Source organism: Leptosomus discolor, chromosome 4 (genome assembly GCF_034619465.1).
Source record: "Leptosomus discolor isolate bLepDis1 chromosome 4, bLepDis1.hap2, whole genome shotgun sequence".
NCBI lineage: Eukaryota > Metazoa > Chordata > Aves > Leptosomiformes > Leptosomidae > Leptosomus > Leptosomus discolor.
Window position 1 is genome coordinate 71,850,734 of NC_141394.1, and position 60,948 is coordinate 71,911,681.

Consider the following 60,948-nt stretch of genomic DNA (forward strand, 5'->3'; position numbering starts at 1 on the left):
AGACACTTATAATCCCTGATTCTCAGGGCCAACTACAGCTAAAAGTAGATTTCAGATCCCTGGTGGGCTTTCTGTAAAGTGAGCAATTAATCTTGGGTACTTTGTGTCTCTGCTCAGTGACTTGTCTTCCATGGCACTCTTGTTCAGAAACTATAGACCATAAACCCAACAGTTAATTGTGGCATATTTGGGTCACTTCAGAGGTCAGTTTTAGCAACTGATTTCTCTGAGGGAAATCTGGATGTAAATAATGGCCTCTTTTACATTCTTGTTAGTTCCAGCACTCTGTAACAGAGCAGAGTGACTGATCTTAAGTATTTTTTTTGTTCCTTTAACTTAGTCAATACATTATACTCTTGTCTTATTCCTTCTTTCATATGTTTTGTTATCAGACTAAGTCAAGACACTATTGCATTCCCCATTTCATTAAAATTCTTGTTGTTTTTTTATTTTTTCATCTTCCCTCCTTCGTATGTCTCAACATCTGAAATTCTCAAGTGGTTCTTTCCATGTATTTCAGTCCATGAGAACTCTGTACAGCTAAGCTGTGAATGTTACAAGTCATTTGTTCTTTCATGGTATATTGCTTGATTTCCTCTGTGCTTGAGTGGTGAATGTACCTTTGATAAGCCCCCTGGTTTAAACTGTATCAGAATTTCTCATCAGGCAGGCTCCTCTACATATGTTTTAAAGTGCTGAGTGCTCTCCCCACAGGGGCTGTTTCAGATGTCCCTCCTTATAGGCACTCCCCTATCTTTACACTTCAGAGGCTTTTTTATTTGACAGAGCTGAACCAGTGCGCTGGGAAATGCTATTAAATTCATGCTATGGTCTACAAAAGTGTTATATTCAGTTTAATTCACACTGGTTTGAAGGTGAATGAAAACAGAGGCCATGATAAAAGAAAACGGAAGGGTTCATGTGGCTTTTGGGACCACTTTAATTTTAAAGGCAGTTTCAAACATGTCTCATGCAGATATTCTGCCATCTCTGTCTCTGCAACCAGCACAACTGAAGCCTCTCAGACCTGTCTGGAGTTGTGCTCAGATGCAGCAAAGCACAAGTCTCTTCCACCACTGAAGGTCACAAAACTGTCCAGAGTCTGCTCCTCTCAGTGTCCTTCCTTATGGGCTGTGACTGTAATGACCTCACTTCCATCCCACATGGGTGGTACATGGATGACTATGTTAATTGAGATCATTCTTTAGTTGATATTTATGTCAATCTTAATTGTAAAGGTAGTGCAAAACTATTATATCTCATGGCCCTCGATTATCTGTCCTAGCAATATGAGTATGCAAAGGTTGAGAGAGGATATTATGGTCTTCTATAAGTACATTAAGGAGAGACAGGCAGCCTACACAAGCTGTAAGTGGCAGTTGTGTAAAGGAAAGGCTATTTAAGCTGAAGGCAATGTAGATATTAATGGGTAGATGTGGTCTATGATTGCATTAATGGTGAATATTAAAAGAAGGTTGTAACAGTGTGACTCTGGAGTGACTTTCCAACAGTCACCAGAAGCAGGAACGAAACTGTATTCCAAATGGAGCCCGAGGCACTTCTGAAGCTGTTTGTGTGGTCATTTTCTGCATTGGTAGGGAACTGGCTGTAATGACCAAGAAGATTTCTCCCAGGTCTGTGCTTTGTATTCCTAAATCCTTAGTGACACCAGAGGTAATGCCAACGTATTCAGGAAACAGCGGGGCAGTTAGTGCTGCCCTACACTGCTGAAAGTTTGAAGTTAGCTCCAGGAGGAGGTGAACTAGGTGTCTGGAGATCCTTTCCAGCCTTAATGTTTCTATGTTTCCACATTGTTTTCTTTACAAAATAAAAACAAATAAATAAGAAAGCTTTCTAAGGGGATCGGGAATTTTGGCTCTACTTTTTATTTTCACTGGGTCTGGGAGGAGAAGCAATGGTAGTTGTGTCCAAACTGGTAGTTGTAGTGGTATCATATGGCTGCCTAATAACCTGCACTCCCAGACATGGTCTGTACATGCTGATGACTCCCAGTAGCAAAGGCTTAACTAGGCTGACCTGGATCACTGAAGCTATTATGGAGACGTTAGGTGGAAAGGTAAGATGATTCTACTGATTTGTGTTCATTTGGTGTTTTCTAACTTGGGCAAAATCCCAAAAGATGGAATGAAATGAAGTTTGAGGAAAGTAAGGTAATGATGTTGGAAGATGTGATTCTCATACAGCAGGGACACATATTGATACCATCTGTGTCAGTCGTTTGTTCTTACCCCAAGCTGGAGCTAAAATAAGCATGTCTGAGAAGCGGTCAGATTTAAATGTGTCTTTAAATTACCAGGCAGTGAGTAAGATTTGGGTTCTTGAAGAGGCATGCTCTTGCTGAACTGCATAAAATATGATGTGGTGTCATGAGGTTACCACTGAGCTTGGATTATGTCAGCACTGAGATTTATATGGCTGTTTTCACAACCTCAGGATTGCAGCAAAATAACTGTATTGCTGGGCCAGGGTAATGTGAAGAAAATTATGATCCTATACCTTGCATAATTGTTCTTAGTGGCTCAAGGAAGTGAATGAGAGTTCTTTTGACTGCCTTTCTAATAAAGTTTCTTGAGGAATGTTTTCCTGGTGAACTTAGCAACTGGCATTTTCTGTCTCATACCTGACAATGACATTAGTGTGTTGTACTTTCAAAGTATATCCTCAGTCAAGTGTAAATCAGAGATTAACTGCTCCAGTTTATTGTCATTCTTGCAATAAGAAAATATTTTTTGAAGCAGGAATCATCCTATTTTATTTTTACTGCTGTTCATCCCTGTTACAATTGGGAAAATTTTATGTGAAATTATATTTACTTCTTGGGCAGCACTAGATTTTTCTGTAATGGCTTGGCAAGTAAACAGCATTTCATTATTTCTGCACTTTGTGTCATTACATCATGATAATCTTCTTGTGGAGGTACAAATAATCATGAATTCAACAGTGGAAAATAATGTGTGCTTGAAGACTCTTCCTTTTGAAATATTAAATCAGGTTCTTGCAACATGAAGAGAGATCTGCATATAATGCGCCTGAGTTCTCAAACAGAGACCATTTTTTCCAGGAGCTCAGTTTTCAGACCTAAAGAAAAGTAGGGTTTTAAAACTAAGAAATGTCTAAATTTTCCCTCAGATACCAGTGGATTATCAAAGAATCTGCAGTGTTGAACTTTTTAAAAATACCTGATAATTCATTTTGTTTCGTGCTCTTTCAAAAATTGTCCCTACAGTGTACATTCTTTATAGCTTAATCAATTTTGTGTCACACCTGTGAATTGCTGTTTTCATAGAGATTCATAGCTGTAAAGCTGTTCTGATACAAGGCTTAATGCCTTTGAAATTACATTATTGTGTGAACAGATGTGTCTGCATAACAGGCCTGGAAGTGGAGGACTTGGTATCTCAAGTATTCATTCTCATTGTGTCATTTTCTTTAATGAAACCCTCCAAGGACTGACAAATTCAGAGATAAACAGCAATTAATAATTCACAGTGGCCAGAGGGAAGGAACAGCCGGTTGCACTTCATTGCACAGATCTAACAACTAACACACAGCTCGGACACAGAATTGAAGGAGTTGGTAACTGCTTGATTCTTCCTCAATTCAATCTCAGTTTGGATAAAATGGGTGTGTAAACATAAATGCATGTCTTCACAAAGCAATATAAAGAATAGCTATTTCTCTAACCATTGTTTTATGAATACAATCTAGAACCTGTTCTGCAGTGCTTACTAAAATGGGATTCTTTTTAATCATCTGGTGTGTAATAGAGAAAAAAACCACTGTGAATTCCAGTCCCTTTCATGTCTTTTCTATTATCTTGAGTCTCACTGTGGTTATTACAGACATAGCAGCCTCATTATACGGTGAGCGACTATTACAGCCATTTAGTCATTGCACATGCACATGTAGTATCTAAAAACTTCTCTCGTATTCAGGCACTTTTCAGTCCCCACTAAAGTTTACTTTACCTTCAAAACCCACTTCTTCCTTTCCTTGTCTGCACCTTTGCTCTTGCCTGTTCACACCTTCTTGTTCTCCAGGGATAGACTAAAAAACCTTTTCTAGGGCATGGTCTTCAAATCTATCCAAAATGTTCTGCTTGGGTCGTATCACACCTAGAGTTGCCTTTTCTGCCTTTCACATTAAATACAGGTTTAGTGGTCACATTTTCTAGGTCCTTTCAATGCACAACAGAAAGTTATTTTAGAGCAAGACAGACCTGCAGTGATATTGCTGCAGACTGATCTCCAGTTCCAGTGGTTTGCATTGCCTTTTTTTTTCTTAAGACATTAATGCAGTTCTCTTCAATGCATTTGTAATGTCTGCCTTGAACGAAGACAAAACTTTAGCAGTCACGATTGCTTCTCTGTAACAAGGGGCTCCACAGCTTCCTTTGGTACAGCTTCAGATGATTTTCATCCTGCCATCTGCTCTTTTCATTTAGGCTTACTTCATCTTTTTACATCCATACACTGTTTGCTTTTTCCCTCCCATCTGAAATATATTTTCCTGTTGTATTTCTTCCTTAGATATGTGTCTTTGCATTTATAGATTTCTGATCCAGTTTATTAGTCCTTATGCATCAACTATTTGTGTTTTTTTTCCTTTTCACTTTCTTGAAACAAGTTCTTTCTAATTTGTTATACAGAGTACAGATAGATTCCTATAACAATCTTAACATTTTTTTTTTTGACCCAGGAAACTAAATATGAAAAATACGTCTACATCTGAAAATGCTGACTGACACCCTTGAACTATTCTTCTGTCACATTAGACTATAAACTACAGGGCCTAGGTACCAAGTACCTACTCCCTTTTGAGTACACCTGCATTAATACTGAGTAATAATAAGTGATTGAATATGCAACTAATGTTTAAAAGTCCCATCAATTATGTAGAGAGTTTTCATAGAAAACGTGTAGTCAAAGAGTTCCACAAAGGAAGAATCAGCTTGATTTAGTGTACGTTAACAATAGCTTGAAATTCTGAACAATCAGTAGGTTTTTTTAATGATAATTTATCTATTTCTGGTGTTTATCTGGAATCAATCTGGTATTTAATGGTAAGAATTTAGCACTTTTGGAGTTTGACCAGCAGTCAGAAACTTGCTGGGAGAGTGCAAAAGGATCAGCTTAGCTCAGATTCTTTGATAACAATTTTAGGCTGAATTTTGCACCAGCTAGGGGAAAGGATTAAAATTTCACTAAATAAAACATTTCTTACTGTTGCTAACATCAATTTTTTTTTGATGTGTAGTAAGGATTATCCCAATTACTGGGCTATGAATAGATTATTTGGAGGATTCTGAACCTGTACTATTCAGTATCTTATATTTGATAAACAGTTTTTTCTCCTTCTTTTCCTTTGGTTAATCTTTTCATAAGCATACTGTTTCTTGTTCCATACACTTTTCTTTTTCCCTGAAAGCATACATTATTTATTTTTATTTGTCAAAATTCATCTTATCTTGCAGTGTGCTGAATTATAAATACACTGGAAGGTTAGGTGAGCTGCCCCAAACTGCTGAGAGATCTTATCTATTCTCCTTCTGTTTCAGGAAAAAATTGTGCTCTGTTAAGGTAGTTTTGGTGAAAGTCTAAAATCAGCATTCAGAACATGAATATAACTGAAAAATATTTCTGTTGACTAGGGTGATAAGTTTCCCTAAGATGCCACGAAGAAGAAAGAATGGAAAATACATATTCTCAGTCATAGGACAGCAATTTAAATTCATTTTGTTTTTTTTCAGAGAGATGAAGACATGCCGCCTTTCCAGGAGTCAGTGAGTAGTGAACAAATGTTAAAATAAGATTAACTTTAGCTGTTTGAGAAAGCAGGAGGGTCTATCACCCCCAAATTAGCTTGCCTGTTGCATTGGCTCAGGTAGCAGCTTTTTCTCACTGTCTCTCTTTGAGACTCATGCTCCGTGAAAGCTGTGGATGAAACCTCCACACGGTGTATCAAGCCTTCAGGGGTTGGGTGTTTTTTTTTCCTCTTATATATTTCAACTCTGTTTGCTCAATATGCAGTGAAAAGTAGATTCTAAATTTGCAGATAAAGAAACATGCTAGGAATCAAATGTTTTCAATATTAAGGAAGTAAATTTGACCCTCTCTTGTTTCCTGTTAATAGAACACAAGCTACTTCAGAGCTTTTCTCAGGTGGTACAAGACCAGGGAAGTGATGGGGACACTGCTGAAATTCATTACATAAATTCTTTGGAGCTTGGCATGAATGGTGCCATGAAAGTGCTTTAGACTGTGGTTTTGATTGTGGAGGCTCCTTGACTACACATAAAAACCATAAGCATCCCTCCAGGTAAGCAGACATGGCAAGGTCATTTTGACATCTTGGGAAGCTGCTGCAAGCCAGGAATTTCCAAAGTTGCTATACTGTGGATAGTATCTTAATAAATACAAAATCTGAAGACTCATCTCTTTGTAAATGTGCAGTAACTTGTAACAACTATATGAGTTGCAATTGTACATAATTATTCTTAACTATTTTCAGGATAAAATGCTGTCACATTTCTTAAAAAAGTATAATTTTAACATTTTTTTTCTATCCTCAGGCCCTCTGCACCATTCCTGTCTTTCCACCCATAAAGGCTTCTCTGCCGTGTGGGTAACTTCTGATTCTTTTACCTGCTTCTGCACGTTGGGTACCAAGTTCCTGTCTGTTAATCTAGCAGTGTTTTCCACTGGTACTTCTTACTACCTATTAAGAGCCCCTGGGAGAGGAATCCGATTTCTCTTTCATCTGAGAACATAAGAACGTAGTAACCAAAAGGACCACAAAGATCACCACATCCTTTCCCCTGCACCTGCAGGAATCCCTACACTAGGCATGGAATTCAAAAAGATGTGCCAAACATCCAGTCTCCCTGCCTCTACTTGCCAGAGGGTGCAAAGTGTTTTCAACATCTCATAAAAACATTCAAATATGTATTCCTGACCTATCCGAACAGTAGGTTTCAGTCCAGAAATTTGTAAGCCACAGACTGCTAGGGAACAGTCATTTAACAGCTGAAGATAATGAAGTTTGCTTTGTAGGGCAGGAAATCTGATACATATAATTTTACAATCAACAGAAGCAAGAATCTGTGAGCAGACCCGTGGATAGATTACCCATTACAGTTGATGACATTGGTGATATTTAAATTTACTGTCCCACACTGAACAGTGGCAGTCTGGCCCTGCAAGTTAGCCTGCTAAGTGTTTTGCCATCAAGTGACAGGAGGCTCTGCACTGCTTGATGGTGGTAGGACGAGCAGTTCTCAGCACCACACAGGAAAGGATCAGCGTGTGCTGTGGTTTGCTGACTCTCAGTCTCACCATGTATTGTTGTTGGCTTGTGTCCTGGTTTGGCTGGGATAGAATCACAGCCCAGCCATGCTAGGCAGTCTCAAGCCAGCGAGGGCAGCTGACCTGAGTTAGCTACAGGTCTAGTCCATACCATAATTTCACAGTCATTATAAAGGGGGAAGTTTTGCCAAGGAGAGAGAGCCCTTGTGGGGTTCCTCCTGAGGTTCCTTTTCTGCTGGGGACTACTCTGCAGTACATCCTGACAACAGCATATTCATTTGGCTGAGTATTTTCTGGGTTTACTGGTGGTGTTTTCATTAAACCTGTTGTATTTTCACCCATGGCTTTTCTATCCTTTTTCCTGATTCCCCTCACTGGTTGATGAGGCTTTATGGGGTGATAGATAACTGTTACAGTTTAGCCCTTGTACAGGCTAAATGTAGACAGCTTGCCTCTCTTCTTTTGAAACTGTCCCTAGATATCAAGGAAGATTATATTTTGCCTACGATTAATATTGCTTCATCCATTATTAAATCAATATTCTTAGCGCTATTTACAGCCTTGGTTATTTTTAAATTCTTCCATTGCCAATTTTCCAGGCACATTGATTAAAAGTTGATTATAAACTATAAATCAGTTTACCACTACTGGAAACTAAGAAGAAACGAAAAAAATAACACAAGTAGTGAAGAATCAGCTGATTATAATTTTTTTTCAGGTTTAATAGATTAACATTATCCACAATGTGAATGATAGTATCTCTAAGAATACTTATTACTTTCAGCCAAACAATATATCTGTCAGTGACAATGGCTATCAGAAGAAATGTCAACTCATCTGCACAATTTGTCATGTTTTCCAGTGGTCTTTACTGGAGCTTGGGAAAACAGTGCAAAGTGTGCCACAAAGTGAGTGTCTTTGGAAATCTGCCTCAGATGTTCAGCAGTATTGATTCAGAGGCATTATTCTGCTAAGGGAAATGTATGAATCAAAACGTGAGCCTTTGTACCTGTCTGTCCCTGGCCATCACTTCGCTATTTTTTCTGTAAGAAAAGATCCTGTGGTACTGACATATTTGTATCTTTTTCCTTACTTCTCATCTTAGAATTGACTGGTTAATTCAGGAGGTTTCTAGAAAAAAAGAAAAATAGGTTAAAATTTAAAGATTTTATTTGGTAATGATGCTGTCAATGATATGCAGGTAAGATATGCCTGCGTTCATTTTTAAAATAATGTACACCCCCCTTGCCATGCTTTAGAGGTGTCAGTAGCTGACATGTTCAGCTTCCATTTAATTTATTGCATTTCTTTATTTGTTCTGCTTATTGCTTCAATTTCATCCTTCACCAACAGCAACACTCTAAAATTTGTTCTTCATGTCTTTAAATTATTTTTCACTTGTTCCCATTACGGTGTACTTCTTCAAGTCTCTATTTGAGGCATATACTGAGAAGCCAAAGTGAGTTTGACAGAAAAAGGGAATAACTGGTAGCCTTTACTAGGATTGTCCCTCTTTATTGTATTGAGGGTTAAGCCTTTATAGCTGACTTCTCAACTTATTTATAGTAGCATGAGTTGTAAATGTGCAAAACTTCCTCAAATCTACCTATTAATGTTAAAGGTCATTGGGTTCCTAGGGCAGAGGTTTTAGTCTGAGGTGTCTCATTATTTAGACACCCAAGTGTAGCTGCAGATGACATTTAATGAGTCAAATTCTGTGGTCCTAGCATCACTGTGCCTGACCTCTGAAGTCAGTGGAAGTTTTACAAGGCCAAAGAAAGTGGCGTAATGCTGTTAGTTGAAAAAAAAAAAAAAAAAAAGGTACATCCCTGGTCTGAGTAAGAGATGGAGTCCAAGATAACATGAATTAAGGAGCTGAATAGCGAAATTAATAATTCTGAAAATACTGATCAGTGGTTTTACTGTGAAATAAGAAACATATAGGTATTTCCAGTCTTTCCTTTTAAAGTTTGCATCAATTGTGCTTATATGTCCAGATAAAACAAAATGCTATGGTATTTAACAAGTGATTAATTAGAGCAAAAAGTAAAATAAAAATCATGGATTTTCCTGGAAATCTAGTCCCTAGTGAAGTTCCTAGGGAATATTCAAGTACTGGTTGAACTAGTTGCACTGAACAAGAGCAGAGTCTCATTCTGACAAAAGGCTGCAATTCCCAACAGGCAGTGAGAAGCACTTTTCTTGAATGATGTCTTCGCTAAAAGCCACTTTGGCCACTATCTTACAGTGACATTCCAGCTGACACAGAAGTCCACCTGCATGTGTCCCTGGGGTCCCAACCTGCTGTCTCAGGGACTGATACAACATTTCAACACTCCTGAGTCCAAAAAAAGTCTCAAGATGTGCAAAGAACCCTAATGCCATTTAATGAAAACTGTCTGATTATTTTTCAGTGGTTTGATTCTATGTAGGTATTCTTTTGTTTTGAAGAAGTAAATTATTATGTGAGAAAATTAAGTGCAAAAACTGGAACCAATTTATTTCAAAATGACAGGAAAAAATAGCTAGGATATAAAAGTTAGGTGCTCAGAAATTAAATGTTGTGCTGTCCTAGGTTTGAATTTGCATTTCTTTGCCTTTCCAGTTAAAAAAAAAAAAAAATAATAAAAGAATTTCCATTATAATGGCAGATTTGTTCATTTCTACTCACATCTCAAACCTGGCAGGATCATTGTGATCACCTACTCTGATTTCCTGCATGAAAAAACAAAAATAAAATACAGGCAACAGAACATTAGCAAGTAATTCCGGTATCAAGCTCACAGACAGTAGACTTTATTTTTCAAAGGAAGAGATTTAATCTTGATCCTAATATTAAAACGCAAGTGCATGAACTAGACTGAAAAAAATGAAGACTGTTTACTGTACCTTTTGTGAGGCCATATGACTAATTCATTACTTCTAAAGTTTTCAACTTTGAAATGTTCATTCACTCTGTCTATACATTATAACCTGTATATAAATGATACTTCTCATTGTGTCTGACAGCTGAAAAAAGTTTTGTCAGACAAAATCCCTCATCGTTCTCCTCCCAGTACATTTTTCCTGCTGAGTAAGTGGAAGTGCAGTGAAAGAACTTATTCCACTGTTGCTGATTTTTATTAGATTCCTTTTGACGAGGACAAACATTTCCACATAGACTACTCCATGCAGCCTAGTGGGACTGCTTGTTTTCATAAACATCATTATGCTTCACTTACCTTTGGTTATCACATTTGATGGATAAACAGAACTGTACACTAAATTAAGGGTAAAATCAGAGCATTACAGTACCTTGCTTTTAAGCACCTAGCCCATGGACAGTTTCTAAAATCCAGACTTAGGTAGGTAACATCTTTATGTATATATGTATATACATATATATATAATTTACAGATTATTTATATAGTTTACAGAAAGCCTCTGGGTGGTCTGAAAACCCCATGCAGCTGGTAAGAAGCTACTTAAAGTTAAATAGTATGAAAAATGATGATAGGAAGGTGACTGAAAACCTTTATTTCTTCAGATCCTAGCTTGACTCGGGTCTTCAGCCACCTGTAATTCATGCTGAGCACCCTACCATGCAAATAGTAACACTTGTCAGTTATTTGGAAGAACTAAGGCTGGGTTTTTTTCTTTTTATTTTCTTTTTTTTTTTTTCCTATGATGTCTTTTTTATTATTGCCTATAGCTGTCTAATGGCAGTATCTCTTACACTAGATATGTAAGTTTAGTGAACTTCTTCACTCTGGAGGAGCGTAATATCACAGCTGCAGCACCCCACAATGGCCAGAGAAAAGGTCCGTTTACAGGAAGGCATATTTCCTGTCTCTTTATGGTTGCTGTATCATAAAATAGCCTTGAGGCGAAAGGAGTGGAAAATGGCTTTGTAGCTTGTCTTCCATATGAGTACAAGACACTAAGAGTCCTTTTAGACTGAGTTTCTCTTCCAAGTTATTTCCAAGGTGTTTTTTTTTTCCTTTGTATTCAAAGACTCTTGAATGCTCATAAGTGGTGTTTTGAATTCAGGCCTGCAGAACCAGTGTATCTGTATCATGAGCAGACAGCCATGCACTTCCTCTGCTTTTCCAAGCAAGCAGTCTCACTCTCTCCATACTGTTGCTCAGTCCCAACAGAAAGCAGAGAAAAACACATTGATTCAATTCTCTCCCTCCTTGTCCTCCAGATATCTGTGTATTTTACTGTTATGGGCTGGGTTTTAAGGAGAAAGCAATGCAACTCAGTTTTAGGGGATGTTCCTGGCTGCTCTGGACATGCCCCGTGCCTCTTAGATGGGGTAGGAAACCAAGCTGCCGCAGGACTCCACCTTCTGGGTATCAGCAAGGAGGAAAAGGCAGCTTAGGTGCCATCCAGCAGCAGACAGATGTTCGCTGAAGACTTTGGGGCATATTAGTTTTGCAAACATGTACTTACTCCTACTCTTCTGGATCATGCATCTCTTGCAAGACAGGAAAACTAATTTTATTGGTTTTCTTGAAATACAAACCGCCGTGTATGATGGAAATCACAGCATAAGGCATTTCCGTAACATTTTAAAAACCTACATCAAAATATGGTAAAGCAACATTCCTATACAACTTCACTTGCCTCCTTGGAAGGAAATGGCAAATGGAATTACTCCGCTTGTAGACTTACCCAAGACACTAAAAGAACCAACACCAATTTGTTCCTCTTTCCTTGAAATTTGAGTAGTTCAGTGTGTTTAATTTCTCTCTGAATATGAATCCATATAGTATTAAATTAAGAATTAAGTGTTAAGAATGCTAATAAGTTATTTGGGATCACAAACCACATAATTTCCAGCTGCTGAGCACTAACCTTGCCTCAGTGAAGCTTGCAGAAGAAACACGCAAAACCAAACAAATTGGCTGAAAGTCCTCTTAAGTGATAAATACACCAAAGCTCTCAGTTCAGCCACTATACATCATCGAGTCATTCTGTTGGCAAGCCAAAAGGAGGGCTGGCTTCCCTCTGTGATTATACCAGACTAGAGTGGTTTTCTCAGAAGAGCTGGCACAGGGGCCACGAGCACCTCCAGGGCAGGTGGATGTCAATAATCCTGCTTTTTAATTGACTTGATAAAAACACTAGGAGCTATAAGATACAAGAAACTAGAAGAAACTACAGAAATGACTGGTTTTGGGGTTTTTTTTGGTTTGGTTTGGTTTGGTTTGGTTATGTTTTGTTTTATAAATAAGGAAGATTGATGCATTTAAGAGTGGGCATGTTTGCCAGCAGTGTTAAGCCCTTGAGCTGGAGACCATCAGTTGCTCTCCGAGGGACAGCAGACAGTGCACCTCTCCCTTCTCCCAGATGAGGCTGAAAGCACAGTCAGGACTTCGATCCTGGCCTTTATCATTTACAAAAAACATTTTTCCCTGTGGCCATCCAGGGTGTTGTCATACTCTGCAACACAGAAACACAGATTCAAAACGTTTCCTTGGCTGCTGCAACTTGAGACAGACCTCACTGTATCTCACTGTCCTAAATAAGCTTATCATGCTGTTTGTCACTTTAAAGCATGCACTCTTCAAGCAATCATATTTCTACCAACCATTCTCTGATCAAGAATCTCTCTGTCATTCTTTAAATTTTCTCTCTATAGAGAGGATGGCGACTCTACAGAATAAAAGGGGATGGTGTTTGAGATCCTTTGAACTACAAGTAGATGCTCCACATGCCATCATGACACAATACATACTGCTTTTAATTTTATTTTTATAATTCTATTGTGTTGGCTTCTTTTAGCTTTACAGTTTGTTAAAGTACACAGGAAAGCAGGAATTCAGGAACTGAAAAATATATTTGTGCCTCGAATATAAACAAATGCTGCTGAAGCTCATGCTTCTGAGTGATGCAGCCATGCCAAGCTCCTGCCAAGAAACTTGCCTATGCATGATCTCAATGTGAGTCTCTCTGTCTGGCTGTTTCTGCTGTAAATAAAGTTACTTATTGGTGAGCTTCCCAGGAAAACTTGCTGTGCACACGCACAGAGAATACAGATCCTCAAAAATAAGACAAAAAGAGGAGATTAACTGATGATGACCAGGATGAACTGGATGAACTGAGTATGAAATAATATAACTGCATTTCTTTTCACTCCAGGACAATGTCCAGTTGATTAGTGAACTGTACAACTGTATCAAAGAACCAAAACCCACAATTTTATCAGAAACTAAAAACTAACAAACAGCGTATCAATAGTTACTGGAGTCGTGCAATATTCTTTTGGGTTAACAGATTGAGTTCTATGTCTTGCTTGTAGATTTCGATGAATGCTATTATCTGGAAAAAAAAGAAGCAGTCATATTTTATTGGTTATGAAATATTTTTATAACTTCAGCTGAATCACCAGTTCTATAGACACTTCATAAGTATAACTCATTACAGTGAAGTCAAAAAAGCTACTTGGATGCCTGGGGTCATACACTGGTACCTTCAGGAGCAGGCTTTGTTTTCCTGGGCTTTACACTAGACTCTAAAAGAATAAATCCCAGCTCATGATCGCCCAGCAGTGAGTAGTGTTAGTTATTCAGGTTGGTATTTGCTATAGCTTAATTAGGAATCTAGGCTGTGCAAGTAGAGAATGGAAAGAGGTACATTCCTGCAGAGCTCGATTCAGAGCACCTTGTTTAATAGCCTAATGATTGCCTAACCTACATGGTCTGAATCTTCTCCTGGAGATGTCTGCCTGCCAGGTAGAGCTGGTCATGTCCACAGCCGGGAGTTAAGAATACCTGGTTTGCCTCTGTCATGGTTTAAGCCCACCCAGCCAGCAACAAAGCACCACGAAGCCGCTCGCTCACCCCTACCCTGTCCCCTGAGGGATGGGAGGAGAAAATATAACAAAAAGGCTGGAGAGTTGAGACAAAGGACAGGGAGGGCTTGCTCACCAATGATGGTCACGAGCAAAAGACAGACTCAACTTGGGAAAAACAACATCAATTTAAACAACCTCCCCCACCAAGGGTAATGAGAAATACAGCCAGGTCTTAAAAAAGACCTTCCCCCAACACCTCCCTTCTTCCTGGGCTCAGGTCTGCTACCTCTTCCCCCCAGCAGTGGAGAGGGCAGGGAATGGGGGTTACAGTCAGTTCATCACAAGGTGTCTCTGCTGAACCTTCCTCCTCAGGGAGAGGCGTCCTTGCAGTCCTCCCCTGCTCCAGCGTGGGTGCAGTCCTCCCAGCACAGGCTTCCTTGGAGTTACAGGTTTCTTCAGGCGCAGTCACCTGCTCTGGTGTGGGGTCCTCCATGGGCTGCAGACAAACATCTGGGCCACCATAGATCTCCATGGGCCACAGGGGTCATCCCACCATCTCACCACAGTCTGCGAGGGGTCAGTCCACCGTATCACCACCTCCCCCTCTCCTTCCTCACTGACCTGGGTGTTCACATGGCTGGTTTTCTCACATCCCCCTCTTCTCTGCTCACAAACAAAGACCCATGAACAGAACACTTGCCCAACAGGTTTTTCCCCTCTTAAAGGTGTTTATTTGCAGACACACTGATTGGTTTGACCCTGGCCAGAAGCAGGTCCAAATTTGAGCTGCGAGAGCTTCAAGAAGTTTCTTAAAGGAGCCACCCCTGTAGCCCCTTCCCTCGCTACCAGAATCCCACCAGACACAAACCCAAAACATTCTCCGTGGCCCTCTGGCTCAGCTCAGCACTGGGCCTGAGGATAGCTGAGTTTGATGAGCATTAGATGGACTCCATGTCTGTTGTATCTTTTGAAGGTCCTTTTGTTAATTTTGTTAATGTCTTGTCCGTACGGCCTCGTAGACTCCATTCCTCTGTGTTTCTGCCCCACAATATGCCACCAAACCTACAACATCCATTTTCAGACTCAGAATCCAGATTCTGCGTCCCCCAAAAGGAAGCTTAACTTAGTCTAGAGTAGTGAGCAGAAAGAGACCTTTCCTATTCTTCAGCATGTGAACAGTCTGGTTTGCAATGACTCTGATTTCACGCTGGCTTTACGAGCTGCCAATACAGCAAGGGCTTATTCAGTCTTCTCTCTGCCTACCAGTCAGCTTCCTGCTAAAAGACACTGGCTTGGCTGACGGCATCCCACATGGGTTTCACTTGGGCAGATAAGGTGGAAGCCCTTAAAAGGAGATGTTTGGAAACCAGTAAGGTTTCCCCTGTTTGGGCTTTATTTTGAAAGTCCTCAACCCTGATGGGAAGCCAGGTCATAGGAACCCTGTGAGTTTCTGAATGAGGCTCTGACCTGCAGGACAGCAGTCTCCTCTCCAGCTTCCCTGATGCAATCTCTGTATTCTGAAATTTAAATTTTGATTTGCTACATGCAGCTGTCTATTACAGCATCAACCCATTCTTCCTCAGCAAGTGGGTGGACTTTATTTCTCTTCTCTGTTAATAGCAAAACTGCATTTAGCCACCGTACATTCCTATTAGTCATCACTGTTCCTAATCAGCCAGCCACTCTTTTCTTTTTCGTGTTCCTGGTTTTAGTGAAAAAAGCTTTATAGTGGGACTTGAGCCTGACGCTGATCACTGTTGGCAAAAAAATTTAATGACCAAGAAAGGCAAAAACATTCCTTTGACTGAAAAAGCACCTGAGGTTACTGCTTGTAAGTCTGTTATTTTGGCGAATTTTGTACAATCCTGTCATTTGGAGCCTATGGATTAAAAAAAGGGACTAATCTTTAAACCAAGTGCAAGGCATAGTAACCTTTCTGGGAAGTTTATTTTCTGTCAGCCTGATTTCTCCACAGGTCTGACGAGGATGTGGAAGTTTTGATTCCAAACTCACTGAAATCAAAGTAAATGTTCCTGGTGATGCCTCAGCTCTGTTGATGGAATGTAAATCGTTAGTAGGATGAAGCTGCTAAAAAATTGTGGTTTCATTTGTCCCAATAAATCAACCTCCCTATGTAACACAAGTGAACAGGTCACTTTTCCTCCTTTGCAGGCCATCCCCAGGGTATTTTGTACACCTTCCATTTGCAAGACTCTTCCTTCAAACTTTTAGGGTTTTCCTGAAGTCAGTGTTCAACAATAAGAGCTTTCTTGAAATGAAATAAATCCACATGGTATCAAACTAAGGCCACCCTTTTCACGAGGACATCTCCCCCATGCATTTTTCTGTGGGAAAATCTCTATAAACTGCAGTTCTGGCAATTTATATTCTAAGATTCATTTATATTATGATTCCCCCTAACATCTCCAAGATGTGGATTTAAGACCTCACTGCCCTTCTTTCCTTCACTCCATATGGCCAAGCATGAGGAGCCTAACACTTGCCCCAGGTGAAGGGACATCACAGCCAAGCCAGCAGCAGGGCATGTGAGTCGGTATCTCAGTTCTTCCTACTTATAGTCCACTGATTAAAGTACATTTGTACAAATACACCTGAATCTGCAACACAGGCTCTGCAGTCAGAGTGAGCAGAAAGGCAGGTAGCTTAGGGGAAAGCAAAATCTTACATGGTCAAAGTAAAACTCTTTGTCAGTGTCTTTCACCCCAAACAAGCACTGGGATGTCATTGCGTCTGCTGTGCCATTTGAACTGCTTCTGTAAAGGTCTAATCAATGGACCCTCAAAAAAGCCAGTGTTCAGGTTATGAAGAATAAATTGGAAAGGTCCAAATACTTCTCTGCCATTCAGCTCAATATTTTGTAAAGTGTTTGCGCTAATAGGGAGCTGTGAGTTTTATTTAAAATTCATATTAGTGTGCATTTCAAGGTGACTGCACTCTATTCTGAAAACTTCTTCTGCATTACTTCATTCAGTCCTATAAACACTTATGGAAAGCACACTCTAAAAATAAATTCCTCTTGCACTTCTCATTTAAATTGCTTTCAGGAAAATGCTGATATCAGGAAAGAGGCACCCACATCCATATGTTTACATTTATAGCAATTCTTAGTCACTTTTCTAATGTTAACTAGGAAATTACGTTATTTGAAAAACCTGTAATTACTCACAGAACAGTGCTCTGTCTTCATATTTACTGCTCTTATTAATGTTTACGGTACCTATAAAAATTGCACTCAGATTCAGGGATGAGGCATACATATGAGTCAGACAATATAAATAAAGAGACATGCTTTTTCCTCCAGGTGATCACAGGTCAGACTAACTACCGCTGGGCCATGTATATTGTGGGTGAGAACAGACATTACAAGATGAAAGGTGTGTTCCCGCTGCAGAAGCACACATATCTGCCTGCAGCAGACCTCAACTCAGGAACGGTTGTCTTAACAGGGTTAGTGCCAAAGAGAAGTTCCCCTGCCCCAGACACTGCTCAGGGAACAGTTTTTTCCAGCATTCATGTCGGCAGATGGGTCTGCACGGGATAATTCAGCTCTCCTGAAGGGTTGCTGGTGGCAGGAACGAATGAGGGGCGTGGTGCCCTGTCAAGGGATTGGTGGGTGTGGGAATGAGTATGACAGGTTTTGTGATGGGGAATTGAACTCGTTCAACACTGAAACAAACCCCAAATCTTCAGCTGCTTGGAAAACACATTCTTGTCAATCAACGTTTTCTAGCAAAATGAAGGTCTCCCTTACTCTTCTCAGAAAGAAAGACCCTACCATGAAACCCAGGTATCTACATAAAAATACATCTTCCAACATCTTTGTCCTTCTCAGGCTAATTGTTCAACGACTTTTTTAATCGGAAGTATTGTATTCTAACAAATGCCTTGGTCAGTGGTGAATAATGCATCATAGGTACATAGATCCTAAGGGTCTCCTCCTTACGTAGTAGGTCCCAGCTGGCCATGTCCCACCACGAAAGGTACAGCGTCTTTGATGCTTTGTGTGAGTACCTGCTTCCTTGGCAGGTTGCTGAAGCCTCTCTTTAGGGTCCACTGTGACGTATAGAAAAAATAGTAAATACCAGTTTGTGCACTTGAGAAGTATCAAAAGGTTGTGTGCTGCAATTAAAAAGTTTGTTGAAAATCAACAGGATGTTCAAGTTTGAAATGTAATTATACTGTTGGGGAAAAAAAAAAGAGTTGTTCTGCTTGCTGCTGACTCTAGAAACAGTATTTAAAATGCATTTTGTATTGACTAGATGGTGTCTATTGTGTCTCAGTGAGAGACGGCTTTTTACAGTGCTGTGGAGTAGCTTGTTCTTGTTGTACAGCTCATGAGTACATCAGAAATACAAGGTAGTCACCTAATTACAGAGCAGGTACAGTGTTATTAGTGATGTGTAGTTCAAAATGGAGCCATAATTATGTATGAAGATCACTCCAAGAAACACTTAATTGCATTACTTATTGCTAACAACTTATAGCTACCAGCATGCTGCTGAGTGATAAAAGCAGTTCTTCCCCACACTCTCCTAGGTCATATAATACGCTAAATCTCTGCCAGGACAGAGATTGAGAAAAAGGGTGTACTTGTATCAAGGACTCAGATAGCTCTTTAGAAGAATACATTTTGTCTAAAGCAGAGTGGAACTACTCATCTGTTCTTTACTGCTCAGAAAATACCCTCTCTTAAAAGCAAAACTTCTCCCAATAATTCTTTGAATTTTTTCCTCAGTTGTCAAATGTGTAGCATAAGAAACAAGTTATAAAACATCGCACTTATAAAACTGGTTGTACACTCTTAAAAATGGTTTTGAACATTCTATTGAAAATTCATACATTTGTGTGTTCATATTCACATATTCTTATGGTTTACTGTAATTTCTTAGCGCAATGGGTTTTTTAAGAAATAAAAAGGTCACATTTTTAATTTAATGTTTCTGTAAAATGACCACAAGAGGTCCATACTTAATTTTATCACATTTGGAACAATTCCCTGAAATTTTCAGTTCATGTTTCAACATGTTTCATCTCTATGACATGTATTGCGATTTGTTTTAAGAACTCTTGAGGCAGTAACATAAACATATTTATAGAACAGCTTGGTGCTGATTTCCAAATTAATAATTTACATGGTTTTTAAATTTTGAAACTAAAATAAATAAAAATAAATGTATCTGTTGTACACATTGCTTAAACTTGCTATTAAAAATGGGATTTTTTTATGATTGAAGTGGAAAATATCAAATGTGCATTTTTAAAAATTCCTATTTGTCTTCTTGCATCAGCTCAATATTTGCAAACCCATGATAATGAAGACAGCCCTGTATGATAAGGTTAGCTTGAGTTTTTACTTTCAAAGGAAAGAGATAGAGACCAGACTATATATCTGATTTAATTAGAAATATTAACTTTTTCTTTTCTTGAATTTAAACTAATGCTGTATACATGATCTAGTTTTTCCTTCTCCTTTTTTTTTTTCAATATGTTTGCAAATATTATCTAGAAACAATTCTAATTATTTTTAAATTTTTTTACGCACAACTTGGGGGAAAAAAAGGCAGAGCTTTTGCCTTTCAGCTTTCCAGTACAGAGGAACTGGGAAGCATTCCTGCTGGGAACAGGCTGAATTGACAATTTCAATCACTTTTCTTAAACAGTCAAGATCCAGGTCTGAATCTGACCTTTTCATTTCTAAGTCCTCAGAAAGGAAGGGCAAGGAGTCACATGCAATGCTCCACTTCTCGGATGCTAACTCCAGCAGGCTGGTGTCAAACTGTAGAAAATACCTAAGCAGTGGCATCTGTTCCCTAAGGCAGTCAGCATCCAAGACTGGAGGCTTTGCTTATTGCCTCTGGGCCTAGCATAGGGATGTCCTGTCTTCCAGGCTTCCTTTGGCTTGACTGTTTCCTTTATTTTTAACTCCCAGCTCTGTCTATGAAATGAATCGTCCACCTTCTGGAAATCAGAAACTTCAGGAACTCTGTAGGATATGTACATATACAAAAACGTACACACACACACAGATACGTGTATTTACAACCTACATATACATATCTGTATTTGCAGTCAGACTGGTAACCCCACTTGCCAGTTTATTCCGGAAGTCAAGATGTATCATTAAACAACAGCCTGGGGAATGAAAATAAACAAAGAGAACATGATGGCCCTCCAGATGCCTTCTCAAAGAGTCTCAGCAGTGGGCAGAAACTCCCTGCACAGCTGACAAAATAAATAATCCGGTGGTGGGAGTTGTATACGTAGATCTTACATCTGGGAAAGTACTGTGGGTCATGAGACCCCACATGCCGCAACCCAGTGTCTATTCTGAGGGTAAAGGCATGGGTGGTATGGGGAGAACCCTGTGTTTGCTCCCAGACTGGAGTAGGTGGTTTGGAAAAAGAGAGAGCTATCTCAGTAAGATTTTGCAGGCAATTAGCCTAAGACAGAGAAAAGAGGCCTGCAACTCCTTACTAGATGTTTTCTGTAAAAGTGGGTGAAAAAATTCTGACTCATTTAAAAAATTGTTTAATAGTTATACACAGAAAAAAATATTTCTTCCAAGCTATGAGATTCTTCTAATATAATAAAGACAAAAGTTAATAACAGCTATCAGGATGTTTGTATGTCCCTGTGGTAATGTCCCTGAAAATGTGTAATGTCAAGAAGGAGTGAAAAAAATCAAAAGTGAAAATCTCTGTGAGAAGGAAGGGAAGCAGAGGATCTTCAGTTCACACGACTCTATGGAGGTGAGGCTTTTGACACGCACCAGAGCCCTTATGTATCAGCGTCCTAAGGAGAAAAAGAAGGCAAACTGACATTTTTGGCGTTTGTTAACATCTGCCTCATAATGTAAGTCCAGTTTCGCCCTAGATGCCTGGATGGGGGATGCTGTGAGGGCTGCAGCATGCAGCATCCATGGCAGGACTGGGTGGATGCTCTGTGTGCAGGCGCTCTCTGGGCAGGAGGCAGGGCATCAACCCAGCTTGTGGAAAGCAAAAGGGGGTTGATTTCTGTTTAAATACAAGTTCACTAGGCATGGCAAAATGCACTTTTCAAAAGCATTTAAGATGGTCATATCTAGCAAATTTTCACATGGGGGGTGATCATTTCTTTCTTCCTCCTTGCCTACAGTTTTTATGGGCTCTGCCAAATTTCTGAGTTCCTTCTCCACACCAGGGAATGGAAGAGCAAAACCAAGAAAATATAAAGATTTCTTTAGCATGTTCAAAATAATGGCATTTTACTGATTTTTTTTTTCTTAATATTTTACATGGTCTCCTAAGGAAATCCTGTCATGCTACTTGTCTCTCATTTCCCATCTAATAACTCACCTTGGTCAATTTCAACCAAGAACAAAAAAGGAGTGGAAACCTTGGCTGTAGTTAAGTTTTTACTTGTTCTATTAAAGAGGGTAAGGAGAGATAGCCTAAATTAATGTCACCACTGAGGAAAGATAGGCAGAAGGTAACTGCTGTAGAGTGTAGGTCAGTCAGCACAGCCATACTTCCCTGCACTGTTGGCAGCAAAGACATGCTTCCTCACATGCTTAGGCACAGCGCTGGGCTCTGCAGCTCTTACGGACCCGCGTCCAACCAGCTTGGGTCTGTTTGCACATGCTCAGACTGACATGCTTTGGCATTATCTAGAAAAACCCAAGAGCTTTTAATGTCAATAAATGAGAGAAGAACAAACTGTTAAAATCTGATGTAAGGAATAGAAAATTAGTAGTGATTTTGAGGGCGAAAATGTCAAATTAGCGAAGCAGGAACATTACAGCTGTAGATATTTATTTTCTCTGTTCATACGCCCATTTTCAAACAATTGATTTTAAAAGGCTGCTATTATTTTTAAGTATGCATGATTCTTGCCAATGTCTTTTAGCTGCTCTAAAACGTTCGATCTGTGTACAGCTAATAGAAACCCATGATGCCAAAAGCTGGTCAGGCTCAGAAGGGTGTGCTTATTATTACAGCAAGAATAATAGATAGAAAGGGAGAAATAAAAGTAATAAAGACCTGAATTGTAAAAAATTATATGTTTTCAATGGAGGTAACACTTTCTCGGGTGGATGATCACAAGGAAAAATGTACAAAGGATTAGTCAGGAAAGTCCAGATTTGTGAGGATGGCATATGTATAGAACATAAAAAATATTTTTCATGGAGACCATGAAATGTCTAAGTGGCACAGTGAATACTAGTCGGCTGAAATGCCAAGAATTCGTGAGTAATGTAGATCAGATCATCAGCACTGAGATGTGTGAATGCATTCTGTTCAGGTTTATGTCGTGTACGACGTATGCACCCCTGAGTTCACTGGCCAGCATACATACGAAGGGGATGTGCAGCAGGCTCCATAAATACAGTTTATGTACCTGCCCCCCAAAGCTGTTACAGTCAGGAAACTCTCCCTATTCTTATGTCATGGTTTGAGTCTACCCAGCTGGCTCCAAAAGCCCCACGCAGCCACTCACTCACCCCTACCCTGTCCCCTGAGGGATGGGGAGGAGAAAATGCAACCAAAAAGGCTTGGGGGTCGAGACAAAGGACAGGGAGGGCTCACTCACCAGTTATGGTCACAGGCAAATGACAGACTTAACTTGGGAATAACAACAGACATCTAATACAAACCACCCACCACCATCAAGGAAAACGAGAGATACAACCAGGGCTTAAATACAACACACCTCCTCCCCACCCCTCCGGCCTCCCCGGGCTCAGCTCCGCTCCCTCTTCCCCCCCCAGCAGCGCAGGGGCAGGGAATGGGGGTCACAGCCCGGCCGGCACAAGGGGTCCCCGCTGCTCCTTCCCCCTCAGGGAGAGGGGCCCTCGCAGCCCTCCCCTGCCCCACCGCGGGGTCCCTCTCCCGGCAGACAGCCCCCCAGGAACTGCCCCAACGCGAGTCCTTCCCGCGGGGCCGCAGCTCCCCAGAACCCCCCAGCGCGGGTCCCTCCCGGGGCTGCCGCCCTCCCACCGACGGGCGGCTCCAGCGCGGCCGCAGTCGCGGCTGCTCCGGGCCCGGTCCCTGCCCCTCCGGCCCGGGGCCCTCCGCGGGCTGCAGGGCGACCTCTGGGCCACCGCGGGGCTCCAGGGGCTGCAGGGGCTCAGCCGCCACCCCACCGCTGGCCGCAGGGGACCCCCTGCTCCGGCACAGCTCCCCCTCTCCTGCCTCACTGACCCGGGGGTCCGCAGGGCTGTCTCTCTCCCTTCCCCCTTCGCTCAGCAACACAAACAGACAGAACAAAGAGCGCGATCAGGCGCTTCTTTCACTCTTAAACACTTATTCGCAGAGGCGCCATTGATCTGGCCTTGCCCAGAGGCGGGTCCGAAATTGGAGCCGGGGGAACTCCACGAAGCCTCTTACAGGAGCCACCTCTGTAGCCCCCTCCCACACCACCAAAACTGCGCCAAAACCCCACCAGACACAAAATCACCTCATCTTAATAACGAATTTAAATAATTTACCATGAAAAACCAACAGCCATAAAACCACAGTGTAGCGCAAGAGGAGAGACGGAGACACCAAGGACGTCACCAGTGTGCTAGACACCTGCAACAGCAGGAAATTTGTTAGGTGAAGATAACCAGGAGAACAAGCTCAGTGAGTGGGTCCTTTTTCTTACTACACAGCAAGGCAAAACCCCCATAAGCAGCTACACCTGGCAGTTCGGCCCAAGGGGAAACTCCTGTTACTGAAAAGGCAACTGAATTGGAAAGAAGGACTAAAGGATAGACATCAGACTCCCTGCCCAGCGTGATCTATTATAAAAGTTGTCAGAACCAGTACAATAACTATTGTCAAGTAGTGTTTTGTCTGTGTTATGACCGCTCTGTTCCATTGTTTATTTTTTTCCATTTCTCTCAGATGTTGTCACCAACACTGTTCTGCAGGAAATAGCGTCTTCTGTGCCTTGTTTACATTGCTGAAGCCCAGAGCTAAACGAGTGACCCAGTGTTTCCTCTAAGTCATACCTTTACCTATAATGCTGACATGAATGAGCATATTTTGGGAATTCTACCTTAAAAAGACAGCTTTGCTGCCTTAAAAAACATGTCTGAAGTCCGCTGACCTCTCATGGAATTCACTTTCATATATACTAACTCTATCGATGACTTTGGGGGTTTTGTTGGTTTTATTCCCAACCTTGGGCCCACTCCTGCGAGAAGCTAAAGCCCAGCACTTGAAACTGTAAGTGCAATGCAAGGATTGTGATAAAAATGAGGGCACGGCTTCAGAGAGAAAACATACAATGCTGAAATACAAGGATTATTAAATAGTGTCAAGAAAAAATGCCATGGAATAATGCAATTAAGTTACCGTACTAAACAGAGATTAAATCCAGCAGCAATTAGCATATCAAACAGGTATGGATGCTCCTGTAAATGGAGAGCACAATACATCTAATTATAGGTCATGCATACAGTTGACCAAGTAACTAACATCTCACGAGCATAAACTGAGATTTTGACCTTTGTCTCCATTCTGATGGGTCTTGAAAATAAGTATCTGTGGGGGCTTTTTTGAGAGAAAATGGAGGAAGATCACCTATGGTGATCAAGACAGATAAGTGAGATATGGGACAAAACCTTGACCTTAATCAGGCAGAACAGAAATTTAAATATCTCTCTTATCCTACCTGGAAGATCAGTCCCAGTAGAGCAGGAAAGGGATGATCTTTCTACCTAGGAAAGCTAAAGACAGAAAACCTTGATTATCTTCTTGCTTGAAAATCTTAACAAAACAGACACAATCCTGCCAACAACTTTGGTTTAGTAGATTGATACTTTCTAGTGATCACAGAATGGTTGAGATTGGAAAGGAGCTCTGGAGGTCACCTGGACCAACCCCTCCTGCTCAAGAAGGGCCACCTAGAGCCAGTTGCCCAGGACCGTGTCCAGATGGCTTTTGACTGTCTCCAAAGATGGAGACACCACAGCCTCCCTGGGAAGCTTGTGCCAGTGTTCACACTTGCACAATAAAAAAATGTTTCATGGTATTCAGAGGGAACCTCCTTTGTTTCAGTTTGTGCCTGTTGCCTCTTGTCCTGTCACTGGGCACCATGGAAAAGAGCTTGGTTCCACCTTCTTTGCACCCTCCCTTCAGCTATTTATGTACATTGATAAGGTTCCCCAAGACACCTTCTCTCCAGGCTAAACAGTCCCAGCTCTCTCAGCCTTTCCTCATAGGAGAGATGCTCCAGTCCCTTCAACATCTTCATGGCCTTTTGTTGGACTCTCTCCTGTCTGCCCATGTCTCTCTTGCACTGGGGATTCCAGAACTGGACACAGCACTCCAGATGTGGCCTCACCAGTGCTGAGTAGAGGTGAAGGATCAGCTTCCTTGACCTGCTGGCAATGCTTTGTCTAATGCAGTGCAGGATAACCTTTGCTGCCGTTGCAGCAAGGGCACATTGTTGGCTCATGTTCGTCCTGGTGTCCATCAGGTCCTCCAGGTCTCCACCTGAATTTATAATCACCACTGGTATCTCCACATTTTGTCTCCTAACCCAGGTAGTGTGAAACAGGGTGTTGTTTCTCATTTATGTCAAAACCTCTTTCTGCTGCTCTGGGAAGTGAAAGAGGTATAAAATTACTATTTGTGCCTTCAGTTCAAAGCCCACCCTCTTCATGCTCCCCGAGTGGTGCAAAGGGAGCTTGGCGAAAATATAAGTGAAGTTCATTACTTGAATTGCGTGCTGATAATGAACCACTGCATGGAGTTATAGTAATTTTAAGAGCCAGAGTGGTTTAAAAGTAACTCTTGCTAAACTCTTTTCTTTTTGATCTCTTCCTGCAGGAACAGCAGCGGTCCTCAGCCAAATAGTTGTGCCCTGTCAGAGCTCTGACCTTACACGCACTCTGTTCTCGGGGCATTGTTTCCTTATTTTTACCCTGTTTTAAGTCACACTGTTCAAAATCACCTGTGAAGCATATTCCCCACTGACACACCAGTCCTGGAAGACTACTGTGAAGTTTGCTTCATCTTCTCCACAGGCACCACTGAAGTTGTGACAGTCTTCTCTGGTACTACAGATGAGAGACAAAAGCAGCTTGGGTGAGATTTTTTTTTCCAAAACATTGACCCTACTAATTGTCACCTGTTCATACAGCAGAAAGGGAAAAAATCCATCAGAAATGGTTGCTTTTCTTCCTAAGAGAACACAAGATACTATTTTGGGTTGAAATGATTCCAGAATCCACCGGATAGTCCATTTTCTTCTTATAGTATAGCTGGAAATGCACTGGATAGAGAAAGGTTAGGAAGACTAATCCTGGCTTTGCAGAGTCGTTCCTTTTTTTGATGCAAGCATGATTTCTTCCAAGTCACAACAGGACACCAATGGAAACTGGGTCCCTAAATGGCTTTATAAATCAAAGTGAAACTGTAAGTGAAAGTTAATGGGTTCCGTGCTTAAATACGCATGTGTTTGAAAATTTCCCTCACCGCCCATTTTAATATAAATGTGTGAAGGGAAAATTGAGGATGTTACATATTTAGAGTTCAGTAAAGCACTTGGCACTGTGTTTCATGAAATCTTACTGCTAAATTAATTCAGATTGGCTTGGATAGCAGCATACTCATGTGGGCTGAAAACTGCCTGACAGATTGTAAACATGTGGCAGTGATAAAGAGTTCTCCTTCTACAGTGTTAAAGATATGTGTCTAGTGGCATATACTGTAGGGGCTGCAACTAATCAAATCTCATTATGTTACGTTAAGAGTATAAGCATCTTGAATACTAGCTGAAAAGAGAAACCCAAATCTGGAAAGACTGAAATATACACAGCTTTGCAGAGGTTTAGTAATCTTTTTGAGGTCTCAAGATCAAAAGTCCTGAAAAGAGTAGAAACACAGGGCTAAGAGATTAGAAATAAGATTAATTTGGATGGGGGAGAAAAAAAAAAAACACACCCAAGGAACGTAATCATAAAAAATGCAATGAGAGGCAAAAGACTGGAAATGTGTAATGATTTATTGACAGTAATGAAGAAACACATTATACAAAACTCTGCAATATGATATAGGAAGAAAAAATGCCAGTGACTTCAGAGTTTGTATAGTAAATCATGATGTATTGGACTAATTTTATTGTGATGTTAGCTGTTAACCATGCTGGTCAGAATTATTTCACTACTATTGCTTGAAATCATCTTCTTTCTCCTGTGGAACATAAAAAATCAAATGGCACTTCTGTGGTGTGGTGAAACAGCAGTTTGTACAGGGAAGCTCTGAGCCACCTCTTGGCATCACAGAAATACAATGAGTAACACAGATGCATTTTCTCTATAGCTCCAAGATGACTATATCCTTCCTGAAGACTGCGTTCTTCATAATACCCTAAACACGTCCAAGGAAATTCAGATAAGTAAACCAACCAAACAAAAAACTGAACTGTGGTTGACTGCAAAGAAAGACTGAAACAGCCAAACCTGCAGAATTTTCTAAAAAATTAAGAGGTGCTAGATGTTTTTCTCATTGAAAATATTTAGAACCATTTTATTCCATCACAGGCCCACTGAAATGCACTAGAAAACCAAAGAGTAAAAATAAATATTTTTCATACTATTGAGAATTATTTTAGCATTCAAAATGTGTATTTTGCAAACACAAAGACAAACACAATCCCTGGACTGAGGAGCATGTAAATTAAGAATCACTCTACAATCATTTCACTGTAGTTTACTCTGACACAACCTTATGATATGTCATATGTTTCATAGGACCCTCCCAAATGCTAGATCTTCAGCTTGTGATAAATCTGAGTTCCTCTTCAATGAAGGAGTTATTTACTAAAGAACTGCATAAATAATTGCTGGCAGGTGATCATGTACTCATAAGTATTGTATCGTAAGCTTTTACTGATAGGTGTTGGTGGATGCTTCTGCTTCACATTTAAAAAAGCAGAAAAAATGTAGGTTTGACCTGTCAGAATGTGAAGTCTTTCTGGTGAATGGCTTAAGACACTCATGAAGGGGAAGGTCCAAGTGGGTTCAAATGTAAGGTAATGAGAGATGCTATAACCAATTGAGTAGCTTGATCTATTATGGCCTTATTTATGTTCTGACTGTTTGCTGCCCTATGTGCCATCCAACTCTCAAACAGCAGTTACCAGTCTGTGGGTACAGTTTCATAACAAACAGGCCTGCAATGTATTCAGCTTGACAAAACGGTTATAAACTAGTTTGAAATGGGAGTTTAATTTGAACAAAACAGAAAAGAGTGTCTAGGTTAGTCCACTAATTACTGCAACATACGTTTATATAGCTACATTGCTGCTTCTCAGTTCTTCAGCTGTGTGGACAATAAGCATATGCATTGGCTAAATAACCAGTTTGCTTTCACCCTGGTCTGGCAAGGCAGAGAGGTTTTCTTGTTAATCATCATCCATTAATGCTTAGCCAGATGAAAAGAATTTTGAATATGACACCCCTTGCTTACCAGCACTAATGCTGTAAATTGAGAATAATTAAAGCCAATCAATGATGAGAGAACTAGACACTGGGATGCTGCAGTTTATTCTCAGTGTGGCAAAATATATATATTCCCAGAGAGGAAAAAAGACTTAAAATTCAGAAATTTTTTTTCTGATACTTATATAATCCAAGGACAGAGGACAGGGCTAGCAAAAAAAAAAAAAAAAAAAAAACCAAAACAAAACAAACAAAAACAAAAAACAAAACTGCAGAAAGATAAATAAATAAAATGCAAATAAGCAACTAAATCAAATAACCTTAAACTGGATCACTTAGATGTTATTTTTCCTGGTTAACACAAATTCTTCTGACACATTCATCATTTTTATTATAAACATTTTTTAAAATTATTTTGTTTTTATGTTATTTTTTGCTACTTGAACCAGAAGAAAACACTATCAGTTTAACCAGAAATGATCATTTGTCCTTGTGTGCATACCCACTTGGAAAAGTAAGGTACGTGCTTAGTCACTCCAGTTTAATCTTACTGAGTGCCTTTGGGAACCAGGAAACTGAGGCTGCAGCAGAGCTGCTGGCTTAAGCACTGCTGGAAAGCTGCATGGCCAGCTGAGCCTGGAATAAAAAAAGGGAATGGGTATGAGCCGATCACCTGTCTGTCAGAGAAGGTGAAACACCACCCTCAGATCTGCATAGTGTTTTGCTGTTAGCTGGAATCATCAGGAATTTCATTATTTTTTTCATATTAAAATATGCAAAACTGGTTTTGCACCAAATTCAGAAAGGGTCAGGAATAAAGCTTGCAGATCAGGAAGCCTCTCCACGCCTCCAGCAGCCACTGACATTATCTTAAAAATGCTAGTCTTATAAAACAGCACACATTTTTTTATGAGATTGCAACTCTTGTTTCTGTTACAAGATTGCTCCTCATAGCCTGCAGAAGTGCCCTACGTGTCACTTATATTCAAAACCGTCAGAAGAATGTAGAAATGGCCAGATTTCAATCATTACTTTCATGAAAGTATATTTTTTTCTTGGGCAATGGAACAAGGTTGTCAGTTTTTATTTGTGAGCTAGTTTCTGTACAAATCAATTTACACAAAAGGCAATTTTAAGTTGAGAAATACTGTCAAATTATTGTGTTTCTTAGAGAATACGATGGGAAATGGGTTTTGGTCTGTGATATTTAATACTTTGATCAAGGACTTGGGAGATAACATAAGATCGCTGATAAAAGCTTCAGCTCAAGAAGAGAATGGAGATAAGTAACAATGAAGAGGAGAGGTCTGTAACCTAGGGTGGTCCAGATCAGTCAGCTAAATAAAAAGTACTATACAGTATATACTTTAAAACAGCCAGTGTGAAATCATACCTGTAGGGCCATTTTAATTTAGCTTATATTGATAAGAAGGAGCCCTCTGAACTTGGGAGGAAAGTACTGTAACAAGGATTTTCAGGTAACTTTGAAATCAGCTGTGTCTGCTGCCACAGTGCGATGTTGTTTAATACAAGCCTTCAGCATATAACAGAGTGTTCTACATAGTCAGTGTCGTGGGTATTACTTGTGAGTGCGTCTGGGAGGCTGTGCTTAATTGTGATCTCCACTGTTAAAGACACATGTTGAACTGGAGAGGGCTCAAATTAGGACTGGAAATTGGTGGACTTAATCTGTCAGTTTGCAGTAGCAGAATCTAGGTAATCGACTCTTTAATCTGGTAAAGAAATGTATAAGCAATCCTCTGGCTGAAGCTAAAGCTGAACACTTGCAGTTTAGAAACGAGCCATACCTTCTCCAACAGTGAGAGCGATCAGCCAGGACAAATTTTAGATTCCCTGCATAAGACTTTTTTGTCGTCAAGATCGAATGTTGTTTTTGTTGTAGTCCAAACAAGATAATGTCATAGCCATTTTTGCAGAATATCAGAGTAAATTATCACAGCTGTTCCCTTTTTTTAAGTTTTATGATCTATAAATCCTCTTAATATACCTTGATTTTTAACATTAGCTAATTAAAACAACGAACACAACTTTCAAGGCAATACTGTCTTTAAAGCTGTCATGCAAAACCCCATTTAAATTTAGCAAACACCTTGTTTTCAAATACAATTATACAATATGAAAGGAACATACACATATATAATCTCAAAGAACACGGAGGATTTTATAAAATGAACTTGAAGAGCTGGTTTTACTAGATATATCCATTCACAAACAATAAGAAATACTGCTCATAAGTGTTCTGGTTACTGAGGCCAGGGATTGGTTTTGTCGACATATTGTCACGGTCGGTGATTACTCTTCTGCAGCAGAGCCTGAACTCCATGTAGTTTACTCCCAATCCACCACGACTCGTGTTTGAGGGCCATCCCTGCCCTCTGCCCAATGTAGTGCTCAAAGGCTAATTACTGAGCTCCAGCAAGCGGGGTGCCACCTACTCCTGCTCTGAGCAAAACCTGTCCTCACTGACCTGGCATATTTCTCACCTGCTATGGAGCCTCCTTCCCACCACTGACCTTGAGTGATCTGGCACATGACCAAAGATGACAATGTCTCATGATCATAGCAGACTATTTTTAAGGAATTTGAGCAGTTCAGATGTTGCTTGAATAGTAATGGCACTGACAAGAATCATTATTTGTTGTTTCTATAAGGGTAAGGTATAGGGGTCTCTACCAGGGTGGCATCTTACATGTAGAGACTGAAGACGGCAATCCAAAGTCTACTGCTGCACATAGATTTGATGATGTAAATATGACATGAGACACAGGAAGTTGTGCAAGCAAGTGGGAGGAGTGGGAGCTGGGGTAGGGATGAATAAAAAAGCACAGGGTACCGAAGGTACAGGCTGCTGGCTGCTAATCAGGAACAGACAGAAAGCAATTTTGTGAGGCATTTCAAGATGTTAAACTTGTTTCTCTTCAACGTCAGAACGAAGAGAAAGCTTTCCAAACATTTCACTAAACCATAGACAAGAAATGGCCGCATTCTGTTGATTTGGTTATTGGCATCTGCAGGCTCAGCCCCCTGTTTGGGTTAAAACAAGGCAGAATTTTTACCCCAGGTTATTTGGGCAGATTAGGGAATTAAACCCAAGATCTTCCTATCCTAGACTTCCAGCTGAATTAGCCCAGCTAGTGAGGGGGCTTTCCTGACTCCTGGAACAACTTTTTGTGGGGAATACAGGCATTTTTCAGATGTCTTTTCCTGTTGGCTTTTTTTTTTGATGTTGCTGTGTCAAAAGAACCAGCAGCTGGGCATGCACTGGAGTAGCAGGGGGAGCTCACAGCAGCTCTGAACACCTGTTGCCCAGAACTGCTCTGTGTATGACAACAGAACAGCATATATTTTCTTGCTCAACTCATTGCATGAAGCTAGATGATGGCTACAAAGCTCTGCTTAGCTGTCTCCAAGACTACTGCTATGTTAATGAAAACAATTACCCAGGAAAGAGGCAAAACCCTAAATGACCTTAAGAGGCACAAAAATAAACATAATTATCAAAAATAATACAGAAATCAGAATCAATTAATAATTTTAACCCACCTCCAGAGAAATTGCAGAGGTTACAAAACTCAAGGGACCTCATCAGCATAAGGAGGAAAAAAATGTTCTCAGAATAACTGATTTTCACTGGGCTCCTAAGTGGAGGTAACAGACAGAGCACAAGGTAAGTTTTCTGGTACTTTTGAGGGGCTGTGCAAAGCCAGGCGCAACAGCTGTAGATAACCTCCCAGAGCCCTTGCAGAGAGAAGGAGCATGCGGCATTTCTTCTTTCCCTACCTGTGAAACACCTACATGCCCACCGTCCTACCTCATGACCAAGGTTTGAGGAAGCAACATGTGAAAATGCTACGTGGGAAACAAACAGGAGTCCAGTCCAAGGATCGCTCCACCCCTGCGGCCACAGACAAGGTAGAGGTCAGAGCAAGGTTATTCCAGCATAGTGTTTTGGGGAAGAGAGCCCTTCCTGTGGCCTTCTATATGGGTGGGCAGGGGTAGGTGTAGGAGGTGTAGGAAGAATGGCTTTAGAGGGCCATGATCCCCAGCTTGTGCTTCGGTTCCTCATTCCTGTGCGTTTCTGAAGATCTTATCAACGTTGGCAGCATTTGTTTGCAGTGGGGTTCCTGGCAGGACTGGGAACTGACTTGTCCTGTGTTCTCGAGGTGAAAGCCCATCCCAGGTAAGGGTGAGAGTGAGACACATGGAGGGGTGTGATATTCTTCAATTCTGTATCTCTGGTGGGAGACTGAGTCTCTCTTCCTGCATAGTCGGAGGGGATGATTTGGGGCTACATGTTATTATTGTTCCTAAGCAACATCACTTACTGTGGGAACCCCTGCTATGCCAGTGCACAGAGTTTGCATTATACAGTGTCAATTTTGTCCTGGCAGTTCCTTGATTTTCTTTCTCTACCCTAATGAAAGGGGGGCTTTTTGGTGTTGGGTTTTTTTTAATACACTGAGTGAAACATGCAGTGAAAGGTGCGTGCTAATAGAGACTCCAAGATAGCTGTGCATGCACAATAACCTGTGTTCACATTTAAATGCCTTAGCCCCAGAGAGTGTTTTTAAGTAAGCAGCATAGTACAGGCCTATTTATTACCTGCCAATTCCATTTCTTAGAGTGAAGTTGCTTCTAAGCCAGAGTTTTTTCTGCAAGAACATGTTCCTGCGGATGGATATGGGGGTGGGTGGATGGGTGGGTAGGCAGGGGAAAGGGATGGGTGTGATGGGAGGACAGTACCTAGATATTACAGAATTGCTGGAGAAAATATCTTGCTATTTATTCCTCGAAGCAGATGGTGCCAGTTGATTACCTTCACCAATAGAAGCTGTTACCTGTTAGCGGGGGTGTGAAGAAACCACTCTGCAGTGATAGCTTAGGGAAAGGCAAACTATTGCAGAAAAATTAATGTGTGAAGGTTAAAAGGCTGAGGCAGGGGAAACAGGGTCAACTCTGTACAACACAGGGCTGTTGCCCTGAGTTATGGGGACTGGTCTTCTGTATGTCCATGAGGGGATAATTTATATGACTCACCCACCCCATAGGAGGAAATTTGCAGAGCTGAGAGGCACTGTACTGTAATGGCAGAGCAATTTGCCCCACTGCAGCTGCTCTGGTTCGTATCTGAGTTCAACCCACAGCAACTTATCCATCCCGCAAGACCAGCGCTCTCTGTTCCTTTGATTCAGTTTCTGTTTAAACCGCTCCTGAGCAAACAGCTTCGGCAAAAGCTCTCAGCTGTCTGCATGCACTCCTTCCTCTACAGTCATCCAAAGGACAAGCTTGCTTTACGCATCTCTGTCCCTGGGCAGCTCAGCTGTGATCTCTGTCAGATCAGGCCTTCCACTGCAAACAGTGGGGTTAATTTTTTTCTTGATGTGCTTGCTGTGAGTGCTTTGTGTAATAGATAACTATAGCCAAAATGGCCCCTATTGTAGAAGTTTCATACTGCTTCTACAGCCTTATATTTGATTGCTTTCATTCCCACTGCATTGGTTTTCCCAGTGGCTTTAAGGGACTTATCTTGGGTTTGCAGTGACTCAAGGAAAGCAGAATCAAATCGATGTGTGGGGGATTTTGAGCAAGTAAGGGAGGAAAAGGAGAATTTCTACAGTACAGCAGAACACAAGCTGTTTTTTTCATATGTTGGCTCCTAGAACTTCACTGCAACAGTAAATAAATTGCCTCAGCGGTTTCTGAAAAATGCCATTTATGTTTGCTGGCCCCTGGAAGGGCTAAACATTGTCACATTTGTTGAAAATGTCAGTAAAAGACTCCTGGGAATTTCATCCCCATGCCTGCAGCTCTGATAAGTTTTATAACAAGCTGGTGTATATATAACAAGCACTGCTAGTATGAACCACTGCGTTTGTGAGGCACTATGGAAAAATAGCAAGAAAAATGCACTTTAATCTTTATTCCTGTCAGGTTAAAAAATCTATCGATATACCAAATCCTTAAGAAGTGGTCAAAATAGATGAAAATGGAAGGCTATATGTACTCTTACATTGAGATTCAATAGGAATACACTCACCATTTTTTTTTTTTTCTCAAGACTGCAGAAGAATTGTACATTTCTAAAATGAAAAATTCTTGTTATGGCCCAAGTCCTGAATATTCTATTAAATCAGGGGTAATTCTGTTGTGGAACCAGTCTGAGGAAAGAACTGGCATAGTCTGGGTATTTTGAAGAACTTGACACTGAGTTATGGAAGACAGAGATTCAAGTTTCTGTGCCATTTACTCGAGGCAACAGTGTTCCTCCATTAATATTTCAGACCTGCATTATAGCCGTAAAGCTGTTGGGCATAAAAGCTAGTTAGACAAAAGGAACTGGCAGAAGAAAGAGGAAGCATTGACACGTATCCATACATAACCATTTTTAGAATTGTGTCTCAGACGAAACTGCTTTGAATTCTGTGAATATTTTGCTGTTTTCCTTTAATCCTCCAGTATCTGTGCACTTCCATTTCCATTAAGAAACATCAAGAATACAATCATAGAATCATGTAGGTTGAAAATATCTTTAAGGCCACTGAGTTCAACTGTTAACCTAACGCTGCCAAGCCCATCACTAAACCATGTACCTAAATGTCACATCTACACGTCTTTTGAACACCTCCAGGGATGGTGACTCAACCACTTCCCTGGGCAGCCTGTTCCAATGCTTGACAACCCTTTCAGTGAAGAAATTTTTCACAACATCCAATCTAAACCTCCCCTGGCACAATTTGAGGCCATTTCCTCTTGTCCTGTTGCTTGTCACTTGGGAGAAGAGACTGACCCCCACCTCATGACAGCCTCCTTTCAGGTAGTTGTAGAGAGCAATAAGGTCTCCCCTCAGCCTCCTCTTCTCCAGACTAAACAACCCCAGTTCCTTCAGCCGCTCCTCATAACACCTGTTCTCCAGACCCTTCACCAGCTTCGTTGCCCTTCTCTGGACACGCTCCAGCACCTCAATGTCTTTCTTGTAGTGAGGGGCCCAAAAATGAACATAGTATTCGAGGTGTGATCTCACCAGTTATTTTTACCTGTTTCTTCAAACCTCAGCTCCCTTCTCCAAAATCAAATATTTTCTGTTCGAATAATTTTGAGATCAGTTTTTGTAGACTGCAGGAATATGTCTAGTTTGCATAAACACAAACATGAGCCAAAAGATTTTTGCAAGCGTATAGTTTTAATATAACTGCAAGATTATCTGTTGAACTATGAGAATCCTTATTACAATATTTAAGCATTTTTGAAGTAATTTAAGTCTACAGAACTGTTGTATGGTTAAGCTTCGTATTTCTTTTGCTCTTCTCCCTTACCAGGCAGTTATGATAAATACCTATGCTTTTTACTGCTCCAATTCTTTCCCTGCAAAGTAGGGGTCTACAGGAGGAATGTGTGGATCTTTCAGTTTGGCTTTACTCCATTTTAGGAAGGTCTTTATGACAAACCTATTCCACAGGTGCTAAATGTGCCCATTGGAATTCTGCCACAGGAACAGTGTTGTAGAATTGTATTAGGCTGATGAGTCAGGCCTCACATCTTTTCTGAAGAGACTAACAGCATGTCAGTTATTATGTTACTACTATCCACTTGCTTATTTGTCTTATTGTTCCAGAAAGAATAAAAACTGTATTAGTGTAGCAGGTAAGGATGCCCTGCTTTCTCAGAGACACTATAGTTCAAATTATAATAAAGCAGGACTCTGAAGAGAAAGAGGGAATAAAAAAGGACAAGGGAATTAAAAAAAAAAAAAGTTTCTGATGAGTCTTGACAGACTGAAGGATTTCAGCTTCACTAAAGCTTCGTTAACTAAAACTAATGCGACAACAAAACACACCTGCTGCCATTGTGGTGGTGAGAAGATATTTCGATGTGCATTCTGGGAACTATGAATACCAAAGCTCTTTACAGAGCCTACTGAAAAATCTCGTGGGTTTTAACCACTCTTGCTCATTTTTGAAATGGGTCGCTTCTTAGCAAGTGGCCTAGAAGTTAAAAGCTTTGTTCTTAATGTCGGTTCTGTGAGTCATTCCATTTCCCCCCGTATTGGTTAATATAATTTAATGTCCCTCTCTTCAGCTACCATAAGAGGATCTGGGGGAAAAGATTGCTTTTCTCTGTACTTGCAAATTATTTTATATAATTTTGTTGAGATCTTCTTTCATGATGCTTTCTTAAAATTAGAACCAGATTAAATGTGTTCCTAGCAGAATACATTGATTAGAGCTGAGTTATGCTCAGCTATGATCTACATTGAAATTTGCATGACACATCTCTCCTGGAGTGAAACTAAAAGGGAATTTGAATTGTCCCCTATTCCTTTCCAATGAATACAGTCCATTAACCATTAAATCAAATAAGCTGTGGTCAATATTTAGAACAGATGAATGTGTAGATTTAATGAATGATGCAACTATTAGAATAAAAGTCTCAAGTACTTGCCTAATCTGTGCTAACTGAATAGTCTATGTCTATTAAAGGATAATTAATCACAAGCACCTTTTTCTTCTCTTATTTCTATTGCTATTTCTATGCTACATAAAAAGGTAGCATAAATATATCTGTTTTCATGGGCTAAGGTGGCAGAAGCCTACTTTTGCAAATGCAGAGTGGCAAGTTCAAGCCTTCTGGTCTCACACAGGTGATTGTTTTCAGCCTTGTAAGCTGTAAATGGGCATTCGAACATCAGACAGAGAGGTGCCTGGTATGAAGAGTTATGGGTTGCTGCCTGTAAATGGGGAAGGGTCAGCAGAGGCCCCACATGCTACAGAAAGTTTTGCAGGTGCTCAATTTGTCACATTGGCAAAGGTCTACTGAAAAAAGGGAAAAATCTAGCAACATCATCCCTGCTGGGTTCTCTGAGACCGGGATATTGTGGCAGGGGACCATACAACTCACTGTACATGTGAAAAAGAAGAATATTTTTTCCCCTGACTTTCTGCTACTTGCCACCTTTATTTTTTGTCTTACCTTGATGTTTTCTTGCTTGATTATTTTCCAGAAACAATTCATTCTTCATTTGAAAAGGCTGCGTGAGAGAAATTATGTGTGTATGTTTAGAAGAGAGACAGAAAGAAAGAGACAGAAGTTGCCTTCTGTCTGGATCCCACAGGAAATAGCTTCTCAAGTATCTATTGCAGTAAGAGAACAGCACATCTAAGTTGTCTCTATGATGATATAAAATACCGTCTACCCTACCTGACATCACTACACAGACAGCCTCTAATCCCAGATGGCTAACATAAAAGCTCCACAACCTTGTGATACTATTACATGAAAGGCAGGTCCTAGATAGGTTCTGTCTAGTAGGAACCTTAAGTATTGCTGCTGTGAAAGAGGGAGTAATTGCAGAACCTCTGCACTGCGTGGACACACCCGGCTTCTCCCACACTAGTTCAGTTCTTCCTGACCCTCTGCGCAGTGTTTGGCCCTGCAGTGTTGTTTGCCTCGTGATAGAAATGCAACAACTGAACTCTGAGAGAACTGGTATTGTCATGCTTTTATAGATTTTTTTTCTCCAATGCTTACACAAGTATCTATTGGATTTTGTTTGTCAAGCATAAGCACTGTCAAATGTGTCTGCTCTTTTTTAACTTTGGAAATGACACCTTTCTGATCAAAGACAACATTCATTTTCTTTCCATCCTGAGGAATAATACAGTACAGGTTCTCTTCAAATAACACATCTCGAGTGTTGTTGCTTTGCTCCTTCATTAAGACATATAACTTATCATAGCAAGCTTTTCAATTAGGGCATGATCCAAACCTTGTAACTGCTATTGGAAAAAAAAACCCAACTCATTGCCTTCAGGCTTTTTCAAGCAGTTTTATGTGCAGCTACTCACACAGTGGTCACACTTGCGTGACCAGACTACGTTGTAGGGACAATATATACAATACAGCATTTCCTTAGGATATTAATAGTCAATTTGGGTAGTGGGAAAGCTACCTTTTCTTCTCCTTTTTCTTTGTGTCAGTTCTGGCGATCAACTGTAAAATATGACAGTGATTAGACACGGCAGCTTTTTTCTATACCAGTGTTTTGATGCAGCTAAACTTACTCCCTCTTTTTTTCTTTTACAATCTAAGACAAAGATTTATGGCATCTTTGGGAATTAGCTACAAGATCCACTTTCCTGATGGGTGCAGAGGAAGAATTTCTGGCCTCTTTTATGTCTGTCTTTTCAGCTTTTGTCACAATGGGATAACTGAAAGAACTTTTCTTAACATCGCACTGTTGTGTTAACAGTGTAAATGGAAAATGTTAAAAGAGAGACTTTAGTTTTCCACAGAATGGGCCAGCACCACCCTAAGGTGGGCACCTGTTCAGCCACCTGGAGCTTTAAAAGTGTGATTCCAAGCAGCCAAAGTGAAGTCTCTAACCAAGCAACATCCCTCGTTGCTGGCTGATGGGGATAGTGTGAATGCCACAGGGTAACCATAGCTCCTCTAGGCCCTATGAAATAAAAGAGGGGGAAAAGGGCAAGTAATCCCTGAGATGGAGCTGGGGGGGAACCTTCCAAGGGGCACCGACGCTAGCTTCTCGACAGGTTCCACAAACACTGGATGCAGCAGGTGCGCTCAGGGTGTGCCTGAGCACAGCACAGGGATTAAACTCCCAGCAACTCGTCGCCAGGTCTGATTCTTCCTGAGCTGCACGTTAGCGGAAAGTTGGGGCTTCCTGTTGCTCTCGCCCGCGGCCCGGGCGTGGATCGCACCGACTCCGCGATCCCTGGCTGAGCCGCTGCCTCGCAGCCACTCGTCTGCGCATGAGTCGCCGCGGGAGGCTCCGCGGCTGGAGTATTTCAGGGGCTGGGCACCGGGGGAAGATGCTCAGTGCCTGAGGGAGGCCCGTGCGCCCGGCGGACGGCGGGAGCCGCGGCGGGCCATGGAGGGGGCGCCGGCGCGGGGGGCTCGGCGGAGCGCGACCTGAGGCGAGGGCGGCGCGGCCGTCGGGGCAGCGCCCGCTTCAGCACCGCGGACAGCGCGCAGCGAGCCCCGCGGCTCCGGCTCCGGCTCCGGCCCCCGGCCCCGCTGCCCCCGGCCCCGCTGCCCCCGGCCCCGCTGCCCCGGCCCCGCTGCCCCGGCCCCGCTGCCCCCGGCCCCGCTGCCCCGGCCCCGCTGCCCCCGGCCCCGCTGCCCCCGGCCCCGCTGCCCCGGCCCCGCTGCCCCCGGCCCCGCTACGCGCGGCTCTCCACTAGCCCCTGCTCCCCGCTAGCCCCGGCTCCGGCCCCTCGGGCGCCCCCACCGCCCTCCTCCCTCCAGCTCCTCTCGCCGGGTGCCCCGGCGCCCCTACCCTCGGCTGCGGCCCCGCTCCTCCCGGATCCCGCTCCCCCGCTGCCTGGCATCGCTATCAGCTCAGCCTGGCCCTGCTCCTCCACGGGTCCTCTCCCCTCTGCCCTGGCCGGCAGCCCAGCCCCTCTCCCCTCGCCCCTTCTCTCTGCACCTTTGGGACTACTCCCCGCCCCCTGTTCCTCTCCCTACACCCCGCTGCCGCCGGCTCTGCTCCCCGCTCCCCCGGCCCCTGCCCCCCGGTCCGCGCCTCCGGCAACATGCGCGGGCGGCCGCGGGCGGCGGCAGGCGAGGCTGCGGTGCCGGCTCGGATGCCCCCTTCCTCCTGCCCTCGCCCGCTCCAGGCGACCCGCTGAGAGATGGACTTGGCAGGCGTGCTGCTGGCGTTGCTCCTCGTGCTGGTGCTGGTTGTCTCTCTGCTCTCCAACCTCCTGGTGCTGCTATGCTTCGTCTACAGTACGGAGATCCGCAAGCAGGTCGCCGGGGTTTTCCTGGTGAACTTATCCTTTTGCAACCTGCTCCTCACCGTCCTGAACATGCCTTTTACCCTGCTGGGGATCCTGAGGAACCAGCAACCCCTCGGGGGCTGCGTCTGCAAAGCGGTGGGTTTCCTGGAAACTTTCCTGACTTCCAACACGATGCTGAGCATGGCAGCGCTCAGCATCGACAAATGGATTGCCGTGGTGTTCCCCTTAAGCTATACCAGCAAGATGCGGTATAAGGACGCTGTGATACTGATGGGCTACTCGTGGCTCCACTCCCTCACGTTCCCCTTGGTATCCTTGTTTTACTCGTGGGTAGATTACAACAGCGTTTATGCCTCTTGCACCTTGCACCTGAAGGAAGAGACGGAGCGGAGAAGGTTTACAGTGTTCACCATCGTCTTTCACTCCACCAGTTTCATGCTGTCGCTGGTGATCTTGTGCTTCACCTATTTAAAGGTGTTGAAAGTTGCCCGGTTCCACTGCAAGCGGATAGACATTATTACCATGCAGACTCTGGTTTTGCTGGTGGATATCCACCCCAGGTAATGCGTGCGTGTTCGTATTCACAGCCCCGGGGCACTTGCGGTAGGTGCCCCAGGTGGAGAGGATGTCCTGCCTCCCCAGTACCCTTTCCTGCGCTCCTGCCTGCCCCAGCCACATGGCGAACGCTCCTGCCTCTAGTTTCAGACGCCGCTTATAGTGCCAGCAGACGGTGGCTTGTGCATTTGTAGCCTGCTTTGTTTAAACGCTAGTCCCGCTCGCCGGGTGCTTCCACTTGCCCGAGCTCTCTTTAAGAGGGAGCCCCTGCTTTGGTGAGTGCGATCGTCCCCAGGCTCGGCGGGGCCGGGGCTGCCCTCCCCTCCCCCGGGAGCTGCCACCCTGCGGGGCCGGGGCTGCCCTCCCCTCCCCCGGGAGCTGCCACCCTCCGGGGCCGGGGCTGCCCTCCCCTCCCCCGGGAGCTGCCACCCTCCGGGGCCGGGGCTGCCCTCCTCTCCCCCGGGACAGGGTCTCTCGGGCCGGGAGCGAGTCCTCTCCCCTGGGCTCACACCTCCCCTCCTCCCTTCTTGCCGTAACCCACCGACCGCTCTTTTCCCTTTGCAGCGTGAAGCAGCGCTGTCTTAACGAGCAGAAACGAAGGCGGCAGCGGGCCACCAAGAAAATCAGTATTTTTATAGGGTCGTTCGTGATCTGTTTTGGTCCTTACATTATCACCAGGTTAGTATCGCCTGTTGGGGTGGGGGACTTTCCTCTCATGCTCAAGTGCCCGGGGGGGCTACAGCTAAATTTGGGCTGCCTGTCGGAGACCCGGGGTGGTTTCTGAGGTGCAGACCTAGCGCACGCTCACACTCACACACTCACACTCACACACTCATGTTGCCCCTGCCCGCACGCCCAGCCCGCTGGGCGAAGCCACGGCAGCCTCTGGCTCTCCTTCCCTCATTGCAGCCAGGTCTGGGTGCCTCTGCCAAGAGCAAGAGGCTTTTAGGACAAGTACCAGGAATTAATTAGGTGCCAGTGGGAGATGAAACCAGTTGAAAAGACTTGCCACCCTTACTTATTAGCACAACCGGAGCAATAGAGAGCAGGAAAGCAGAAAAGCAGACATCTTTTCCTGATTAGCTCAGGTCTTTTTTTTTTTTTTTTTTAAAGGCGTAAGGCCAAGTTTTCTCCTGTTGGAAGCTGAGGTGACATAATTTAAATTTATCCAGGCTGATAATTTGTCAGATAAGCTTTGTGTCTGGAAACTTTAGTCTGTAGATACATCACTAATGGTGCAGCAAGGCCTTGTGATGAGGTGTAAGAGATATCTCCCAGGAAAACCAATAATTAGACTTTTAAAATGTATAGGAAACACCATGCTCCTCAACTGGCCACAATTATTGGCATTCACCCTGATGGTTTGCACCTTTTAAAGTATTTATGCATTGTTCTCATTCTGTACTTGTATAGTCTTTATACAACATATGGGTATTATTTTTAAATCTTGCATAAATCAGTGAGCAGGAAGCCAATGTAACTATACTGAATTGCAGCACCTCAGGATTTAGCCTTGCATCTCTAAACTAAAATGGGCTTCATCTTTCACAAGTGATCTTTTACAATATTTCCCACTTCACAATGTCTTCAAGCCACCCTTGAAGAGTACTGACTTCTGTCGAGGAAAGTATACTAGTCTGCAAAACCACCCTAGTGAGGGCTTCCTCAACATTGCTACCAAGCTGCCAGGGTCTGCAGCCACACCAGCTTAAGGAATTGGCCAGTTTTAGCACACTAATTTTACACAGTCACATATACATAGGCCATTTATGATCATTGCCATTGCCCTTTTCTTACACAGGTAGGGGGACAGATTTAGTCCAGTAAGGACAATGTTTTTTAATCTTTAGGATGACATTGATTTCAGTTCCCATTGGTATGTTGAAAGGGATTCCTGACTGATTGCCTGGATAACTCTATCTTTTTTTCTGCAGCTGAAAGGATTATTACAAGTATTAACATTACGTCACAAAGTTAAAAGGTTAATTGATCACTCTTCGGTACATTCTGCGTCGTTTTCTAATAACTTTTGCCATAATCTGGATATAATTATATTGAGCAAAGTGGATTTTGCCGTCATCTTTCCATCTGAACATTATCAAACTCAGCAAATTCCAGCATTGCCACATTTTTCAGGGTGGAGATATTTCTCATAAACTTCTAAAATAGAAGTGACTTCCTTCTTCAGACCTTGCATTTGGCAAATGTGAGATGGTGCATTTTCTGTGTGTGACACACTGGTAACTCATGTGTCACTAGAGAGAAGACTGAGGACTGGTTTATGTAAATATGTGTGTCAAGGTGCAGCTTCTGTCTCCGTCACAAGGACCAAGCGGGTTCAGTGACAGCAAAATAGGAAGTACCTGGGGAGGACATCGTCAAAGGCTCTTTGCCTTAAAGGCAAGACAGTGTCCAGGCAGCACTAGATAAAAGGTGGTGGTGGAGGTGAGGTTGGAGGACTTGCTGCCATGCCCATTTCTCCATTCTTCCCCCCGTTCTGGTTTTTAAGGGGGTGGCACTGAAGCAACCTCTACAGAGACAATGTGTAAGATATCCTCCCTGTTTTCTTGCTCTCTGGCCTGGTGACTCAGGTTGCATTGTGAGCTCAGTATTTGCTCCTCATTTCAGAAATGTGAATGAGATTATGATCATTAGCAATATATTCATCTGTTCACTAAGAGCCGACAGATTAATTTCATCTTTTTTGTAACAGCACTGAAAACAAGAAAATGATACTAAGATGCATTCAGATGGATATTTCTAGGGCTGACTCGATTTGGCCAGGCCCTTTATCTTATTAAAATCTGTGTAATTTTTCTTCTGTTGGCTTTAGTGTAATTATGTTTGGGCCCATAATACATTAAAGGGAACACATAGTAATACATCTATTTTCATGACAGAAAGATACCTTACTCTTCTTATTTAGTGTCTTTACAAAAGCATCAATTGTGTAAATATCAAATGTATATTTCTTGTATTAGGATGATATACAGGATAGGATAAATGTAAGCAACCATGCAGCAAGTGTCATTTATTGTACATTCATTAATTTCTCACATTCTGTGTCTTCCTGTTCTCTCTATTTTGAATTCACTGGAATTTTTTCCAAGCAGCTCCAAACAGAAGTAATCTGTTTTTTAAATGCACTTCCCATAGGAATGATTTTGCTTTTACGCATACAGATGAGAAATTTTCCTGTCAGAGTTCAACCACTTGTTGCAATGTTCAGTCCTAGGGGTGGTAAGTCAGCTTTTCTATGTAGAGGCATCAGAACATCTTCCAAAGTCAATGCCTTGCAAGTTGGGAGCTCTGCACTTTGGAAAGAGGCCAGAAGGTTCTTCAAGCCTTGAGAAAGCTTCTGATCTTACATTGTCACACAGTGATGTTTTTGGGTTACAGAAAAGGGCTATTTTATCTCATGGTACTTTTTTTTTTTCTTCAAGAACGCATATAGCAAAATGATATGTTCTTGCTCCTGCAAAAGGTTTCACAAAAGATGTACAGATAATAAAAAGTTCTCACTCTGTTCCTTCCACCTTCCTGGAGAGTTTGCCCACTGCAGATGAGCTGTATGCCAGGCATTTTCTGGAACAGCCTGAAGGTTTACTCTCACTTCTGTGGAAAAATTGTTTAAGTTGCAGTTTCTACCCCCATGATTAATACACCCATCTCAACTGAGGTGCTCAGGCCACTAATCATCCGTGAAGCACAGAGCAGGAGATGCAGGTCTGGAGACAGCTGACTGGTCATATAATGATGATAAAAGTGGTGTCTCCTTGTTTTCTTTGGCCAAACTAATGGTCAGCCAAGTACAAGCAAAAACTTATACAGGTAAGTAGATGCACTCCTAAGCATACCACGGGATTGCAGGTGCCACCCAAATCTCTCTGAGATACTGTCGTGTTGTTCTTCATACTACAATGGTCTGACAAGAATCTTCTTTGCATATGTGATAATTCACAGCAGTGGTGTAATGCAGATTGACTGTTCTGTATCAGTGGATTCAGTGATCTAGACCAGGTTTCTGCTGTCATTTGAGATGCTGCATAGTATCCAAAACCTCTACACAGGCTGGCAGATATGACATGGGACCTAGAGGACACCCACAACTTCCAGGAGCAGCAGCCTGATCCCAAGGGTGTTATGCCATAATTTTTCAAGTGTCATTAGACAGCTGTACTTAGGCACCTGAGTTGAGTGAGCCTGGATGCCCAAGTCACACGTGTCTATCTCAAGCTTGCCATGGGAGAGAAGTAGTCAGTTATGTCAGCAACACTTTGACCACTTACCAGCACAACTCTCTAAATTCAGAAAGTGAGCAATAAACTGCAGGACTTTCTTATCTCCGATGTATGGGAGCATTAACGTTGGAAACACACTTTTTCTCTCTTTCCATAGAGGGAATGATTCTTGTCTCCCAGTGGCCTTGCTAGGGAAGTTCACTTTACCTTTATTGGCTCCAAGGAGCAAGTAAGCACAGGGCCCTTCTCCTGCAGGGACTGTGAACCGTAAGAAAATAAGTGTTACTTTAATGTTTCATGAAGCATGAGTTGAGCACTGGGCTCAGTGTGAATATAACACTCAAGTGTTTCCATCTCTCTTTAATGTTTAACAGGTTGATAGAGCTTCTTCCTTTTGTTACCATAAATTACTACTGGGGAATTATAAGCAAGTGCCTCACCTACAGTAAGGCTGCATCAGATCCATTTGTTTACTCACTTTTACGTCAGCAGTACAAAAAAGTTCTGATCAACATCGTCAACAGGATACTTAAGAGGGACCTGTATCCGTCATCGGGGTACAACAGCTCTCTCGACACTGAAAATGATTACTGCTTGCACAGAACAAACTAACAACATGAAAAGCATTCCCCTTTGGGTGAGACTGGTGTTTGCTGCTGCTGGAAAGCTGCCTTTTCCCTCATGCTGACAGTGGTGACAGTATCTGCAGGGTGTGAAAGCTGCATTAATGCAATGCATTTCATTGTGGACTTCCATGAAAGGCTCTTCCCTGGTCTGCAGCCAAGTACAATATATGGCAAAACCTTGTCCCAGGGTGAACGGAGTAGGCTTGAAGGGTTTTAAGGAAGCCTTTGGAAGCTTTGCAGAAGCTTAGAGATCTTTTAATGTTTCATGTCTGAAGACTGGGTACGTCTTGGAGCGTCCCACATCAGATGTGATATTCTAGTGTCTTCTGGGACCACAGAAATCTCTGGGTTGGAAGAAGAGGTTCAGAGTCCTCCGTGCTGCGCATGTAACTTGGCAGCCCAGGATCTGCTCTGTTAGTTTTGAACATTACAAGTAAGTCTTTTAATTGATTGATTTATTGTATTGGTGCCTCAAGTGAGTCAGCACTTTGAATCTGAGATTGTTGTTATTATTATTTATTACTAGGCATCATGATTGTAACATAGCCTTTAGGAAGTGGTACATATATTTGATATGCCAGTACTCTATCAAGCATAACCAAAGTCCACATATCTGAGTTACTAATATTTAGCACTTCAGTGGTATGAGATTACAGTAATTGCAGCAACAGCAATGAAGACATATATGGAATTTAGCTAAATAGCACTGTAGTTCCATCACTGAGCTAGTAGTCCTATTCAAACAAGCTTTTATTCAGAAAAAAAAAACAAAACAAAACAGACAGTAGAAGTGACAGATACTACTGTGTTTAAGACATATTACTTCAGAAGTTATCTGTTTTCGAAGAACAGGCTAAAATATATTAATTCTTTTTAAGGGATACGTAATGTGTAAAATATTTCATGCATTGGCTATATTTGGTGGATTGTAATAACATTATACAATCTTTTATTTTATAATGATCAATTAATCTGGTGATTTTAACTAATACCAAGAGATACCTGAGAGATATTATAATAGACCTGCTGCCAAATGCCCAGAAACACAAAGCTGCTTTATTATTATATGTATTTTTCTCTTTTATTTATTTTTAAATCTAAACAGGCTTTGGAAAAATGTGGGAATTATTTTTGAACAATATTCCTTTGATTATATAAGACACAAAATATTCTATGGCATTCAATAAGCTACTATTTTCTAATCAAGTACATAAAGGGGAAATTAAAGCAATTCTAAAGTATATTTTAAGAAAAAAAAAAAAAAAAGAAGACAGTAAAGAACACTTATTTTTATGTAACATGGACTTGACCCTATTAAGCATTGAGAAGGCTATTCCCGGTCAAACTAAGCATATAAACATGTGATTAGGCACAAATATAATTTCCTTTGAAGTGAACAGCTCTTTTCCCATGCTGAAATTAAGTACACTCTTAACCATTTTGTAAAATCAGTGTTGAGCAGTCAGCACATCGAGACTGTTTTTCTCGCCACCCACAATGAGGAAGGAGAGTGTTTTATTGCAATCCCATTGAAGTCAAGGAAAGGTGATGCTGCATAACATATACAATGTTCTCTCCTGCTTTTAATCTCTGAGGCCTTTCTGATGCTTTTTTTTTTCCCCATGCAAGTACCTTAGGCCTCTGTGTTTTGCATCTCTAGTTATGCCTGTGTTTAAATTGAGTGTACTATAATGGTTTTGTCTTAGTAAAGTATTTGTATTCTCTCCAATTTTGTGTAAATACAGTATTTCAGAAAAAAAAAAAAAAAAGTTGTCTATGGAATCTTTCCAGTTTTACTGTCTTCCTGTCTGCCTCCACATGCCTCCCGCCTCTGCCGTGCCACTACAAAAATCTGATGCTTCAGTCTTTCATTTCAGCTGCAACATAAGGACCAGATAGATCTCTGGGGGGTGGGAGGGATGCTAAATTTTCAGTTGTGTTTTAGTCAGTTTTGTGCCAAAAAGTTTTTATAGACTACAGCATTTATCGATAGACTACAGCATTTATCTGTGAATAAACATGAGTTTAACAATACCTACAATTGTTAGCTTACCTTTGGTTTCCTAGAACAAGATGGTGCTCACTTTAAGAAAATATGTTACATATAGTTAAGTGTATTAAATTGTTAACTCCAAGAGAGACGAATGAAATAAAGCTTTACTCTGATTTTTTTTTCCTGTCTTAGTATCAAGAAAACAGTAGAGGAGAAAAAAGTAATAATAAACTTTAAAGCTGTTACAGTAATAAACTTCTAAAGCCATTAAACTATAAGTCACATTTCAAAGGTACAAACCAGAACATAGTTAAACTGATACATATGCTATTAAGTTAATTAATGAAGCTTATTCATACCAGTTGAGGTTGTTGTCGTGCACACACTTTACAATACCACTCAACCTCACAAAGCATTGAACAGTTCTGGAGGTGCTCAGGTCTAGGTGGGGGGGAGGGGGCAGGGGGAAAGAAGAAAAAATTTTGAGCCTGCCCTGGGTCTTGCAGAACACCTTTTAGAATTAATTTCCACAGAGAATTAGGAAGCTAAGCTCTACAGTATGCTGTGAACCAGAAACTAAGGAATGGTGGAGAACTGTCCTACTCTCAGTCTTGATTTGCAATGAAGTTTAGCTGCCTTGTTTAGCATTACCAAAAGGCATCTTCCTCTGCTCAGTATGCCCAGACAGTTCTGCAGGTACATTTTTCTTTCTCCCTTTTTCTCACCATCCACTCCCCACCAGAGGAGGGCTTGCTCTACCTTTCTATCCAAGCAGGAAGCGTTCAGTGAGAGGTCTCAGTTTCATTCCCCCAGCTTCCTGATGCAGGTGGAATTCTTGTTAGCTTGGTGCTTCATTCACCATGCTCTGGGTTATTTGGGGACAGGAGGAGGTATGCCCCCATTTTTTGGAATGCTGCACAGAGGATCAAAGGATTTAGTGCTGTACTGGAGGTGAGAACGTATATCTTACATGGTGGGAGTGTTCACCAGAGGTGGCAAGGTTGTGGATTCCCCTTACCAACACTTTATATGAAACAAACACTGGATACACAGTCCTGACAGTAGGGTTTAGTTTGGATAAGAAGATTTTCAACAAAGCTAAAGTGTGATATTCAAAAAAGCATCTTGACATTCAAGCACTCTCGCCAACTCAAGGTAATGCTCCAGGAAACTTTATCTGGATTTCCTGCCCAAAGGCCTGGAGTGGCTTTTGCTAGGAGGCAAGAGACTGGCAAATACCTGGCAGATGTGTGGGGGAGCTGGAAATGCCACAGGGGTCAGTGGGAACGGCCTGATATTGCGACTTCCCTAGCAGAAGGAGCTGTCACCCACCTGTGGCTGCTCAGGGAAAATGATGGCGAGATCCAGGATGGAGTTTTGAATCTGCCTTTTCAGAGGAAGGAAATGAGTCTGCACATCCCATTTCCTAGGTGAGTGCTCTGATGGTTATTTATTACAAAGAGAGTTGCTGCTTCCAAAGGAAGTAGAAACTTTTTTTAAATTTTTTTTTTTTTTTTTTTTTGCCTAGCACCTACATTGCAGGTAAACTCTGAGACTGCTAGTCAGACTGAGTTTCTGAGGCAATAAAGTTCAAGTAGTGCTTAGACTACAGTTTCCCAAAAGAGTTTAGGTATGGCCTGGATCCCAGCCTGCTAAATCCTGACAAGACGAATATGTTTCAGTCCATGTGCAAAAACAAAACTAGTTTTTCTCTTGTTGTGTGATACTGAAAACTTACGTGTCTCTGAGCCTAGATGTCAGCTGAGCAATGAGGACCTTGAATTCTGTGAATTTTCACTTCACAAATTCCTTAGCCCCACTGAAGAGCAGGTACTTTATTCACCTGGGTAAATCTGCACCTAATAAACCTTTGCAAATAATCTGCATAGCTCAGTGATTACTGAGTACATATTTACCTTATCTTAACATGAGTAATACTGGTACTGAACCTGAATTTCAGAATCAATTGCAATGTTAGGCTTATTACATGGTTAAGCATGTGGGAACCAAAGTTCTTTCATGCGAGTGCTCTTATACAACTAGAGAGCGATTGTGCTCTTTACACTTATGGGTTAGAATTTCAGCTCTTTCAGAAATTTAACAGCCTTGAGTCTTGTTGAATAAAATGACCTGTGACAAGATGTTCAAACTCATCTAGGTAAAACACTTTAAAAAAGACAACAACAACAACAAAAAAAGACCAAAACCCAAACTGAAGAGGACTATCCTGTATGAGTGGGAAGGTTTGACTGCATCACCTAGAGGGCATATTTCCTGCTGTATTTAGGGCTTTTTCCCTCCAAAATAATTACGTGCACTTGTGCACACAGAACGAACCAGCAACTGTGTGTCTGTCTTAAAAACCGTAGCATATTTCAGGATTGTGAAGAGCAAATGGCTTGTTCAGTCTGGTTCAGGAGGACACCTGGTTTGTGGGAGGTGTTAATTACACAAGTAAATTAGAGGTTCTGCTTTTTATTTTTTGAAAGCAAGTCCAATTAATATTTAATGGCTCAGCTGGAGACACAGTAGAGATGACCTTAAGAAAGGTTGTAAATATATGAATATCTTTCAGTGCCAGAAGCTTGGGAGAGCAAAATGTCACCTGGCATAGTATATGCAACCAGCTCCTTCTCTGAGCTGGAACTGCTTTTCCCTGTGGCTTATGAAAGTAACACAGGCCAAATGACTGGTCCCATTTCTGCATATCCCTGGTTCTTCCCACCTTACCAGTAGGTTTTCCTCGACAGAACATGAGGGCTCATGATGCAAACTAAGTGCTTCTGCTCTTTTCTATAAGTGAGCAATGCATGAACCATGAGTTGCTCCCAGCCAGGTTTCTCATACATTCTCTATGCAAATGAAACATATTGGAAAGAATGTTATGTTAGATGTCATAGGGTCCATATGGTTAAAGGTATTTTTGAGTGTTGAGAACTACAGATCATTCCAGTCCACTCACACCACTTTTTTTTAAGCAGATGCCTTCAGAAATGTTATAAAACATAACTGAAGCATCATTTCTGACTCCAATCCGCTATCACAAGTGTGCAAATTGCTGAGCAGCCCACTGTGGATAGTAAAGACTCTCCAAACAAAAGCTAAACCCTTTAGGACACAGCCTAAGTTATTTGTTGTGCACGTTTCATCCATTTCAGTGCATCCTGCTGTTTGCACATAGCATATATGGGTTTGTATCCAGCAAATTTGGAGCAAACTATCCAGCATATGTTTAAGTTTCCAAGTTTCCTTTCCTAAACCAAATGGATTGAAATCTTGAAACACTTTCCAAGAATACCCCTGCTTCTTATGCCTAACCCTAGAGTAGCTTTACTTAACTCACTTTCCCAATTTGAATTTTTTTTCGATGAAAGGCTTTGCACTCTAACTGTATTTCAGTGAAGCCTGACCTTAAGTGGCAGACTCATTACTGCCTTCTTTTCACTTTTATAATTCCTGTCTTTACATATCCATCCACTCTGTTCTCTCTGCTTGCACCTGTACCCCTGCTGCACATTCTCAGAATGTTTTACTGAAACCAAATAAATTTCTCAGCACCCTTGCACCACGGTATGGGACTGAAGATTGGGTTTGTATGTGTATCTTCATGAGAATATTTAAACATATTTTAGGTCTTCTGTTTCATATTTGTCCTTATTCATGGTAAAATCAAATGTCAATTAGTGATACATGGCCTTTGTTTTACAAACGACCGTTGATCACTGTATACATGCATAGGTCAGACTGGCTTTCAGCTTGAAATCAGGCTTTTCGGCTAATCAGACTTTTATTGTTGTCGTTGCTGATGAAGCCTGCTTTAGGCATTTAAAATATCTTTTGGGCTCCCTACACAGTAGTCTGAATACTTCATTATCTTCTTATTCTTACTACCTTGCTGGAAGCCAGGGATGTACTAGAACTGCTTTTCTCTTGAGACATGAGGCACAGACAGATGAAAGACCACACAGCCAAGAAAGGATCAAATTGGTTTAGAAGATACCTAGGAAGGGAAGACAAACACTTTCATCCTGAATCTGTCTGTTGATCCTTTGCTCAAAGTTCCTCAGGCATTTAAAAATGTGCTTCTCATCATGTCTGGGGATAATTCAAAGTTGACAGTGGAGCTGAATTTCTGGGACAAAGCTATTTAGGATACAAGAGCAAGATGTTCCTCCTCCCATCCTGAGGAGCTTACCACACCAGAATCATGTAAAAAGGAGTGACAGACACCCCTTACACATAAAATAAAGCTGCATGTGTTGAAGACACAGCTCCCTTTTATGCTTTTCTAGATGGAGCTTCAATGGTCTTCTCTTGGTGTGAGAGCTCAGGCTGGGATCTCTCTTCTCCTTGGAGAATGCCACCTTGACCAGCCTGGAAACTAGGTAGAAAGGGGTCCTGCTCTACCTCTATATGAACAAGAATTTGAGATTCTGTGTATGAGAGAGCACAGGCTTTCTCATGATGGTCAAGTTTAGTGGGTAAGGCACTTGTTACAAAGGGGGAGATGATGCTCCTGCTCCTCTCCTGAGGGCTGCTGATATCAGATCTATGTATTTTGTTAATAGGCAGAGGCATAACTGAAGGGCAAAATATGTTAAGGGTGAGATCCTGGCTTCGCTGACTTCAGGTGGAGGTAAGCCAAGATTTTACTTGAAGGTTTTTGTCAGTAGAGTCCAGGTCTGAATCTGCAGAAATCTTTCCAAATGACCGTTTAAGACTAGCTCAGTTAAAAAGTGTAGGCACTGAATTAATCACATTAAAAAAAAAAAAAAAAAGTTATTGGATTCTTGTATATCCTAGCAAAACATATTAATGGCACTGAAGGGAAACATAATCTAAGAGGTGTAAGTTTTTCTTCAAATGATAACATCAAGATATTAAACATATTGAAAATGCAGATGGTATAGGTATAGAGGAAGCTGCACTCCAGTCCTCTGACAGTTGCTTACACCTCTGAGTCCTGTTTTTTCCTAATCTTTCTCATGCCTCTCTGTATAGCCCTGCTGTCCTCTCTCTGATGGATACCTGTGGCTTGCTGAGCATCTACGATCACTCTAGCCAACTGAATTTGGCACTTTTAAGCTCCCTTCTTCTAGACCCAGAGGAGCACTGTGACAATGGTTCTGTAAAGTGATTCAAACCTAGTGTTTGTTCCTTCCTTCTTAAAAATCCCGTTTATTCTACTTATAGATAAATTCCCATCTACTCAGTTATTTTCATCTCTGAGCTTAGAGCTGAACAGACAGGAACAGCAGCATTTGTTCTTTGCATCTCTGCTAGCCTGTGCCCTCTTTGCAACTGCTGAAAGCTCAGTCAGTCCCCATGCTTCCTCCATTTCATCACCTTTTAAAGTCTCTATCTGCCCTCTCGTTTCTCATGTCACCTGAAAGCCAGGTTATTCAGACCCCTTCTTTCTTGATGCATTCCCTCATGCCATTGTGCTGGCATTCTCACATGTGTTATTTTCTGTGGTTTTGGTTTTCTGTGGGGACTTTTTGTTGTTTTTTTTTTTTTTTTAATTAGTTTTCTACTGACAGCCTTTGCAGTTTTTACTTTTGTGCAGCTGAGCAGGACTGTAACAGGCAAATTAAATAAACTAGAAAGAAAGCTGTGCCCTTCACTTTTCTGCGCTCGACAAAGAAGGCAGGCAAAGGGATCAAACCAAAAATCTTACTGAATCTATTTTGTCCCTTGAGATTGCAGCCTACCACTTTTTGCAGTTGGTGACACACAAAGAGTAGTACTATGACCGCTGTCACACTTTCAGATAAAATTAACAGATGCCCATTTATGGCTGAATTAAGGTGTTTAGCATGAATTCCTCATAAAAATAAAAATCTTATTTTTAGAGCTTCAAGAAAACTTTGCACCTGCTGTCCCAATAAGCTTTATGAAGGGAAGATTGGATGGAAATGCAACCTCCCCAATGTGGATGCATAGTGGGTTTCTCTGGGCTTGTTTTGCAATGGCTAGTTGTCTGTTGTTGCCTGGCAGCTCATAGGCTCTTCTTCCAATGCCAGTGTTCTCAGGTTCAGCCCTTAGAGTGTCAGTCACCTTTTGACTTTCAGTTGTACGTGATATGAACCTGCAAATAACCAGATAAATGTATCCCAGGACCTTTTGCCCTGTAATTTCCCATACTGCTGCTGCATTGATTTGGTGAGTCTTGAGGGCAGCTGTTGCTCGGCAACTTGAAGCTAAACAGGTCCAACATAAGGTGGAGTATGTAAATGGCTTGCTCTGAGCTAGCAAGGTTTCTTGACACTGTGACTTCCTCACAGAGGAAAGCTGGACATTGGACTTGACTCCTGGTGCAATGTAGTTTACTTCAAGGAGAAAGGAAGAGCTATCGAGATCTGTGTCTAGAACAATAATCTGTAGGAAAATGAAAAAATTCAGCTCCTGCAGGAATTTCTCTGGATATCTGTGCTCCAAAGGTTTGCTGTTTAGCAGTGGTTTAAATGAAGGCCCTGACAAGTAAAGTTAATATTTTTATGAGCCACTGTTCTTTTTTGTTCCCTAACCATAGTAAAACAGTAGAGGACAATTCAGTGAAATAAACAGTTGAGGGAAATTAGAAAAATACAAATCCCCAATTGTCATAGGGAGTTCACTGTCACAGTCACTCAGGGAGCTAATAGAGCTAATATCGTGGCTAGGATGTCTACTGACAGTTTTTGAGCTGCTAAGGGTCTTGTCCTGAAGCCTTCTAGGCTGAATAAACCTCTCTCATAGAGGTTAGTTTGATAAGTGGATGATAAGACATTTCTCATATCTGTACAAAATTTAGGAGTTTAACTTAGCAGTTAGCCAGAGCAACATCATGACATCAGTAGCACTAGACAACTTTACACTAGGCAGAGGTTTTAATCCAAAATGCTGGCTTTTTTGAAAAGCAGAGAGAAGGATTTGACTAATTGATGGAGCTGTTCCCAGACTTTAGCCCATAGCTGGCATTGTTCCCAGAGTTTAGCCTGTGGCTAGTAATTAAGACCCTATAGCCTTTCTTTTACTCTCCCTGACTGCCCTGTTTCTGTTCTCTTGACCCTTCATAACTGTGGCTTGGCCTGTCCAACTTATTTTTCAGACTCCTGAATATCCATTAGTTATTATTTGGCCAAGAAAAAAACATACTCAGCAGCTTAAATTATTTCTCATGATGAGTCAATGCTTAAGCCCGCATCCTATTTGTTACCTCTCTCCAAATCCCTTCCAATTTGTTAATGTTTTTCCTGAGGTGAAAACACTCATGCTTTCAATGTCATTGGATGCACAATAACATGACAGAAGGGTGCAACATAACAGTGCTGTGCAGGACTCTAGCTGAACCCTGTAACAAGTCACATGAGGCAGCCCTGAACTAGTGACACCCCTGCCCCCCCCCCCCCCCCCCCCCGATATTGTTACAAACTACATTTGAAATAGATATCCATATCTAGAACTAAAGACAAATAAGTTAGGGAGCCGAGACACTGCATATGGGTTTGGCACAGGTTAAGCCCATATAGGCTTTGATAAAGGTAGGAGAACAGCCTTGAGTTCAGCTTGCTGTCTGCAGAGCAGGCAGGCTGTTTGTGATGCCTCTGTGGGGTTGGGTACCATGCTGCTGAATATGTGTGATCCCAAGGGTGGCCTCCAACCTGGTCTCTCCACCTTTACTGTCCCTATCCAGCACCTTTGGTCTTTGTCCTTGTGGGCAATTCAGCATGTCTTCAACCTGAACATGGTAAGTGGGGCTCATGTGAATACCACAAGCTAGAGACAATGTCTTCCAAAGATTGTCTGGAAAAGATGGACCTTTCAGTTGTTTTATATTTGATCTCTGTAGTTTCCACTGATAGCTTGCAAATTCTCTGAATGAAAGAAGAAAATAAAAACTGAACTAAAATTCCTAATCTGTTATTTAGGAGGAATTTAGGCTGTGCCACTCTAAAGACTTGGAATCGTGGTATAGAAAACAAATATCAAGATATTTTAAAATGATCATGGCCTAGATATTTAGTTAGACATAGACTCTCAGTATACTGATACGTAATTTTAAAGTGCCTAAATACCTTTAAAAACATACAGTTTTAACTACTTTAACAGCCTATTTCTCCTGGCTTTCAGTAAGGCTTGGCTCTTAATTTGACTCTGAAGTTTATTTCTAAGAGTGAAGTTGAAATCCTCGGAACTCTTGTGCCAATATCATCCTAAATGGCTACTGGTCCTTGCTGTCTGAGTTTAACACCCAGTTTTCTGGAGACTGTCAGCCTTGGAGAACCTGATTTTTTTGGGAAAGCGCTCAGGACCTGCCTTCAACAAATTGGGGTCTGTTAAGTGTTTCTCCCATTGGGTATCTACACACAAAAGCACTCCAAGTCACTTTTTCAAAATGCTTCCCAGCACCTCTGAAAATGTGCAAAGCAAGCCCTAGAGGACTTCTTTTGAATGTTTTGGCATTAATGTTCTGTGAGACAGGGAGAAGAGATGAAGTGAAATGAGTCTCAAAATAGGACTGTCAAGTTCTTTTCTGGTAGAGCTGACATTAATTTTTAATATTCCATCTGTGATCAGAAGAAAAGAAAGACCTTTAGTTCTCAGCACAGTTCTTTTTTGAACACACTTTTTTTTCCTTGTAGCCGTTATGTACTCAGTTCTATGATTCACCAACTTATCTGTATTATTTTTCTTGCTTTATGGGAGTCAGGCAGAGTCACCTCTGGGCCTCATCTTGAACTAAAACCACAAAATGCATTAGCAGTAACCCCTCAGCAGTAATCCTGCTTTGCTACTTTACATGTGGGAGTAATAAGAGGCAGCCTTTGAGAGAGTAACAGGGTCCTCATGCCAATTCTATCTTTTTAATGGTTAAGTTTAAATAATTAAACTTATGTTTGTTTATATAAACATGTGTGCTTATAGCAGGGTTTGGTGATTGGTGCATGTTATTTTGCACATGTTCTTCTGGATAAATAATCATATTTATTTCTGTTGTCCCTTTGTGGTCTCCTTCTACCATCTGGTGCCAGGTTCCCTTCCAGTTTTTTGTATCTTATGCCTTTGATCATGACTGAATTTTAACTAGACATCATTTTCTCCTGTCATCAAAGAAACTTTCTGAGTCACTTCATTTCTTACTGATTAGCCCAAGCAAACACAGAGATCACATGAAGGGTAAGCTAAAAGAAAGGCATGTATTCAGTTGAATCTTTCTGGGATCCTAAGGCCGCCTTCTGCTTTAATTGCAGTCCTCTGCGTTACGATAGGATCAGTTCAGTGGATTACCTGGTAGTGGTATAAGGAACTAATTTTGTGGGTCATTGACTTAATTAATCTGTGACAAGTAAGAAGATGAAAACAGAATTTAATTATCACTAACAGTACTTGTATTGAATTTAAATGATTTAAACATTTTTTCAAGAGCTACAATTTTTCTTTTTACATTTATTATATTTAATGAGGGAAGAAAGAAATGTCTGTGACTCTAATATTACTAAGGGGGGGGGGGGGGGGGAACCCCACCCACTCATTGCTTGCTTTTGTTTCCACTGTCTGAGGAAAAACTGGGGGCAAGAAATTGGCAAAACATGTAAAAATGACAAAAATAAAAAGAAAATAATTAAAGACCAATTTTGGAGCCATTGCAGAAAATTACTTTTTGGAGTATGGCTAGACTGGTTTGCTCTGGGTGGGTTTAACAGAACACTACTCCTCCCTTAGTGAGCTGATGCAAAAATGGACTTGGACAACAATGATCAAAAAATAACTGCTAGAGGCTACAGGGAATTTGTGAAGCATTTGAGATGTAGAAAGTTGCAGTCCACGTTCCATTCTAGGCTAAACTTTTAGGGTACAGTGTAGGAAAACTCTTGTTTGTGTCTTTTTCTCTACTCTCTACCCTTAATCTCTCCATCAAATTTCTGGCAGTTTTTATGTGTGGTAGTTTCTAAAGCTGGTTTAATCTTGTGGGTCATAAGAGGAACAAATCAAAAGTTGAGATAAAAGACACTGCTGAAAAAATTCTCTGTGAGAAAGTTAAAAGCTCCCCAAGCATAATGTAGATGGTCCCAGAGGGCACAGAGAAATATCCCCAAATACCTGCTCCTTCTAACAAGTGCAGAGCTCAGAATAGTCTGTGTACCTTTACAGTAAAATAGACATTTCTTTTATCCACATGCATGTTAATTTGAATTAGAAGTACTTGTTTAGAGAACAAATGTGTTCTCCTCTTTCAACTTAGTCTCCTGGTTTAATTTAAAGTACTGTAAAGTCCTGAAACTATGCCTGCTAACTTTGTACTGGAGCAGATGTGATGTGCTGCCATACACAGGGAGACAGTAACAAGTCATGAAGTAGCATTTTGATCTGCTTTCTGTCTGCTTGTCTTTCAGAAGACAGTTATCTATACAGCACTGCTTCTATTTACTGTTCAACCTCCTGTCAGCAGAGTCAAAATAAAAAGAACCAGGTAATGAAAACCAGTCTGAGTCTGATATATCCCTCTATTAAATTTCTCTGACAATAGTAAGAATCATAAGAATGCAAGCAAGTTAAGTGTACCGTATTTAATCCCACTTTGAGTACCTGCCAAAGACATAAACCAGTTTTGGTATTTAGTCCTGTCTGAGGATTTTTGGATTGCTGCTGTACTGTGGACTGTAGGCTAAGAGAAAGGTCTGATCAGGAAAGAGACAGTCAGCAATAAGAGTTAGTAAAATTATTTAACTTTATTGTAGTGCTTCAAGTACAAATGATTAAAACCAGCTGATGCTGCTTCATCTGCTTGTCATTCTGGGCTTTGTTTGTTCATTTTAAAGATTATTTTAGAATTGGGGTGAATCACAGAATGTTAGGGGTCGGAAGGGACCTCAGAAGATCATCTAGTCCAACCCCACTGCCAGAGCAGGACCACCTAGAGCAGGTCACACAGGAACGTGTCCAGGCGGGTTTTGAATGTCTCCAGAGAAGGAGACTCCACAGCCTCTCTGGGCAGCCTGTTCCAGTGCTCTGTCACCCTCACAGCCAAAAAGTTTTTCCTTATGTTAGTGTGGAACCTCCTCTGCTCCAGCTTGTACCTGTTGCCGCTTGTCCTGTCATTGGCCATCACCGAGAAAAGCCCAGCTCCATCCTCCTGACACTCGCCCTTTACGTATTTATAAACATTGATGAGGTCACCCCTCAGTCTCTTTTTCTCCAACCTAAAGAGATCCAGCTTCCTTGAATCATAGATCATATTTAAGCCTAAGCCAAAACTTGATGTTATCTCCATGGAAAGCCTACAAGATTTACTAAAACCCAGAAATGAAATGAAATCCCTCTACTCCCAACCATCCCGTCCCTAGCTGCTTTTAATGCTTTTTGGTTTTGGTCATGCACCTGTGCAATACCTGCCAGTATTCCCATTTGATATAGTCAGTATCAACACACTTAAACATACAAGAAGGGCAAGTGATATATACAGAGTACTAATAATGGGCTGAAAAGTAGCTAAACAAGGTAGAAACATTGGATGGCTGGAAGTATTTTATGGGTGGAAGGAGCAGTAGCTGAACTACCGTACCCCTCAGAAAGATGTGGGTCTACAGAGGTACCCAGAGGTGGTAACTATGCACAGGGCAACAGACAAAGCTTCACTGAAAGACACACTGTGAAGCCTGGGATCAAATGCCTTGGAAAGGAGAAAAAGATCAGACAATCTAAGGTAAGAGTAAATGAAATAAACCTTCCAGACTTTCTGTTCTCCATGCCTTATGGAGAACATGCGACCATGGGAATATTTATAGATGGTGCTGACAAACTGATAAATTTACTTTTGTTGCTAATTATCTTAGTGTCATTCTTAGACCCCATCTACCCTACTTATGCTGTAAATTTTTTAGCTTGGTACCAAGCAGACATCCTGCTTGAACGTAAAAGTTCTATGGAAGCTGAGAAACAAAGAAGTTTGGAGCAATCAGGACCTGGGGTTTCCCCCTTCCTGGGTGTGCTCCGATGCCCAGGGGTCTCTCTGTCCCAGACCTGTGGGTGCAGCTACCGTTGTTCCAAACTGCAGGATCAGCCAGCAGCAAGGATGAGTCCCACAGTGGCATGCACACACACATGTACACACATGCACGATGCCAGAAGAGCCCTGCCTTTACCAACAGCACACACATAAATGTAAGTACAGAGAGCCCAGTCTTGTTGCCCCTTTCTGGCTGTTCAGGATGGAGGTTCATTAGTGAAAACACGCATGCTCCCACTCGCTGGTTCATGTGTCCGATCGTGTTCATGGATCGTTCAAATATCAGCCCAGGCTTTCAGGCCAGGTCTGCACCCTGGGCCCCTTACCCAGCCACTGATTCAGACCTTGAGTCTTTCCAGATGCAAGTCTTCTACTTGCCTGCTAATCCAGACTGAAGTTTGCTAGCAAACTACACATGCACACACATAGACGCTCACTTGCGAAATATAAAAACATCCAGGTCTTTCCAGTCTCTGACACTTAGAACTTGCAGCTTACACCTTGGTGTCTCCAGTTGCTGGCACTTTGACCTTTCAGCACCCACACCTAGGTCAGAGAGGGAGATTCCATAGGGGAATAAAAAAGTTAAGAAAGGATTTAATATGAAAATAGACTAGATTGCAGGGACAAGCCAGATGACTCAGTCAGATGAGCATACTGCCCAGAAGCCTGCATGCATGCAGCTGTTCACTTTATCCCCTTCCTCTCTGATTTTCCTGCTTTTCTGCCTCCTTGATCTACTCTGGTCCTTCCTTTTGCTCTTTCCCCTAAGCAGGCTATAATAAGATTTTCATGGCTCCTGAACTCACTTCTGATATCCTGTTTCCCACAGCATTTTCCTGGAGAAACTGTCTGCACATGGCTTCGATGGGTGTACTCTTTGCTGGGTAAAAAACTGACTGGATAGCCAGGCCCAAAGAGTTGTGGTGAATGGCAGTTGGCAGCCAGTCACAAGTGGTGTTCCCCAGGGCTCAGTACTGGGGCCAGTTCCATTTGATATCTTTATCAATGATCTGAACAAGGGGATCGAGTGCAGCCTCAATAAGTTTGCAGGTGACACCAAGTTGGATGGGAGTGTTGATCTGCTTGAGGGTAGAGAAGCTCTTCAGAGGGATCGGGACAGGCTGGATCGATGGGCTGAGGCCAATTGTATGAGGCTCAGCAAGGCCAAGTGCCAGGTCTTGCATTTGTGTCACAACAACCCCCAGCAGTGCTACAGGCTTGGGG

At 41.7% G+C, this 60,948-nt stretch overlaps 1 protein-coding gene across 1 annotated transcript; it reads left to right on the forward strand.

Moving 5' to 3' along the window:
• The first annotated feature begins 40,209 nt into the window (after positions 1-40,209).
• GPR78 (G protein-coupled receptor 78) lies at positions 40,210-45,725 on the forward strand. Its single transcript, XM_009957527.1, has 3 exons — positions 40,210-40,877; positions 41,437-41,550; positions 45,488-45,725. The coding sequence occupies exons 1-3, from the start codon at positions 40,210-40,212 to the stop codon at positions 45,723-45,725; spliced, it is 1,020 nt and encodes a 339-aa protein (XP_009955829.1).
• Positions 45,726-60,948: the final 15,223 nt, after the last annotated feature.

Excerpts from the sequence above, each read along its gene's own strand:
- GPR78 (XM_009957527.1), top strand. The coding sequence starts at position 40,210 with ATGGACTTGGCAGGCGTGCTGCTGGCGTTGCTCCTCGTGCTGGTGCTG. Across the intron at positions 40,878-41,436 it reads CTGGTGGATATCCACCCCAG|CGTGAAGCAGCGCTGTCTTA; the intron begins GTAATGCGTGCG and ends TTCCCTTTGCAG. Across the intron at positions 41,551-45,487 it reads GGTCCTTACATTATCACCAG|GTTGATAGAGCTTCTTCCTT; the intron begins GTTAGTATCGCC and ends AATGTTTAACAG.